Genomic DNA, 72,089 nt, shown 5'->3' on the forward strand with positions numbered 1-72,089 from the left:
CCTCTCTTCTTCAATTTGCACAAAGTTATATACTCCCTCCATCCCAAAAAACATGTCGCGCCCGTAGTTCATTGGTAATTTTGCAAAAAAGGCCCTCGTAGGTTCAAAACAGTCGCAAATAAGTCCCTCCACCCCCGTCTTCTTCCTCCGTCGTTGCCCGTGCGTCGCTAGGGGCCGGCGCCACCAAGCTGCGTGATTTGCCGCCCATCAGGAAGTGCTCCACCTCCATCGTCACGTACCTTCGACGCCGTCGCCGTCGCCAAGTACCTGCTCCGCCACCGCCACCCAAACCTGTGCCGCAGCAATCCCCTCTCGCCGGATTACCTGCGATCGTCGCCGGAATTTCCCACCATGATCCAGCGGAGCAGGAGCTCCCTCTCATCTTCCTCGAGCTACAGCGAGTCCTCCTCAAGCTCCCGCGAGTCCACCTTGAGCTGCCTCCCGTGCGCCGCCGCGATCCCTCCCGCCGTGATCTCCTACGGGCATCGCCGGAACCGGCCTCCACGATCCGGTGGATAAGAGCTTGCGTGCGTCCTCCTCTATCTCCTACAAGTCCTCGTCGAGCTCCCACCAGCTGTTGTGCTGCTGCTTCTCCTCTACCTGCGACCCTGCGTGCCTGCTGCTGCTCTGTTTCTCCTCTGCTTCTCCCCTGCCGCCGGTGGAGCTAGCACGTGCTGCTGCTGCTCCTCTGCCCGTGTTGATGCTGCTGCTCCTCTGCCTGTGCTTCTGCTTCTGATCCAAGTGAACATGTCGTGTTCCTGCTGTTGCTGGTCCAAGTGAATGTGTCGTGTTGTTGCTGCTGCTATTTGCACTCCGAAGAAGGTACAGTTGCTTGTAGATTGATCTGCTCCTCTGTGTTGCTGCTGCTATTTGTTCCATGCTCCATGGAATCAGATGGCATGGAAAACAATTCATGTTCTACAGTGTCGTGTTCAACCTGCTCATCCTCTGATGATGACATCTCTTTCAATCTATTTTCACCTCAGGAGCTGCGTGTAAAATTTAAAATCAATATGTTTTCTTATTAATGTTAAATCAGCAAAGCTATCAGCATGGAACAAATAAAAGGACTGTGGATGACAAGAAATCGCTTCTATTTAGTTAAGAGGTCCATTTCATGCTATCAAGGACACTTCCAGTTTTTCTTTAGTTTCATCAAAGGTCCATCAATACAGATGCTAAAATCTAGCATATCTCATGGAATGGATCAGCTAAAAGCCTAAAATAAGAAGTCTAGATAGGAACACTTCAAGACCATCTCTAGAATAGTCACACAATCATTTGCAAGAAATAATACTGTCTATACTTTACTAAATAAAATTAGTTACATAACAAACAGATTTCTAAATAAGGGAGAAAATTGACTTACAGTGCTGAACATCCAATATTTAGTAAATCAATTTGGATGTCATGCAGAATTCCTGTGTATGACACTTAACTTAGTAAATTCAGTTAAAGATGCATTCTAAATCACAGGAGTACTATGATTTCTAAATTTGTTTTAGTCAACTTGTGTCAAAATTTGTTTCAAACAGTTTTCTGTCAACTTGTGAGCAGGAAAATGGCTTTGGAAAATTCAGTTAATTGAGACTACAGTGAATATTCACTTTTCTGTCAATTTAAATGGATCCATCCAATATTTGTAGTCCAAGTTTAAATGGGCTGCAGTCATGTCCAAGTTTAACTGAATTTATTGAGTACACATTCAGTAGCTACTCATTCAGTACTCTATGTCACAATAAGTCTGCCAAAATTTTGGAGAAAAGGATCTAGCTCCTCCTACACATGTATAGATCAATCAGTTCAGTTCTAGTGTTGTTAGACTTTTGCACCCACACAGAATGCAGTGTTAAAATGCACAGAAAATTCAGTTAAACATGATACTTTTTGTTTAATCTAGACATGTGTATGGTTTGTATGGTGGCTCTAGTAATAACTACTCATGATCATATCTACTCATGATCATAATCTGAAAATTCAGTTAAAATGCAGTGTTAAAACTGTAGATATCTAGGAGAACTAGTGCAAAAGTGTTGACAGTAGTAATACTTTGTGTGTGTGTGTGTGTGTATTATTGTTTGACTAGTTCAAATGCATTTCTTGTTTGACTTGTTAGACCCAACCGAAGAGATTGCCTAGCCTTCAATATCCCTAAGGCCTTGTTCGGTTGAATTGGGTTTAAGGGGGATTGTGAGGGATTAAATACCCTGTAAGTCAAATTCTTCCCCAATCCCCTATAAACCTCTCCAGCCCCCTTGGGTAAGGGATTAAACGAACAAGCTCTGGGCTAAATGTTTTGCAAAACGAGAGGAATTTGCACCACACAATAGCTATTCCCAACGAAAAGCTATCCTCGCAGCAAAATCAAAAAAAATTGACAATGACTCGGCAATCAATAGTTATTTGCAGAAAGTAAAATAAAAGATGTGAGAGGGTATAGAAGGCGGACCTGACCTGCAGCCAGTCTTGATGAAATCCCTGAGCGTGGCGGCCCGCTGTGTGTTCTAGTGAACAAGCAATAGAACTTGAGCTGAAATCACTGCATAGCAATGGAACTTGAGCTGAAATCAGTCATAACAAGGAGTAAATTAACAGTTTTTACAGTAAACATTAGTCTAAAAATGCTCAGTTTTGACAGTTTTGACCGTTTTGACAGTAAACTTAGTCTGAATCTCAAGGAGTATGAACCTAAAATCTTGAAAAGGAGCTCCAGACGATGGCTGCCTTGGCTGGCAAACTAGGAGTGGACAGCGGTGTCGTGGCTAAATAGGAGTGGATGTCGTCGTCTATCTTCTGGCGATGGCGACACGGGGTGGACGGCGGCGGCGACCTACTGGCGATGGCGACATGGGGTGGATGGCGGCGTCGACCTGCTGGCGAAGGAGCTGCAGCATGGCGGGGCTGTTGGCCGAAGATGACACGGGAGGGGCGGGGTGGGGCTGCGGCGGGAAGAGAGCGAAAACTCCGGACAGTGGTCTCCAAAAATCAAACCTTCACGGCCGGCGAGCAGAGGGGAACGAGGCGCCGACTGAAGAGGACGGAAACCACCGCTTGGGGCGGCGGAGGGAGCGGCGTGCGACCGCGGGAGGGGGAGCAAGGCGGCGGGGGCGAGGGCAAGGGAGGCGCGACCAAATCGGCCGCCGTCGGAGAAGAGTGAGGAAGGAGACAGAGGACAGCGAGTTTGGTCAGGAAAACAATGAGGGCTAAATTGCAAAAATGTCCCCGCGACATGAATTTCGGGACGGAGGGAGTATATCCCTTAAAGTAGCTTGTTTCTTATGAGCAGGGAAATATTTAGCAGAGAAGTAATAAATCATATCTTGGGGACTACGCACACAACCAGGATCAAGAGAATTAAACCATATCTTAGCATCACCCTTTAATGAGAACAAAAATATTTTAAGGATGTAAAAGTAACGAGTTCTCTCATCTTTAGTGAAAAGGGTGGCTATATCATTCAATTTAGTAAGATGTGCCACAACAGTTTTAGGTTCATAGCCATAAAAAGGATTAGACTCAACCAAAGTAATTATATCAGGATCAACAGAGAATTCATAATCCTTATCAGTAACACAGATAGGTGAAGTAGCAAAAGCAGGGTCAGGTTTCATTCTAGCATTTAGAGATTGCTTATTCCATTTGGCTAATAACCTTTTGAGTTCATTTCTATTTTTGCAAGCTAAAATAGCGAAAGAAGCTTCTTGATCAAAAACATAACCCTTAGGAATAACAAGTGATTCTTCATCATCACTTTCATCGGTATCATCAGATTCATTATTTTCAATTTCTCTAGCCCTAGCAATTTGTTCATCAAGGAAATCACTAAGTGGCACAGTAGTATCAGGCATAGAGGTAATTTCATCATAAGGTAATTTCATCATAAGTATTATGCATAGCAGAAGTGGCATCATCAATAACATGCGACATATCAGAACGAATAGCAGAAGCAGGTGTAGGTGTCACAAGCTTACTCAAAACAGAAGGCGAATCAAGTGCAGAGCTAGATGGTAGTTCCTTACCTCCCCTCGTAGTTGAGGGATAGATCTTGGTTTTTGGATCTCTCAAGTTCTTCATAATGATAAGTAGATATATATATATATATATATATATATCCCAAGTGACTCAAAGAATAGAGCTAAGCTCCCCGGCAACGGCGCCAAAAAATAGTCTTGATAACCCACAAGTATAGGGGATCGCAACAGTTTTCGAGGGTAAAGTATTCAACCCAAATTTATTGATTCGACACAAGGGGAGCCAAAGAATATTTTCAAGTATTAGCAGCTAAGTTGTCAATTCAACCACACCTGGAAACTTAGTATCTGCAACAAAGTATTTAGTAGCAAAGTAATATGATAGTAGTGGTAACGGTAGCAAAAGGTAACAGTAGTAAAAGTAATGTTTTTGGTATTTTGTAGTGATGATAGCAATAGCAATGGGAAAGTAAATAAGTGAAGAACAATATATGGAAAGCTCGTAGGCAATGGATCGGTGATGCAGAATTATGCCAGATGTGGTTCATCATGTAACAGTCATAACCTAGGGTGACACAGAACTAGCTCCAGTTCATTGATATAATGTAGGCATGTATTCCGAACATAGTCATACGTGCTTATGGAAAAGAACTTGCATGACATATTTTGTCCTACCCTCCCGTGGCAGCGGGGTCCTTACGGAAACTAAGGGATATTAACGCCTCCTTTTAATAGAGAACCGGAACAAAGCATTAACACATAGTGAATACATGAACTCCTCAAACTACGGTCATCACCGGTAAGTATCCTGATTATTGTCACTTCGGGGTTAACGGATCATAACACATAATAGGTGACTATAGACTTGCAAGATAGGATCAAGAACACTCATATATTGATGAAAACATAATAGGTTCAGATCATAACACATAATAGGTGACTATAGACTTGCAAGATAGGATCAAGAACACTCATATATTGATGAAAATATAATAGGTTCAGATCTGAAATCATGGCACTCGGGCCCTAGTGACAAGCATTAAGCATAGCAAAGTCATAGCAACATCAATCTCAGAACATAGTGGAGACTAGGGATCAAACCCTAACAAAACTAACTCGATTACATGATAGATCCCATCCAACCCATCACCGTCCAGCAAGCCTACGATGGAATTACTCATGCACGGCGGTGAGTATCATGAAATTGGTGATGGAGGATGGTTGATGATGACGATGGCGACGGATTCCCCTCTCCGGAGCCCCGAACAGACTCTAGATCAGCCCTCCTGAGTGGTTTTAGGGCTTGGCGGCAGCTCCGTATCGTAAAACGCGATGAAATCTTCTCTCTGATTTTTTTCTCCCCGAAACACAATATATGGAGTTGGAGTTGGACTCGGAGAGGCAACAGGGGGGCCACGAGGTAGGGGGTGCGCCCTAGGGGGGCAGGCGTGCCCCCCACCCTCGTGGAGAGGTGGTGGGCCCCCTAGCCTTCATCTTTTGCAGGTATTTTTCTTATTTTCTGAAAAGTGGCTCCATGAAGTTTCAGGTCCTTCCGAGAATGTTTGTTTCTGCACATAAATAACACCATGGTAATTCTGCTGAAAACTGCGTCAGTCCAGGTTAGTTCCATTCAAATCATGCAAGTTAGAGTCCAAAACAAGGGCAAAAGTGTTTGGAAAAGTAGATACGACGGAGACGTATCACTATCAAACGTCACAACGTAACTGGGTGATTATAAAGATGCTCTACAGGTGTCTCCGATGGTGTTTGTTGAGTTGGCATAGATCGAGATTAGGATTTGTCACTCTGTGTATCAGAGAGGTATCTCTGGGCCCTCTCGGTAATGCACATCACTATGAGCCTTGCAAGCAATATGTCTAATGAGTTAGTCACGGGATGATGCATTACGGAACGAGTAAAGAGACTTGCCGGTAACAAGATTGAACTAGGTATGGTGATACCTACGATCAAATCTCGGGAAAGTAACATATCGATGACAAAGGGAACAACGTATGTTGTTATGCGGTTTGACCGATAAAAGATCTTCGTAGAATATGTAGGAGCCAATATGAGCATCTAGGTTCCGCTATTGCTTATTGACCGGAGATGTGTCTCGGTCATGTCTACATAGTTCTCGAGCCCGTAGGGTTCGCACGCTTAACGTTCAATGATGATTTGTATTATGAGTTATGTGATTTGATGACCGAAGTTTGTTCACAGTCCCGGATGAGATCACTGACATGACGAGGAGTCTCGAAATGGTGGAGAGGTGAAGATTCATATATTGGAAGGTTATATTCGGACACTGGAATGGTTTCAGGAAGTATCGGATAAATTTCGAAGTGCCGGGGGTTACCTGACCCCCCCAGGAAGTTAATGGGCCACACATGGGCCTTAGTGGAGGAGAGAGGGCCGGCCAGGGAGGTGGCGCGCGCCCCCCTTGCCAATCCGAATTGGACAAGGGGTGGGGGCGGCGCCCCCCCCCTTTCCCTCTCCTACTCCTCTCTTTCCCTCTTTGCTATTCCGAACAAGGAAAAGGGAGAGGGAAATCCTAATTGGACTAGGGAGTCCTAGTAGGACTCCCCACACCTGGCGTATCCCCCCTTAGGCCAGCCACCTCTCCTCCCCCCTTTATATGCATGGGAGGGGCACCCCAAAGACACACCAAGCCTTCTCTTAGCCGTGTGTGGTGCCCCCTCCACAGTTACACACCTCGGTCATATCATCGTAGTGCTTAGGCGAAGCCCTGCGCCGGTAACTTCATCGTCACCGTCGCCACGCCGTCCTGCTGACGGAACTATCCCTCGTCCTCAACTGGATCAAGAGATCGAGGGACGTCATCGAGTTGAACGTGTGCTGAACGCGGAAGTGCCGTATGTTCGGTGCTTGGATTGGTTGGATCGCGAAGATGTTCGACTACATCAACCGTGTTACTAAACGCTTCTGCTTTGGTTCTATGAGGGTACGTGGACACACTCTCCCCCCTCATTGCTATGCATCTCCTAGATAGATCTTGCGTGATCGTAGGTAAAGTTTTTGAAATACTGTGTTCTCCAACAGGACCACGTGTCCAAAATGGTCATTTCACATGTGGGAAGGTTGCGGCTATAAATAGCCACCTCGCTCCAACATTTTTAGTTGGCTGCTCTGCTTGAGATTATGAGAAGATTGATTGAGCACCCCTACTGGGAGATTTGAGTTTAAGATCCATCGAGAGAAAATCAAGAGCTGAGACTTCGATAGTGGTTGAGCATCACGGTAGATTTGAGTGGAGAGTTCTTGTACCTATTATTATTTATAGCTGAGACTTCGATAGTGGTTGAATACTCTCTAGAAGGATAGGCGCTGACTTGAGTGACGAAGGGTAATTGTCCTCCCCAAGTCAAAGTCTTCAACAACTAAGAGTAATTGTGGTTCACGAAGCAAGTCTGTCAAAGGTTTGGAGATCACCGACAAATATCTACCCCGAGTGAAATCAACTGAAGTATGATCAGCTTCGTGTTGAAGGAGAATATGATGGAGAGAGGTTTTCTCATGTGTTCAATCACAAGTCGATCCCTCCAACCATATGTAGCTCTCTTGAGGAAGAGTGAATTGGGCTACCAAATTGTCTGTCGCTAATGACCCACAAGTATAGGGGATCGCAACAGTTCTCGAGGGTAGAGTATTCAACCCAAATTCATTGATTCGACACAAGGGGAGCCAAAGAATATTCTCAAGTATTAGCAGCTGAGTTGTCAATTCAACCACACCTGGAAACTTAATATCTACAGCAAAGTATTTAGTAGCAAAGTAATATGATAGTAGTGGTAACAGTAGCAAAAGTAATAATTTTGGTTTTATAGTGATTCTAACAGTAGCAACGGAAAAGTAAATAAGCAAAGATCAATATGTGAAAAGCTCATAGGCAACGGATTAGTGATGGATAATTATGTCGGATGCGATTCCTCGTGCAATAGTTATAACATAGGGTGACACAGAACTAGCTCCGGTTCATCAATGTAATGTAGGCATGTATTCTGAATATAGTCATACGTGCTTATGGAAAAGAACTTGCATGACATCTTTTGTCCTACCCTCTCGTGGCAGCGGGGTCCTATTGGAAACTAAGGGATATTAAGGCCTCCTTTTAATAGAGTACCAGACCAAAGCACTAACACTTAGTGAATACATGAACTCCTCAAACTGTCATCACCGGTAAGTATCGCAATTATTGTCACTTCGGGGTTAATGGATCATAACACATAATAGGTGACTATAGACTTGCAATATAGGATCAAGAACTCACATATATTCATGAAAACATAATAGGTTCAGATCTGAAATCATGGCACTCGGGCCCTAGTGAAAAGCATTAAGCATAGCAAAGTCATAGGAACATCAATCTCAGAACATAATGGATACTAGGGATCAAACCCTAACAAAACTAACTCGATTACATGATAAATCTCATCCAACCCATCACCGTCCAGCAAGCCTACGATAGAATTACTCACGCACGGCAGTGAGCATCATGAAATTGGTGATGGATGAAGGTTGATGATGACGATGGCGATGGATTCCCCTCTCCAGAGCCCCGAACGGACTCCAGATCAGCCCTCCCGAGAGAGATTAGGGCTTGGCGGCGGCTCCGTATCATAAAACGCGATGAATCCTTCTCTCTGATTTTTTTCCTCCCCGAACGTGAATATATAGAGTTGGAGTTGAGGTCGGTGGAGCACCAGGGCGCACACGAGGCAGGGGCGCGCCCACGGGGTTAGGCGTGCCCCCCACCCTCGTGGACAGGGTGTGGGTCCCTTGGCCTTGATTCTTCCGCTAGTATTTTTTATATATTCCAAAAATATTCTCTGTTGACTTTCAGGTCATTCCGAGAACTTTTATTTCTTCCCAAAAATAACACCATGGCAATTCTGCTGAAAACAGCGTCAGTCCGGGTTAGTTCCATTCAAATCATGCAAGTTCGAGTCCAAAACAAGGGCAAAAGTGTTTGGAAAAGTAGATACGATGGAGACATGTCAACTCCCCCAAGCTTAAACCTTTGCTTGTCCTCAAGCAATTCAGTTGATAAACTGAAAGTGATAAAGAAAAACTTTTACAAACTCTGTTTGCTCTTGTTGTTGTAAATATGTAAAGCCAGCATTCAAGTTTTCAGCAAAGATTATGAACTAACCATATTCACAATAACATCTAGGTCTCATGTTTACTCATATCAATGGCATAATCAACTAGCGAGCAATAATAATAAATCTCGGATGACAACACTTTCTCAAAACAATCATAATATGATATAACAAGATGGTATCTCGCTAGCCCTATCTGAGACCGCAAAACATAAATGCAGAGCACCCCTGAAGATCAAGGGCTGACTGGAAATTGTAATTCATGGTAAAAGAGATCTAGTCACAGTCATACTCAATGTAAACTAATAATAATACATGCAAATGACAGTGGTGCTCTCCAACTGGTGCTTTTTAATAAGAGGATGATGACTCAGCATAAAAGTAAATAGATAGGCGCTTCGCGGAGGGAAGCAGGGATTTGTAGAGGTGCTAGAACTCGGTTTTGAAATAGAGATGAATAATATTTTGAGCGGTATACTTTCATTGTCAACGTAACAACCGAGAGATCTCGATATCTTCCATGCTACACACATTAATATTATAGGCGGTTCCCAAGCAGAATGGTAAAGTTTCTACTCCCCCACCACCAACAAGCATCAATCCATGGCTTGCCCGAAACAACAGGTGCCTCCAACTAACAACAATCCTGGGGGAGTATTGTTTGCAATTATTTTGATTTGATTTGAGCATGGGACTGGGCATTCCGGTGACCAGCCATTTTCTCGTGAGTGAGGAGCGGAGTCCACTCCTCTTGAGAATACCCTGCCTAGCATGGAAGATACAGACATCCCTAGTTGATACATGAGATATTCGAGCATACAAAACAGAATTTCATTTGAAGGTTTAGAGTTTGGCACATACAAATTTACTTGGGACGGCAGGTAGATACCGCCATATAGGAAGGTATGGTGGACTCATATGGGATAATTTTTGGGGTTTATGGAGCTGGATGCACAAGCAGTATTCCCGCTTAGTACAAGTGAAGGCTAGAAAGAGACTGGGAAGCGACCAGTTAGAGAGCGACAACAGTCATGAACATGCATTAAAATTAATCAACACTGAATGCAAGCATGAGTAGGATATAATTCACCATGAACATAAATATCGTGGAGGCTATGTTGATTTTGTTTCAACTATATGCGTGAACATGTGCCAAGTCAAGCCAGTCGAATCGTTCAAAGGAGGATACCACCTATCATACCACATTGCAACCATTTTAATAGCATGTTGACACGCAAAGGTAAACCATTATAAACTCCTAGAAAATTAAGCATGGCATGAGCAACTATAATCTCTAATTGTCATTGCAAACATGTTTCATTCATAATAGGCTGAATCAGGAATGATGAACTAATCATATTTACAAAAAAAAAGAGGTCGAGTTCATACCAGATTCTCTCATTTCAATCAGTCCATCATATATCGTCATTATTGCCTTTCACTTGCACAACTGAATAGTGTGGATAATAATAATAGTGCATGTGCATTGGACTAAGCTAGAATCTGCAAGCATTCAATTCAAGGGAGAAGACAAGGTAATATGTGCTCTTCGTTAGATCAACAATAATGCATGTAGGAGCCACTCAACATTTTCATCAGGGTCTTCTCCTCTCGACCCCCAAAGAACAAGAAAAGAAACAAAACTAAGTACTCGGGAAAGCTCCCAACAAGCAAAATAAGAACGAGAAATCTTTTTGGGTTTTATTTTTAATTACTACTACTACTACAGGCATGGGAAGTAAACTAGCTAAAAGCTACAACTGATTTTTTGTTTTTCTTAAGGTTTTTCAAACACACAAGAAGAAAGCTTAAAAATAAAATAAACTAGCATGGATATTACAATGAAAAAGTATGAGCACCGACAACTAGAATGAGTGTGTGAACATGAATGTAATGTCGGTGAGAAATACACACTCCCCCAAGCTTAGGCTTTTGGCCTAAGTTGGTCTATGCCCATGGATCAAAGTTGTAGCTGGGGTCGTACTGAGATCCAGCGGCAATTGCCTCATGAGCTGCAGCTTGGAGGCGAGCTACCTCCGTCCTCCTCTCATACTCCTTCGCCTCCTCCCTGGTTATAATATATCTCCTTTTTTCCTGGAAGTCAAAGAAGCCAGGAGCAGGGAGAGCAACATGGACAGTGGGATGCCTGTCAAAGATTAGTCAGTATTGGAGGAACTATTCGTTCCTCTCAATAAACTGACGACGAACGATAGCATTATAATCTAGATAAGTAGGGGGCAACTCCATATCATTTCCATGTATGGGTACCTCAAGAAAATTATCTAAACGGGTTGCGTAAATTCCACCGAACAAATCTCCATTAATACTGTTATTATGCAACCTATGTGCAACAATGGTCCCCAAGTTATATTGTCTATCTCCTAATACAGCACTCTTGAGAACACTAAGATCCAGAACACACATGTGACATGCCTCATCCTTACCATTAATGCATCTACCTATAAAAGAGAGCAAAATAATGTATGGCAGGAAAATGAATGCTCCCTATGGTAGCTTGTGTTATTTCTCTAGATTCCCCCATAGTGATACTAGCAAGAAATTCTTTAAATTCAGATTTGCGAGGTTCACTAACATTACCCCACTGCGGGAGTTTACAAGCAGTATTAAAATCTTCTAGTCCATGGTATAAGATTTATCATAGAGATCAAATAGGACAGTGTGAGAATTGCGTGATGATGTAAATTTAAAACTTCTCACAAAGGAAACAGTTAGGTGATAATATTGGGGGCACTTATCTGACACGAAGCCCTCAAGTTCTGTTAGGGAACGCAGTAATTTCAAAAAATTTCCTACGCACACGCAAGATCATGGTGATGCATAGCAACGAGAGGGGAGAGTGTTGTCTACGTACCCACGCAGACCGACTGCGGAAGCGTTGACGCAACGTAGAGGAAGTAGTCGTACGTCTTCCCGATCCGACCGATCCAAGCACCGTTACTCTGGCACCTCCGAGTTCTTAGCACATGTATAGCTCGATGACGATCCCCGGGCTCCGATCCAGCAAAGCGTCGGGGAGGAGTTCCGTCAGCACGACGGCGTGGTGACGATCTTGATGTTCTACCATCGCAGGGCTTCGCCTAAGCACCGCTACAATATAATCGAGGTGGATTATGGTGGCAGGGGGCACCGCACACGGCTAAGGAACGATCTCAAGGATCAACTTGTGTGTCCTAGGGTGCCCCCTGCCTCCGTATATAAAGGAGCCAAGGGGGAGGGGGCGGCCGGCCAAGGAGGGCGCGCCAAGGGAGTCCTACTCCCTCTGGGAGTAGGATTCCCCCCCCCCCCCAATCCTAGTTGGAATAGGATTCCTCGAGGGGGGAAAGAGAGAGAGGGGGCCGGCCACCTCTCCTTGTCCTAATAGGACTAGGGGAGGGGGGAGGCGCGCGGCCCACCTTGGTCTGCCCCTTTCTCCTTTCCACTAAAGCCCACTAAGGCCCATATAGCTCCCGGGGGGTTCCGGTAACCTCCCGGTACTCCGGTAAAATCCCGATTTCACCCGGAACACTTCCGATATCCAAACATAGGCTTCCAATATATCAATCTTTATGTCTCGACCATTTCGAGACTCCTCGTCATGTCCATGATCACATCCGGGACTCCGAACAATCTTCGGTACATCAAAATGCATAAACTCATAATAACTGTCATCGTAACGTTAAGCGTGCGGACCCTACGGTTCGAGAACAATGTAGACATGACCGAGACATGTCTCCGGTCAATAACCAATAGCGGGACCTGGATGCCCATATTGGCTCCTACATATTCTACGAAGATCTTTATCGGTCAGACCGCATAACAATATACGTTGTTCCCTTTGTCATCGGTATGTTACTTGCCCGAGATTCGATCGTCGGTATCCAATACCTAGTTCAATCTTGTTACCGGCAAGTCTCTTTACTCGTTCCGTAATACATCATCCCGCAACTAACTCATTAGTTGCAATGCTCGCAAGGCTTATGTGATGTGCATTACCGAGAGGGCCCAGAGATACTTCTCCGACAATCGGAGTGACAAATCCTATTCTCGAAATACGCCAACCCAACTTCTACCATTGGAGACACCTGTAGAGCTCCTTTATAATCACCCAGTTACGTTGTGACGTTTGGTAGCACACAAAGTGTTCCTCCGGCAAACGGGAGTTGCATAATCTCATAGTCATAGGAACATGTATAAGTCATGAAGAAAGCAATAGCAACATACTAAACGATCGGGTGCTAAGCTAATGGAATGGGTCATGTCAATCAGATCATTCAACTAATGATGTGACCTCGTTAATCAAATAACAACACTTTGTTCATGGTTAGGAAACATAACCATCTTTGATTAACGAGCTAGTCAAGTAGAGGCATACTAGTGACACTCTGTTTGTCTATGTATTCACACATGTATTATGTTTCCGGTTAATACAATTCTAGCATGAATAATAAACATTTATCATGATATAAGGAAATAAATAATAACTTTATTATTGCCTCTAGGGCATATTTCCTTCAGTCTCCCACTTGCACTAGAGTCAATAATCTAGATTACACAGTAATGATTCTAACACCCATGGAGCCTTGGTGCTGATCATGTTTTGCTCGTGGAAGAGGCTTAGTCAACGGATCTGCAACATTCAGATCCGTATGTATCTTGCAAATCTCTATGTCTCCCACCTGGACCAGATCCCGGATGGAATTGAAGCGTCTCTTGATGTGCTTGGTTCTCTTGTGAAATCTGGATTCCTTTGCCAAGGCAATTGCACCATTATTGTCACAAAAGATTTTCATTGGACCCGATGCACTAGGTATGACACCTAGATCGGATATGAACTCCTTCATCCAGACTCCTTCGTTCGCTGCTTCCGAAGCAGCTATGTACTCCGCTTCATATGTAGATCCCGCTACGACGCTTTGTTTAGAACTGCACCAACTGACAGCTCCACCGTTTAATGTAAACACGTATCCGGTTTGCGATTTAGAATCGTCCGGATCAGTGTCAAAGCTTGCATCAACGTAACCTCTTACGGTGAGCTCTTTGTCACCTCCATATACGAGAAACATATCATTAGTCCTTTTCAGGTATTTCAGGATGTTCTTGACCATTGTCCAGTGATCCACTCCTGGATTACTTTGGTACCTCCCTGCTAAGCTTATAGCAAGGCACACATCAGGTCTGGTACACAGCATTGCATACATGATAGAGCCTATTGCTGAAGCATAGGGAACATCTTTCATTTTCTCTCTATCTTCTGCAGTGGTCGGGCATTGAGTCTGACTCAACTTCACACCTTGTAACACAGGCAAGAACCCTTTCTTTGCTTGATCCATTTTGAACTTCTTCAAAATCTTGTCAAGGTATGTGCTTTGTGAAAGTCCAATTAAGCGCCTTGATCTATCTCTATAGATCTTTATGCCTAATATGTAAGCAGCTTCACCGAGGTCTTTCATTGAAAAACTCTTATTCAAGTATCCCTTTATGCTATCCAGAAATTCTATATCATTTCCAATCAGTAATATGTCATCCACATATAATATCAAAAATGCTACAGAGCTCCCACTCACTTTCTTGTAAATATAGGCTTCTCCGAAAGTCTGTATAAAACCAAATGCTTTGATCACACTATCAAAGCGTTTATTCCAACTCCGAGAGGCTTGCACCAGTCCATAAATGGATCGCTGGAGCTTGCATACTTTGTTAGCTCCTTTTGGATCGACAAAACCTTCCGGTTGCATCATATACAACTCTTCTTCCAGAAATCCATTCAGCAATGCAGTTTTGACATCCATCTGCCAAATTTCATAATCATAAAATGCGGCAATCGCTAACATGATTCGGACAGACTTAAGCATCGCTACGGGTGAGAAAGTCTCATCGTAGTCAACCCCTTGAACTTGTCGAAAACCTTTTGCGACAAGTCGAGCTTTGTAGACAGTAACATTACCATCAGCGTCAGTCTTCTTCTTGAAGATCCATTTATTCTCAATTGCTTGCCAATCATCGGGCAAGTCAACCAAAGTCCATACTTTGTTCTCATACATGGATCCTATCTCAGATTTCATGGCTTCAAGCCATTTTGCGGAGTCTGGGCTCACCATCGCTTCTTCATAGTTCGTAGGTTCATCATGATCTAGCAGCATGATTTCCAGAACAGGATTACCGTACCACTCTGGTGCGGATCTCGCTCTGGTTGATCTACGAGGTTCAGTAGTATCTTGTCCTAAAGTTTAATGATCATCATCATTAGCTTCCTCACTAATAGGTATAGGTGTCGCAGAAACAGTTTTCTGTGATGTACTACTTTCCAATAAGGGAGCAGGTACAGTTACCTCGTCAAGTTCTACTTTCCTCCCACTCACTTCTTTCGAGAGAAACTCCTTCTCTAGAAAGGATCCATTCTTAGCAACGAATGTCTTGCCTTCGGATCTGTGATAGAAGGTGTACCCAACAGTCTCCTTTGGGTATCCTATGAAGACACATTTCTCCGATTTGGGCTCGAGCTTATCAGGTTGAAGCTTTTTCACATAAGCATCGCAGCCCCAAACTTTAAGAAACGACAACTTTGGTTTCTTGCCAAACCATAGTTCATAAGGCGTCGTCTCAACGGATTTTGATGGTGCCCTATTTAACGTGAATGCGGCCGTCTCTAAAGCATAACCCCAAAACGATAGCGGTAAATCAGTAAGAGACATCATAGATCGCACCATATCTAGTAAAGTACGATTACGACGTTCGGACACACCATTACGCTATGGTGTTCCGGGTGGCGTGAGTTGCGAAACTATTCCGCATTGTTTCAAATGTACACCAAACTCGTAACTCAAATATTCTCCTCCACGATCAGATCGTAGAAACTTTATTTTCTTGTTACGATGATTTTCAACTTCACTCTGAAATTCTTTGAACTTTTCAAATGTTTCAGACTTGTGTTTCATTAAGTAGATATACCGATATCTGCTTAAGTCATCTGTGAAGGTGAGAAAATAACGATATCCGCCACGAGCCTCAATATTCATCGGACCACATACATCGGTATGTATGATTTCCAATAAATCTGTTGCTCTCTCCATAGTATCGGAGAACGGCGTTTTAGTCATCTTGCCCATGAGGCACGGTTCGCAAGTACCAAGTGATTCGTAATAAAGTGGTTCCAAAAGTCCATCAGTATGGAGTTTCTTCATGCGCTTTATACCGATATGACCTAAACGGCAGTGCCACAAATAAGTTGCACTATCATTATCAACTCTGCATCTTTTGGCTTCAACATTATGAATATGTGTGTTACTACTATCGAGATTCATCAAAAATAGACCACTCTTCAAAGGTGCATGACCATAAAAGATATTACTCATATAAATAGAACAACCATTATTCTCTGATTTAAATGAATAACCGTCTCGCATCAAGCAAGATCCAGATATAATGTTCATGCTCAACGCTGGCACCAAATAACAATTATTTAGGTCTAATATTAATCCCGAAGGTAGATGTAGAGGTAGCGTGCCGACCGCGATCACATTGACTTTGGAACCGTTTCCCATGCGCATCGTCACCTCGTCCTTTGCCAGTGTTCGCTTAATCCGTAGTCCCTGTTTCGAGTTGCAAATATTAGCAACTGAACCAGTATCAAATACCCAGGTGCTACTACGAGCTCTAGTAAGGTACACATCAATAACATGTATATCACATATACCTTTGTTCACCTTTCCATCCTTCTTATCCGCCAAATACTTGGGGCAGTTCCGCTTCCAGTGACCAGTCTACTTGCAGTAGAAGCACTCAGTTTCAGGCTTAGGTCCAGACTTGGGTTTCTTCTCCTGAGCAGCAACTTGCTTGCCGTTCTTCTTGAAGTTCCCCTTCTTCTTCCCTTTGCCCTTTTTCTTGAAACTAGTGGTCTTGTTAACCATCAACACTTGATGCTCCTTCTTGATTTCTACCTCCGCAGCTTTCAACATTGCGAAGAGCTCGGGAATAGTCTTGTTCATCCCTTGCATATTATAGTTCATCACGAAGCTCTTGTAGCTCGGTGGTAGTGATTGGAGAATTCTGTCAATGACGCAATCATCTGGAAGATTAACTCCCATCTGAATCAAGTGATTATTATACCCAGACATTTTGAGTATATGCACACTGACAGAACTGTTCTCCTCCATCTTGCAGCTATAGAACTTATTGGAGACTTCATATCTCTCAATTCGGGCATTTGCTTGAAATATTAACTTCAACTCCTGGAACATCTCATATGCTCCATGATGTTCAAAACGTCGTTGAAGTCCCGATTCTAAGCCGTAAAGCATGGCACACTGAACTATCGAGTAGTCATCAGCTTTGCTCTGCCAGACATTCATAACATCTGGTGTTGCTCTAGCAGCAGGCCTGGCACCCAGCGGTGCTTCCTGGACGTAATTCTTCTGAGCAGCAATGAGGATAATCCTCAAGTTACGGACCCAGTCCGTGTAATTGCTACCATCATCTTTCAACTTTGCTTTCTCAAGGAACGCATTAAAATTCAACGGAACAACAACACGAGCCATCTATCTACAATCAACATAAACAAGCAAGATACTATCAGGTACTAAGTTCATGATAAGTTTATGTTCAATTAATCAAATTACTTAAGAACTCCCACTTAGATAGACATCCCTCTAATCCTCTAAGTGATCACGTGATCCAAATCAACTAAACCATAACCGATCATCACGTGAGATGGAGTAGTTCTTCAATGGTGAACATTGTTATGTTGATCATATCTACTATATGATTCACGCTCGACCTTTCGGTCTCCGTGTTCCGAGGCCATATCTGCATATGCTAGGCTCGTCAAGTTTAACCTGAGTATTCTGCGTGTGCAAAAACTGGCTTGCACCCGTTGTAGATGGGCATAGAGCTTATCAGACCCGATCATCACGTGTTGTCTGGGCATGACGAACTTTGGCAATGGTGCATACTCAGGGAGAACACTTCTTGATAATTTAGTGAGAGATCATCTTATAATGCTATCGTCAATCAAAGCAAGATAAGATGCATAAAAGGATAAACATCACATGCAATCAATATAAGTGATATGATATGGCCATCATCATCTTGTGCTTGTGATCTCCATCTCCGAAGCACCGTCATGATCACCATCGTCACCGGCGCGACACCTTGATCTCCATCGTAGCATCGTTGTCGTCTCGCCAATCTTATGCTTCCACGACTATCGCTACCGCTTAGTGATAAAGTAAAGCATTACATCGCGATTGCATTGCATACAATAAAGCGACAACCATATGGCTCCTGCCAGTTGCCGATAACTTGGTTACAAAACATGATCATCTCATACAATAAAATTCATCATCATGCCTTGACCATATCACATCACAACATGCCCTGCAAAAACAAGTTAGACATCCTCTACTTTGTTGTTGCAAGTTTTACGTGGCTGCTACGGGCTTAAGCAAGAACCAATCTCACCTACGCATCAAAACCACAACGATAGTTTGTCAAATAGACTCCGTTTTAACCTTCGCAAGGACCGGGCGTAGCCATACTCGGTTCAACTAAAGTTGGAGAGACAGTCGCCCGCAAGCCACCTATGTGCAAAGCACGTCGGGGGAACCGGTCTCGCGTAAGCGTACGCGTAATGTTGGTCCGGGTCGTCTCGTCCAACAATACCGCTGAACCAAAGTATGACATGCTGGTAGGCAGTATGACTTATATCGCCCACAACTCACTTGTGTTCTACTCGTGCATATAACATCAAACCATAAAACCTAGGCTCGGATGCCACTGTTAGGGAACGCAGTAATTTCAAAAAAATTCCTATGCACATGCAAGATCATGGTGATGCATAGCAACGAGAGGGGAGAGTGTTGTCTACGTACCCACGCAGACCGACTGCGGAAGCGTTGACGCAACGTAGAGGAAGTAGTCGTACGTCTTCCCGATCCGATCGATCCAAGCACCGTTACTCCGGCACCTCCGAGTTCTTAGCACACGTACAGCTCGATGACGATCCCCGGGCTCCGATCCAGCAAAGCATCGGGGAGGAGTTCCGTCAGCACGACGGCGTGGTGACGATCTTGATGTTCTACCGTCGCAGGGCTTCGCCTAAGCACCGCTACAATATAATCGAGGTGGAATATGGTGGCAGGGGGCACCGCACACGGCTAAGGAACGATCTCAAGGATCAACTTGTGTGTCCTAGGGTGCCCCCTGCCTCCGTATATAAAGGAGCCAAGGGGGAGGGGGCGGCCGGCCAAGGAGGGCGCGCCAAGGGAGTCCTACTCCCTCTGGGAGTAGGATTCCCCCCCCCCCCAATCCTAGTTGGAATAGGATTCCTCGAGGGGGGAAAGAGAGAGAGGGGGCCGGCCACCTCTCCTTGTCCTAATAGGACTAGGGGAGGGGGGAGGCGCGCAGCCCACCTTGGGCTGCCCCTTTCTCCTTTCCACTAAAGCCCACTAAGGCCCATATAGCTCCCGGGGGGTTCCGGTAACCTCCCGGTACTCCGGTAAAATCCCGATTTCACCCGGAACACTTCCGATATCCAAACATAGGCTTCCAATATATCAATCTTTATGTCTCGACCATTTCGAGACTCCTCGTCATGTCCATGATCACATCCGGGACTCCGGACAATCTTCGGTACATCAAAATGCATAAACTCATAATAACTGTCATCGTAACGTTAAGCGTGCGGACCCTACGGTTCGAGAACAATGTAGACATGACCGAGACACGTCTCCGGTCAATAACCAATAGCGGGACCTGGATGCCCATATTGGCTCCTACATATTCTACGAAGATCTTTATCGGTCAGACCGCATAACAATATACGTTGTTCCCTTTGTCATCGGTATGTTACTTGCCCGAGATTCGATCGTCGGTATCCAATACCTAGTTCAATCTTGTTACCGGCAAGTCTCTTTACTCGTTCCGTAATACATCATCCCGCAACTAACTCATTAGTTGCAATGCTTGCAAGGCTTATGTGATGTGCATTACCGAGAGGGCCCAGAGATACCTCTCCGACAATCGGAGTGACAAATCCTATTCTTGAAATAGGCCGACCCAACATCTACCATTGGAGACACCTGTAGAGCTCCTTTATAATCACCCAGTTACGTTGTGACGTTTGGTAGCACACAAAGTGTTCCTCCGGCAAACAGGAGTTGCATAATCTCATAGTCATAGGAACATGTATAAGTCATGAAGAAAGCAATAGCAACATACTAAACGATCGGGTGCTAAGCTAATGGAATGGGTCATGTCAATCAGATCATTCAACTAATGATGTGACCTCGTTAATCAAATAACAACACTTTGTTCATGCTTAGGAAACATAACCATCTTTGATTAACGAGCTAGTCAAGTAGAGGCATACTAGTGACACTCTGTTTGTCTATGTATTCACACATGTATTATGTTTCCGGTTAATACAATTCTAGCATGAATAATAAACATTTATCATGATATAAGGAAATAAATAATAACTTTATTATTGCCTCTAGGGCATATTTCCTTCAAGTTCAGCATTACGCACATATGTGTCAAATTCCTCCTTAATTCCTGCTGGGACCATGAAATCTTCTGACGGCCATTCACAAGGATGCACTTGAGCTTCTCTTGGTAGTTCATAGTCCGGCTCACATATCACGGTACTGGGTCCTTACTTCCTCGAGGAACCACCTTGGTACATTTTCCTAAACATATTTCTTCCTCTGAAAAATTTCGGAAATTTTTAGTAACTCAAAATAAAAGTGAACCAAACTCAACAAGATTGATAGAAACTACTCTCCCAAGTGCCTAGAGACTATATCATGCATTAAAATTACTTTTGACCACATAAATTTGACATGCAAGCTCAAGAACAGGGTCACCTAAGCATCAAAAATTTGCAATAAATAAAGCACTAGAAAAAAACTAATTGGACCATTGGAGGAGTCACATACCAAAGAATAAGCCCCCAAAGCAGTTTTGTGAATGGAGCTTTAAGCCAGGAGATCGAAAATGGCAGCAAGATGAGCTAGAACTCAGGTTTGAGCTAGTGGATGAATTTTTCTGCGGGAAGACAAAGTGTGTGGGTGCAAGAATAAGTGGAGGGGCCCACGTGGGATCCATGAGGTAGGGGCGCGCCCAGGGGGGTGGGTGCGCCCTGCACCCTCGTGGCCAGGTGGTTGCCCCCTCTGGTATGTTCTTTGTGCTAATAATTCTTAAATATTCTAGAAAAAATCATATTTCTTTTTCGGGGCATTTGGAGAACTTTTATTTTCAGGGTATTTTTTATTGCATGGATAATTCAGAAAACAGACAGAAAATACTATTTTTGCTTTATTAAATCTAAATAATAGAAAGTAAAAGTAGGGTATAGAAAGTTGTGTTTTCTAACTTCATCCATCTGATGCTCATCAAAAGGAATCCACTAACAAGGTTGATCAAGTCTTGTTAACGAACTCTTTTCGAATAACATGAAACCGAAGAATTTTTGAATAGCACTAAGTTACCTCAACGGGGATATGCACATCCCCAACAATAAGAATACCACATTTCTTCTTGACAGTAGGAAGGGGAAATTCAAAACCTCCAATAGTAATCGTTGAAGTTTTTCCTATAGAGTTGATACTGTGGACTTGAGGTTGTTTCCTCAGAAGTTATACAGTATGCTCATTACCATTAACATGAAAAGTGACATTGCCTTTGTTGCAGTCAATAACAGCCCCTGCAGTATTCAAAAAGGGTCTTCCAAGAATAATGGACATACTATCATCCTCGGGAATATCAAGAATAACAAATCCTGGTAAAATAGTAACATTTGCAAACACATTCTCACAACATGCACATCCTCACAAATACCGACAGGTATAGCAGTTGATTTATCAGCCATTTGCAAAGATATTTTAGTAGGTGTCAACTTATCCAATTCAAGTCTATGATATAAAGAGAGAGGCATAACACTAACATCGGCTCCAAGATCACATAAAGTAGTTTTAACATAGTTTCTTTTAATGGAGCATGGTATAGTTGGTACTCCTGGATCTCCTAGTTTCTTTGGTATTCCACCCTTAAAAGTGTAATTAGCAAGCATGCTGGAAATTTCAGATTCCGGTATCTTGCTTTATTAGTAACAATATCTTTCATATACTTAGCATAAGGATTCATTTTAAGCATATCAGTCAAACGCATACGCAAAAAGATAGGTCTAATCATTTCAGCAAAGCACTCAAAATCCTCATTATCCTTTTTCTTGGATGGTTTAGGAGGAAAGGGCATGGGTTTCTGAACCCATGGTTCTCTTTCTTTACCATGCTTCCTAGCAACAAAGTATCTCTTATCATAACGTTGATTCTTTGATTGTGGGTTATCAAGATCAACAGCAGGTTCAATCTCTACATCATTGTCATTGCTAGGTTGACCATCAACATGAATATCATTATTAACATTATCACTAGGTTCATGTTCATTACCAAATTGTGTTTCATCATCGGAAATAGACATATCATTGGGATTCTCAGGTGTGTCTACAACAGGTTCACTAGAAGCATGCAAAGTCCTATCATTTTTCTTTTTCTTCTTCTTAGAGGAACTAGGTGCATCAACATTAGTTCTCTGAGAATCTTGCTCAATTCTCTTATGGTGGCCCTCAGGATACAAAGGTTCCTGAGTCATTTTACCCCCTCTAGTCACAACTCTAACAGCATTATCATTTTTCTTATAATTTAATTCATTGAGCAAATAATTCTGAGCCTTAAGTACTTGTTCTACTTGAGTGGTAACCATAAAAGCACATTTACCAATAAGTTTAAGTTCACCTTTAACACTAGACATATAATCACTCAAGTGTTCAATCATATAAGCATTACGTTTTAGTTGTCTACCAACATAAGCATTGAAGTTTTCTTGTTTAACAATAAATTATCAAACTCATCCAAGCATTGGCTAGCAGACTTATTACGAGGAATATCACCTTCATCAAATATATAGAGAGAATTTACCTTTACTACCTGTGTCGGGTTATCAAGACCATGTATTTCTTCAATAGGTGGTAAATTCTTAACATCTTCAGCTTTAATACCTTTTTCTTTCATAGATTTCTTTGCCTCTTGCATATCTTCAGGACTGAGAAATAGAATACCCCTTTTCTTCGGAGTTGGTTCAGGAAATGTCCAATCATTTTCATTACTCAACATATTATTCAAGAGCAATTCAGCTTGATCAACAGTTCTTTCCTTGAAAACACAACCAGCACAACTATCCAGGTGGTCTCTGGAAGCATCAGTTAGTCCATTATAAAAGATATCAAGTATTTCATTTTCCTTGAGAGGATGATCAGGCAAAGCATTAAGTAACCGGAGAAGCCTCCCCCAAGCTTGTGGGAGACTCTCTTCTTCAATTTGCACAAAATTGTATATTTCCCTTAAGGCAGCTTGTTTCTTATGAGTAGGGAAATATTTAGCAGAGAAGTGATAAATCATATCCTGGGGACTACGCACACAACCAGGATCAAGAGAATTAAACCATATCTTAGCATCACCCTCTAATGAGAACGGAAATATTTTAAGGATATAAAAGTAGCGAGTTCTCTCATCATTAGTGAACAGGGTGGCTATATCATTTAATTTAGTAAGATGTGCCAGAAAAGTTTCAGATTCATTGCCATAGAAAGGATCAGATTCAACCAAAGTAATTAACTCAGGGTCGACAGAGAAATCATAATCCTTATCGGAAATAAAGATAGGTGAAGTAGCAAAGGCAGGGTCATATTTCATTCTAGCATTCAAAGACTTTTCTCTAAGCTTAGCTAATAATTTCTTAAGATCATATCTATCATTGCAAGCTAAGAAGTCTCTAGTAGTTTCTTCATCCATAACATAACCCTCAAGCACAACACGCACTTCATATCTAGGGGGAGAATCTTCATCATCACTTTCATCAATATTATCAGTTTCAATAATTTCATTCTCTCTAACCCTAGCAAGTTGTTCATCAAGAAATTCACCTAATGGCACAGTAGTATCAAGCATAGAAGTAGTTTCATCATAAGTATCATGCATAGCAGAAGTGGCATCATGAATAACATGCGACATATCAGAATGAATAGCAGGAGTAGGTGTCGCAAGTTTACTCAAAACAGAAGGTGAATCAAGTGCAGAGCTAGATGGCAGTTCCTTACCTCCCCTTGTAGTTGAGGGAAAAATCTTGGTTCTTTTATCTTTCAAGTTCTTCATAGTGATCAGCAGATATAAATCCCAAGTGACTCAAAGAATAGAGCTATGCTCCCTGGCAACGGCGCTAGAAAATAGTCTTGATAACCCACAAGTATAGGGGATCACAACAGTTTTCGAGGGTAGAGTATTCAACCCAAATTCATTGATTCGACACAAGGGGAGCCAAAGAATATTCTCAAGTATTAGCAGCTGAGTTGTCAAGTCAACCACACCTGGAAAATTAATATCTGCAGCAAAGTATTTAGTAGCAAAGTAATATGATAGTTGCGGTAACGGTAGCAAAAGTAATAGTTTTGGTTTTATAGTGATTGTAACAGTGGCAACGGAAAAGTAAATAAGCGAAGATCAATATGTGAAAAGCTCATAGGCAACGGATCAGTGATGGATAATTATGTCGGATGCGATTCCTCATGCAATAGTTATAACATAGGGTGACACATAACTAGCTCCAGTTCATCGATGTAATGTAGGCATGTATTCTGAATATAGTCATACATGCTTATGTAAAAGAACTTGCATGGCATCTTTTGTCCTACCCTCCCGTGGCAGCGGGGTCGTATAGGAAACTAAGGGATATTAAGGCCCCCTTTTAATAGAGTACCGAACCAAAGAATTAACACTTAGTGAATACATGAACTCCTCAAACTATGGTCATCACCGGTAAGTATCCCGATTATTGTCACTTTGGGGTTAACGGATCATAACACATAATAGGTGACTATAGACTTGCAAGATATGATCAAGAACTCACATATATTCATGAAAACATAATAGGTTCGGATCTGAAATCATGGCACAAGGGCCCTAGTGACAAGCATTAAGCATAGCAAAGTCATAGCAACATCAATCTCAAAACATAGTGGATACTAGGGATCAAACCCTAACAAAACTAACTCAATTACATGATAAATCTCATCCAACCCATCACCGTCCAGCAAGCCTACGATGGAATTACTCACGCACGGCGGTGAGCTTCATGAAATTATTGGGGAACGCGGTAATTTCAAAAAAATCCTACGCACACGCAAGATCGTGGTGATGCATAGCAACGAGAGGGGGGAGTATCGTCTACGTACCCTCGTAGACCGTAAGAGGAAGCATTATGACAACGCGGTTGATGTAGTCGTATGTCTTCACGATCGACCAATCTAGTACTGAAGATACGGCACCTCCGCGATCTGCACACATTCGGCTCGGTGAAGTCCCGCGAACTCACGATCCAGTAGAGCTTCGAGGGAGAGCTTCGTCAGCACGACGACGTGATGACGGTGATGATGTTGCTACCGGAACAGGGCTTCTCCTAAGCACTACTACGATATTACCGAGGTGGATTATGGTGGAGGGGGGCACCGCACATGGCTAAAGATCAATGTTCAACTTGTGTGTCTATGGGGTGCCCCCTCCCCCGTATATAAAGGAGTGGAAGAGGGGGAGGGGGCCGGCCTCTCCAGGCGTGCCCCAAGGGAGTCCTACTCCCACCGGGAGTAGGATCCCCCCTCCCTTTGTTGGTTTTAGGAGAGAAGGAAGGAGGAGGAAGAAGGAAGGAAAGGGGGGTGGCCCCCCTCCCAATTCGAATTGGGCTTGGGGGGCACCCCCCCTCCTTTGCTTCTTTCCCCTCTCTTCCACTATGGCCCAATAAGGCCCATATACCTCCCGGGGGGTTCCGGTAACCTCCCGGTACTCCGGTATACTCCCGATTTCACCCGGAACCATTCCGATGTCCAAACATAGGCTTCCAATATATCGATCTTTACGTCTCGACCATTTTGAGACTCCTCGTCATATCCGTGATCAAATTCGGGACTTCGAACTACCTTCGGTACATCAAAACACATAAACTCGTAATACCGATCGTCACTAAACGTTAAGCGTGCGGACCCTACGGGTTCGAGAACTATGTAGACATGACCGAGACATGTCTTCGGTCAATAACCAATAGCGGAACCTGAATTCTCATATTGGTTCCTACATATTCTATGAAGATCTTTATCGGTCAAACCGCATAACGATATACGTTGTTCCCTTTGTCATCGGTATGTTACTTGCCCGAGATTCGATCATCGGTATCTCAATACCTAGTTCAATCTAGTTACCGACAAGTCTCTTTACTCGTTCCATAATGCTACATCCCGTAACTAACTCATTAGTTACATTGCTTGCAAGGCTTATAGTGATGTACATTACCGAGAGGGCCCAGAGATACCTCTCCGACAATCGGAGTGACAAATCCTAATCTTGATCCATGCCAACTCAACAAACACCATCGGAGACACCTGTAGAGCACCTTTATAATCACCCAGTTACATTGTGACATTTGATGACTTATACAGGTTAGTTCGGGTTAGTTCCATTCAAATCGTGCAAGTTAGAGTCCAAAACAAGGGCAAAAGTGTTTGGAAAAGTATATACGATGGAGACGTATCAGTCGCCATCAAGCACCTCCAGTTCATTCTATTCTACTACACTTTCAGTAGTATATCTTCAGTGCTACATGTTCAGATAGACATGTTTGATCATTTATCCGCATATATTTATATTTTGTGGCATGGGCATACTGTTCATTGTATTTTATTTTGTTGTGCTTAAAGTCATATGCTTGTATGCTTGCCTGTTGATTCTTTGGTGTTACTTTGTCATTCAACTAAGTTATGTTTTGTAACACCCTGTTATGTTTGCTGGGATCAAGACTGGCCCCGCACACCAATACTAGTCTTTTTTGCGCACTTTGTCCTCACTCGTGCGCATGCGGGACCAACTTTAGGACATGTGCCATGCCGTGTGCCACAACGGGCCACACGCGCCATGTGCCATATGCCCGCGCACCTGACCCGCACATGTCTGTGTAACCGCGAGGGTCGGCTCTGATACCAATTTGTAACACTCTGTTATGCGTGGCGAGATCAAGACTGGCCCCACAAACCAACACTAGTCTTTCCTACGCACTTTGTCCTCACTCGTATGCACCCAGGACCAACTTCTCGGTAGGTCACCCATCCTAAAATTACTCCAAGCCAAGCACACTTAACTTTGGAGTTCTTTTCAAATAGGCTCCCAAAAAAGAAGGAATTCCTTCTTGATATGAGTAGTCTATCATTCCTATTAAGTCAGGCTCTCACATGCTTTGACAAAAATTTCTTAGTAGCACTTATGTTATTATTGATCGATTTACTTTCACATCTAGATAGTCATGTTGCTTGAGATGTTTTATTTCCGTGTCACTATTGTTTACATGAACGTTCTTAGTTACTATGCTAAGAATATCATCATTGTCTTCATCAGTAGCTTTGCTTAGTCCTTCGTAGTTGACTCATTTCTCTTTCTAGTAGCCACACCTATTTACCTTCTCTGTACCTGCTCATGTATTTTGTTTCGCTGTTGGGTTTGAGGGATTTTAAGTTTAAAAAAAATCTCCTATTCATCCCCTTTGGTCGATATACTCTCGGTCCTCACAATTGGTTCCAGAGCAAGGTCTCCTTGTCTCTACTTATTAAATGTCTAACCACCTTGGAGTTTTGAATATGTTGCTTACAGGTCATTCCAGGCACTCTGAAAGATTTCCCATCTTTGATGGAAATGACTATCTCTACTGGAAAGGTAGAATGATGATTCGTCGGAAAACTATCAGTTTAGAACTATGGCAAATCGTGGAAAATGGATACATCATTTGGGATCCCGAGTCTCCCACTCTTGAAGAAGAAAGATATATTCGATTGGATGCTCAAGCAAAGGATACCATATGAGATTGCATCTCCAGAAATGTATCCATTCATTTCAGAAGGCTAGAGACAGCCAAACAAATCTGGGATGGCATAAGAAATGTCCATGAAGAATTTCTGGAAAGAACTGATGCACACTAGTATTCTTCGAGCCATGTTTACTCACTTCAAAAGTCTTCTAAAGGAAAGTGGCATGGATCTCAAGGATCATCTAAGCAACCTTGTTCAGCGATTGCATCAACGTGGAGTTGAATATATTACGGATCAAGATGCCGTTGAAAAATTGCTCAAGTCCCTCGATGATTCCTTTGATCCTATAGTTGCCAAAATCAAGGAAAGACCTGACTATGGAGATCTTCAACCCTTCGGAATTATGGAATTGTTAGTCATTCATGAGGAACTTCTGGAAAAAGAAAAAGGGAAATCTGATTCTTCCTCGGAAGAGGAAGGTAAAATTCTGTCAAACTATGGTAGCTCTCATGAAGAACAATATGAGAATCGTCACACAATCATGAGAGATTTAGAAATACCTAATGGATGTTTGAACACCCCTAGAAGACAGAAATTATGCCTATCCAGGTGATGCGTCTCCAACGTATCTATAATTTTTTATTGTCCCATGCTATTATATTATCTGTCTAGGATGTTTTATATGCATTTATATGATATTTTATATGATTTTTGGGACTAACCTATTAACCTAGAGCCCAGTGCCAGTTTCTGTTTTTTCCTTGTTTTTGAGTATCGCAGAAAAGGGAAACCAAACGGAGTCCAATTGACCCGAAATTTCACGGAGATTGTTTTTGGACCAGAACAAGCCCACAGAGTACCAGAGATGGACCAGAGGAGTCCCGAGGTCACCACGAGGGTGGGGGCGCCCTACCCCCTAGGCGCGCCCCCTATCTCGTGGTCACCTCGGGGACCCCCTAACTTGTTCCCGACTCAAACACCTCTTATATATACCCAAACTTCCAGAACATAACCTAGATCAGGAGTTCCGCCGCCGCAAGCCTCTGTTGCCACCGAAAACCAATCTAGACCCGTTCCAGCACACTGCCAGAGGGGGGAATCCCTCTCCGATGGCCATCTTCATCATCCCTACGCTCTCCATGACAAGGAGGGAGTAGTTCACCCTCGGGGCTGAGGGTATGTACCAGTAGCTATGTGTTTGAACTCTCTCTCTCTCGTGTTCTTAATTCGGCACGATCTTGATGTATCGTGAGCTTTGCTATTATAGTTGGATCTTATGATGTTTCTCCCACTCTACTCCCTTGTGATGGATTGAGTTTTCCCTTTGAAGTTATCTTATCGGATTGAGTCTTTAAGGATTTGAGAACACTTGATGTATGTCTTGCATGTGCTTATCTGTCGTGACAATGGGATATTCACGTGATCCACTTGATGTATGTTTTGGTGATCAACTTGCGAGCTTCGTGACCTCGTGAGAACTTATGCATAGGGGTTGGCACACGTTTTCGTCTTGCATCTCCGGTAGAAACTTTGGGGCACTCTTTGAAGTTCTTTGTGTTGGTTGAATAGATGAATCTGAGATTGTGTGATGCATATTGTATAATCATACCCACGGATACTTGAGGTGACATTGGAGTATCTAGGTGACATTAGGGTTTTGGTAGATTTGTGTCTTAAGGTGTTATTCTAGTTTGAATTCTAGGATAGATTGAATGGAAAGAATAGCTTCGTGCTATTTTACTACGGATTCTTGAATAGATCGATCAGAAAGAATAACTTTGAGGTGGTTTCGTACCCTACAATAATCTCTTCGTTTGTTCTCCGCTATTAGTGACTTTGGAGTGACTCTTTATTGCATGTTGAGGGATAGTTTTATGATCCAATTATGTTATTATTATTGAGAGAACTTGCACTAGTGAAAGTATGAACCCTAGGCCTTGTTTCAACGCATTGCAATACCGTTTATGCTCACTTTTACAACTTTCTACCTTGCTATTTTTTATATTTTCAGATTACAAAACCTATATCTACCATCCATATTGCACTTGTATCACCATCTCTTCGCCGAACTAGTGCACCTATACAATTTACCATTGTATTGGGTGTGTTGGGGACACAAGAGACTCTTTGTTATTTGGTTGCAGGGTTGCTTGAGAGAGACCATCTTCATCCTACGCCTCCCACGGATTGATAAACCGTAGGTCATCCACTTGAGGGAAATTTGCTACTGTCCTATAGACCTCTGCACTTGGAGGCCCAACAACGTATACAAGAAGAAGGTTGTGTAGTAGACATCAAGCTCTTTTCTGGCGCCGTTGCCGGGGAGGTTAGCGCTTGAAGGTATATCTTTAGATCTTGCAATCGTATCTTTTTGTTTCTTGTTTTATCACTAGTTTAGTCGATTAAAGAAAACTACAAAAAATGGAATTGAGGGTGCCTCATATGCTTCATCTTTTTAATATCTTTCGTGAAAATAAGGATTGCAATGTTGCTAGAAGAAGAATGCATTTAAATGTTTGGCACAAAATCTTTGAATGATGAGCATGATTGCAATGTTGTTAGTACGAACTCCTTGAATATCCATGATGCTAATGATATGCAAAGCCACAAGCTTGGGGAAGATATGTTTGATGAATGTGATATTTTTAGTCCCCCAAGTTTTGATGAGAATATTTATTATGATGAAAGCATGCTTCCTATTTATGATGATTATATTGATGAAAGTGGGTTTGGAAGAGTGTCAACTTTAGGAAGTAATGATCCCACTATTATGGAGGGTGTTGAATCTTATTGTGATAATTATGAAAGTGGATTTGGAGAGGTCATGACTTTATTTAGTGATGAATCCACTATTTCGGAAGAGGTTCCAATTGATTATGAGAACAAAGTTGCTAGCTATGATGATTATTGTGATTACATCTATGCTATAAAGAATAATGATAACCATGAAACTTGTCATCATGACTTTAATTTTCAATTGGATTATGCCTCACATGATAGCTATTTCGTTGAGTTTGCTCCCACTATTCCGAATGAGAAGAATTTTGCTTATGTGGAGAGTAATAAAATTTATATGCTTGTGCATCATGAAAATAGTGCTTTATGTGATAGTTATATTGTTGAATTCATTCATGATGCTACTTAAAATTATTATGAAGGAGGAATATATGCTTGTAGGAATTGCAATAATATCAAGTTTCCTCTCTATATGTTGAAAATCTTGAAGTTATCCTTGTTTTACCTTCCTATGCAAGTTGATTATTGTTCCCATAAGTTGTTTGCTCACAAAATCCCTATGCATAGGAAGTGGGTTAGACTTAAATTTTCTAGTTATATTCTTCTTTATGCTCTCTTTATGTTTCAATTCTTATCTTTTATATGAGCATCATTGAAATCATCATGCCTAGCTAGGGGCGTTAAACGATATCGCTTGTTGGGAGGCAACCCAATTTTATTTTTCGTCCTTGATTTTTGCTCCTGTTTAGTAATAAATAATTCATCTAGCCTCTGTTTAGATGTGGTTTTATGTTTTAATTAGTGTTTGTGCCAAGTAGAACCTTTGGGAAGACATGGGTGAAGTCTTTGCGATCTTGCTGTAAAAAATAGAAACTTTTGCGCTCACGAGATTAGCTGCCATTTTTACTGGAAAGTGCGTTTAGGTTGATTCTTTTTGCAGATGATTAATAGACAAATTCCTCATATCCACCAATTTAATTAAGAATTTTTGGTGTGACATAAGTATTCGAATGATACAGATTACTGCAGACTGTTCTGTTTTTGACAGATTCTGTTTTCATTGTGTTGTTTGCTTATTTTGATGAATCTATGAGTAGTATCGGAGGGTATGAACCATAGAGAAGTTGGAATACAGTAGATATTACACCAATATGAATTTATAATGACTTCACAACAGTACCTAAGTGGTGATTTATTTTCGTATACTAACGGAGCTTACGAGTTTTCTGTTAAGTTTTGTGTTGTGAAGTTTTCAAGTTTTGGGTAAAGATTTGATGGACTATGGAATAAGGAGTGATAAGAGCCTAAGCTTGGGTATGCCCAAGGCACCCCCAAGGTAATATTCAAGGAAAACCAAGAGCCTAAGCTTGGGGATGCCCCGGATGGCATCCCCTCTTTCGTCTTCATTCATCGGTAACTTTACTTGGAGCTATATTTTTATTCACCACATGATATGTGTTTTGCTTGGAGCGTCATTTTATCTTATTTTATTTTGCTTGCTGTTTGAATAATATCCCAAGATCTGAAATTCTTAAATGTTAGAGAGTCTTCATATAGTTACATAATTATTCGACTACTCATTGATCTTCACTTATATCTTTTGGAGTAGTTTGTCATTTGCTCTAGTGCTTCACTTATATCTTTTTAGAGCACGGTGGTGGTTTTATTTTGAAGAAATAGATGAACTCTCATGCTTCACTTATATTATTTTGAGAGTCTTTAGAATAGCATGTAATTTGCTTGGGTTATAAAATTAGTCCTACTATGATGGGCATTCAAGATGGGTATAATAAAAACTTTCATATAGAGTGCATTGAATACTATGAGAAGTTTGATACTTGATGATTGTTTTGAGATATGAATATGGTGATATTAAATTCATGCTAGTTCAGTAGTTGTGAATTTGAGAGATACTTGTGTTAAAGTTTGTAATTCCCGTAGCATGCACGTATGGTGAACCGTTACGTGATGAAGTCGGAGCATGATTTATTTTTTTGATTGCCTTCATTATGAGTGGCGGTCGGGGACGAGCGATGGTCTTTTCCTACCAATCTATCCCCCTAGGAGCATGCGCGTAGTACTTTTTTTGATAACTAATAGATTTTTGCGATAAGTATGTGAGTTCTTTATGACTAATGTTGAGTCCATAAATTATACGCACTCTCACCCTTCCACCATTGCTAGCCTCTCCTGTGCTGCGCAACTTTCGCCGGTACCATACACCCACCATTACCTTCCTCAAAACAGCCACCATACCTACCTATTATGGCATTTCCATAGCCATTCTGAGATATATTGCCATGCAACTTTCCACCGTTCCATTTATTATGACACGCTTCATCATTGTCATATTGCTTTGCATGATCATGTAGTTGACATCGTATTTGTGGCAAAGCCACCATTCATAATTATTTCATACATGTCACTCATGAGTCATTGCACATCCCGGTACACCACCGGAGACATTCATATAGAGTCATATTTTATTCTAAGTATCGAGTTGTAATTCTTGAGTTGTAAGTAAATAAAAGTGTGATGATCATCATTATTAGAGCATTGTCCCAGTGAGGAAAGGATGATGGAGACTATGATTCCCCCACAAGTCGGGATGAGACTCCGGACGAAAAAAATAAAAAAAGAGAAAAAATAGGCCATAAAAAAGAGAGAAGTCCCAAAAAAACAAAAAAGCAAACAAAAAATGAGAGAAAAAGAGAGAAGGGGCGACGCTACTATCCTTTTACCACACTTGTGCTTCAAAGTAGCATCATGATCTTCATGATAGTGAGTCTCCTATGTTGTCACTTTCATATACTAGTGGGAATCTTTTATTATAGAACTTGGCTTGTATATTCCACTGATGGGCTTCCTCAGAATGCCCTAGGTCTTCTTGAGCAAGCGAGTTGCATGCACACCCACTTAGTTTCTTTTTGAGCTTTCATACACTTATAGCTCTAGTGCATCCGTTGCATGGCAATCCCTATTCACTCACATTGATATCTATTGATGGGCATCTCCATAGCCCGTTGATATGCCTAGTTGATGTGAGACTGTCTTCTCCTTTTTGTCTTCTCCACAACCACCATTCTATTCCACCTATAGTGATATGTCCATGGCTCACGCTCATGTATCGCGTGAAGATTGAAAAAGTTTCAGAACATCAAAAGTATGAAACAATTGCTTGGCTTGTCATTGGGGTTGTGCATGGTTTAAATATTTTGTGTGATGAAGATAGAGCATAGCCAGACTATACAATTTTGTAGGGATAGCTTTCTTTGGCCATGTTTTTTTGAGAAGACATAATTGCTTTGTTAGTATGCTTGAAGTATTATTATTTTTATGTCGATATTAAACTTTTGTCTTGAATCTTATGGATCTGAATATTCATGCCACAATAAATAAAATTACATTGAAAATTATGTTAGGTAGCATTCCACATCAAAAATTCTGTTTTTATCATTTACCTACTCGAGGACGAGCAGGAATGAAGCTTGGGGATGCTTGATACGTCTCCAACGTATCTATAATTTTTTATTGTTCCATGCTATTATATTATCCATCTAGGATGTTTTATATGCTATTTTATATGATTTTTGGGACTAACCTATTAACCTAGAGCCCAGTGCTAGTTTCTTTCTTTGTTTTTGAGTACGGCAGAAAAGGGAAACCAAACGGAGTCCAATTGACCTGAAATTTCACGGAGATTGTTTTTGGACCAGAACAAGCCCACGAAGTACCGGAGATGGACCAGAGGAGTCCCGAGGCCACCACGAGGGTGGGGGCGCGCCCTACCCCCTTGGGCGCGCCCCCTTATCTCGTGGCCGCCTAGGGGACCCCCCTGACTTGTTCCCGACTCCAACACCTCTTATATATACTCAAACTTCCAGAACATAACCTAGATCGGGAGTTTCGCCGCCGCAAGCCTCTGTAGCCACCGGAAACCAATCTAGACCCGTTCCGGCACCCTGCCGGAGGGGGGAATCCCTCTCTGGTGGCCATCTTCATCATACCGGCGCTCTCCATGACGAGGAGGGAGTAGTTCACCCTCTGGGCTGAGGGTATGTACTAGTAGCTATGTGTTTGACCTCTCTCTCTCTCACGTGTTCTTGATTTGGCACCATCTTGATATATCGCGAGCTTTGCTATTATAGTTGGATCTTGATGTATCTCTCTCTCTCTCGTGTTCTTCATTCTATTCTACTGCACTTTTAGTAGTATATCTTCAGTGCTACATGTTCAGATATACATGTTTGATCATTTATCCGCATATATTTATATTTTGTGGCATGGGCATACTGTTCATTGTATTTTATTTTGTTGTGCTTAAAGTCATATGCTTGTATGCTTGTATGCTTGCCTATTGATTCTTTGGTTTTACTTTGTCATTCAACTAAGTTATGTGTTTGTAACACCCTGTTATGTCTGGTGGGATCAAGATTGGCCACGCACACCAATACTAGTCTTTTTTGCGCACTTTGTCCTCACTCGTGCGCACCCGGGACCAGCTTCAGGACATGTGCCATGCTGTGTGCCACAACGGGCCACACGCGCAATGTGCCATATGCCCGCGCGTCTGCCCCGCACATGTCTGTGTAACCGTGAGGGTCGGCTCTGATACCAAATTGTAACACCCTGTTATGCCTGACGGGATCAAGATTGGCCCCATAGACCAACACTAGTCTTTCCTACGCACTTTTTCCTCCCTCGTACACACCCAGGACCAACTTCTCAGTCGGTCACCCATCCTAAAATTACTCCAAGCCAAGCACGCTTAACTTTGGAGTTCTTTTCGAATAGGCTCGCGAAAAAGAAGGAATTCCTTGTTGATATGAGTAGTCTATCATTCCTATTAAGTAAGGCTCTCACATGCTTTGACAAAAAATTATTAGTAGCACTTATGTTATTATTAATCGATTTACTTTCACATCTAGATAGTCATGCTGGTTGAGATTTTTTATTTCCGTGTCACTATTGTTTACATGAACGTTCTTAGTTACTATGCTAAGCAGATCATCATTGTCTTCATCAGTAGATTTGCTTAGTCCTTCGTAGTTGACTCATTTCTCTTTCTAGTAGCCACACCTATTTACCTTCTCTGTACCTACTCCTGTATTACGTTTCGCTGTTGGGTTTGAGGGATTTGAAGTTTTAAAAAAATATCCTATTCACCCCCTTTGGTCGATATACTCTTGGTCCTTACAATTGGTTCCAGAGCAAGGCCTCCTTGTCTCTACTTATTAAATGTCTCACCACCTTGGAATTTTGAATATGTTGCTTGCAGGTCATTCCAGGCACTCTGAAAGAGTTCCCGTCTTTGATGGAAATGACTATCTCTACTGGAAAGGTAGAATGATGATTCGTCGGAAAACTATCACTGAAGAACTATGGCAAATCATGGAAAATGGATACACCATTTGGGATCTCGAGTCTCCCACTCCTGAAGAAGAAAGAGATTTTTGATTGAATGCTCAAGCGAAGGATATCATATGAGATTGCATCTCTAGAAATGTATTCATTCATTTCAGAAGGCTAGAGACAGCCAAAAAAATCTAGGATGGCATAAGAAATGTTCATGAAGAATTTATGGAAAGAACTGATGCACACTAGTATGATCCGAGCCATGTTTACTCACTTCAAAAGTCTTCTAAAGGAAAGTGTCATGGAGCTCATGGATCATCTAAGCAACCTTGTTCAACGATTGCATCAACGTGGAGTTGAATATATTACGGATCAAGATGTCGTTGAAAAATTGTTCAAGTCCCTCGATGATTCGTTTGATCCTATAGTTGCCAAAATCAATGAAAGACCTGACTATGGAGATCTTTAACCCGTCGAAATTATGGAATTGTTAGTCATTCACGAGGAACTGCTGGAAAAAGAAAAAGGGCAATCTAATTCTTCCTCGGAAGAGGAAGGTAAAATCCTGTTAAATTATGGTAGCTCTCATGAAGAATAATATGAGAGTCATCACACAATCACGAAAGATTTAGAAATACCTAATGGGTGTTTGAACACCCCGAGAAGACAGAAATTATGCCTATCCAGGTGATACATCTCCAACGTATCTATAATTTTTTTTGTTCCATGCTATTATATTATCCATCTAGGATGTTTTATATGCATTTATATGCTATTTTTATATGATTTTTGGGACTAACCTATAAACCTAGAGCCCAGTGCCAGTTTCTGTTTTTTCCTTGTTTTCGAGTATCGCAGAAAAGGAAAACCAAACGGAGTCCAATTGACCTGAAATTTCATGGAGATTGTTTTTGGACCAGAACAATCCCACGGAATACCGGAGATGGACCAGAGGAGTCCCGAGGCCACCACGAGGGTGGGGGCGCGCCCTACCCCCTGGGCGTGCCCCCTATCTCGTGGCCGCCTCGGGGACGCCCCTAACTTGTTCCTGACTCCAACACCTCTTATATATACCCAAACTTCCAGAACATAACCTAGACCAGGAGTTTCGCCGCCGCAAGCCTCTGTAGCCATCGAAAACCAATCTAGACCCGTTCCGGGACCCTGCCGGAGGGGTAATCCCTCTTCAGTGGCCATATTCATCATCCCGGCGCTCTCCATGACAAGGAGGGAGTAGTTCACCCTCGGGGCTGAGGGTATGTACCAGTAGCTATGTGTTTGATCTCTCTCTCTCTCTCGTGTTCTTGATTCGGCATGATCTTGATGTATCATGAGCTTTGCTATTATAGTTGGATCTTATGATGTTTCTCCCCCTCTACTCTCTTGTGATGGATTGAGTTTTCCCTTTGAAGTTATCTTATCGAATTGAGTCTTTGAGGATTTGAGAACACTTGATGTATGTCTTGCATGTGCCTATCTTTGGTGACAATGGGATATTCATCTGATCCACTTGATGTATGTTTTGGTGATCAACTTGCGAGTTCCATGACCTCGTGAACTTATGCATAGGGGTTGGCACATGTTTTCGTCTTGACTCTCCAGTAGAAACTTTGGGGCACTCTTTGACGTTCTTTGTGTTGGTTGAATAGATGAATCTGAGATTGTGTGATGCATATCATATAATCATACCCATGGATACTTGAGGTGACATTGGAGTATCTAGGTGACATTAGGGTTTTTGTTGATTTGTGTCTTAAGGTGTTATTCTAGTACGAACTCTAGGATAGATTGAACGGAAAGAATAGCTTCGTGTTATTTTACTACGGACTCTTGAATAGATCGATCAGAAAGAATAACTTTGAGGTGGTTTCGTACCCTGCAATAATCTCTTCGTTTGTTCTCCGCTATTAGTGACTTTGGAGTGACTCTTTGTTGCATGTTGAGGGATAATTATATGATCCAATTGTGTTATTATTGTTGAGAGAACTTGCACTAGTGAAAGTATGAACCCTAGGCCTTGTTTCAACGCATTGCAATACCGTTTACGCTCACTTTTACCACTTTCTACCTTGATGTTTTTATATTTCAGATTACAAAAACATATATCTACCATCCATATTGCACTTGTATCACCATCTCTTCGCCGAACTAGTGCACCTATACAATATACCATTGTATTGGGTGTATTGGGGACACAAGAGACTATTTGTTATTTGGTTGCATGGTTGCTTGAGAGAGACCATCTTCATCCTACGCCTCCCACGGATTGATAAACCTTAGGTCATTCACTTGAGGGAAATTTGCTACTGTCCTACAAACCTCTGCACTTGGAGGCCCAACAACTTATACAAGAAGAAGGTTGTGTAGTAGACATCACCAGGTCACACGAAGATGATTCATTGAGTCATTCAAGAAGATTACCCCCTCTAGAGATTTCATGCTACAAGTGTAAAAACTTCGGTCATTTCATCACCAACTGCCCAACATGAGAAATGGATGTCAAGCCAAGTAGAAGATGGAATGCACTCAATTGTAGTGGATTCAAGCATGTAGATAGTCACACTAAGCTCGCAAAGAAGAATGAATCATCCACATCTTCTTCAATGAGACCACTCACTGACATAAATCCCAACATTGTGATTGAATCCAACATGAAGAGAATGTTTAGCTGGCTGGCGCTTATGCTAGAATGACAATGGATTTCGAAGGAGAAATATCAAAATCTGAATCTGATGAAGGTAATGAGTTCTACAATAATCTAGGTCGTGGTAATGCCTACATTGCTTGTGAGTCTTCAAGTCACTTTGATATTGACTCAAGTGATGATGAGACACCCGCATTGTGCATTATGGAAAAAGCCTCAAGAGATCAGGGATCACCGAAACACCAAAATCTGTTGACAAAAAATGCTTTATCCTCAAAAACCATTGTCTATGCTAAACTTGTGAAAATGGCTAAAACTCAACAAGATGCTCTTGAGAAAATTAAGAAAAACCTCATGAAATCTGAAGTATTAATGGTCGAAAATATGGATAAATGCTGGAGGAAGAGCATGATGCCCTCTCATACATTCGAAGATTTATCCATCCATCATTATTCTATTTCAGTTGATTTCAAAAAATTATCAAATGATCTCCCAAAAAGGAATCAAGAGATCCAATCAGTAAAGAAGACTCATGATGTACTCACAAAGGAAAGTGCTTCATTCTTCATTGAGCAATCTAAAAAACTCCTGATGATTTTGTGCCACCTTGACTAAAATGCTTAGAGCGCAACAATGCAGATTCCACTTCTGAAACATCTGTTGTTTCTACTGAAAGAAATGCAATTGATATGAATGTTGAGACTAACTCCTACTCCGAGGAACTTGTTGCTATTTATGATGAAAATGCTAGGCTGAAGAACTTACTCGAGTCTGGAATGCTAAAAACTTCAAAGGCCATCAGACTCTTTGTGATGTTCTCAAAAAGTCAATCATTCACAAGAATCCTAGAAAGGAAGGATTGGGTTTCGAGAGAAAACTGAATGTGCATGGATCGTACTACTAGACCCTTGAGCAATATCCTAGGAGAAGTTGGGTCCTTGCTAAGGGTAAAACTCCCGAACCCACTTCACTATCGGGATATAACTGCCCCATTCCCGTTGATGATGATGAATCACTTGATTCTAACTACAAACTGTCCAAGCAACAGAAAGGAAATGTTTTTTGCTTGGTACATTGGCTCTAATTGCAGGATGTTCAGCAAATAAGAATATTTGGATTGAAAAATCTATCATTTGGAAACTTCCTCTTACTACCAATCTAACCTTGCAGAGAAATTATCCTCGAGTAAATGATTACTCTTAAAGGTACAATACTAGTTACTACTCAAAGATAAATGTTGTAAATGAATGACAACAGGAGTACGTGCACACTTTATCGTATCATTACACTCATGTCTCTGGAAACAATTTCAATTCACATTCTTATGATTACTCTAATGCTTCACAGATGAGAAACTCAAGAGGTTCTTGAAAGAGAACAACTCCTGCTCGACCAAATCAGTTAAGGTCTCTACCTCCCACAAGAATGTAGGTGGTAAAAACTAATTAATCTTTCATGTAGGAAAATGTCTCAAGGCAACTCTAGTGATATCTTATGTCTCGAGACCCTTTCGTCCATGGAAGTTATTTACTGTATTTCATATGTTCTTTTGAGCCGATATCAAGCTTTATTTGTCGCGGGATTTAGTGTTTCGTCCGATGAACAATTCCCTCAGAGCCATTTGCTTTATCTTGATCCTTCTTTTAGCTAAAGTATTATGTTTCAGACCCTATTTTCTCTCTATTCTTTATCATACAAATATATGCTTTTCGTTATCAGAGTGCAATTCTATCAGAAGCACATTTCTCTCTGATGTCCTTGTTCATGAGAAAGATGCATCTTGAAAGTTTATCTGTTTTGGCGAAAGCCCTCCAAATTTTTGGGCATCCTGCTTGGATCCCAAGAAAACAGCAGAAAATGGTTTCCACGTGCCAATGATCTCCACTACCTCGATCGTGCACGTTGAATGCGGAGAGTCCAACCACTATGATCCATCGATCCTCAAGGGCGGTAGGGAAATCTCCCCTATAAATACCATGTCGGCTTACTTCTGTGGTTCCTCAACCATCCATTCTTTCGACCCCGGACTGCCTCAAGTTCTCCGAGCCCTCAAGTGAAGCAAATCCCCGTGCAACTCCGGTAGAACCTCGCCACATTTGGTCCCCACCAACTCGGTCATCTCTCTCGCCGTGTCACCGTAGTCGATCTCTGCCGCCAAGTTAGAGTACGAATATCCAAATGAGCCTACTTAACTTCATGTTCTTAGGGCTTGATCATCCGACGCGATTCCTTGGTTGCTTTTACAGTTGTGGTAGATCTTTAGGGTTCCCTAAGTTTCACTGAGTGCGGTTTGTAACTGTCACTCGCGCTAAGTGTAGGAATGGAAGTATGTCTACCAGAAAGGGGTGAATGGGAGTTTTAAATTTTCTTCGGAAAACTTAAATCTCTCAGAACCCAGTAGCGGAATAAACAATAAACAGGCTAAGAAGAACTCAACAGATGGCTGAAGGAACACTAAAGCATGCATCAAAGTAAAATACATGAATAAAAATGCATTGAAGGTAAACTTGAGTAACAGAGGTAACCGAAGGTGCTCGATGGCGACAAGGTATTTGTTCGACCAGTTCGCCCTTCTGCACAAGGACTACGCCTGGTTGGAGGGGATGTGACTTAACATGGAAGATAAACTCTCTTCACCCTATTCTCCTCGACAATCGATTCGTCAACCGATGTCGATCACTCGTCTAGATACTTGAAGGCGATCTCTGAACCTGTACAGACTTCTTCTTTGAGAACCACAATTACTCCTGGCCTTTGAAAAAAATGACACCTAACCGTCTAGAGAGTTTGCAGCTCTCAATAGTAATAGGCGGAGCATACTAAACTTAGATTCCAGTGATGCTGAACCACTATCTAATTCTTCGGCTCTAGGGTTTTTCTCTTAGTGGATCTTAAACTCAAATCGCTCAAAGAGGGTGTTGCTCAACAATCTTCTTTGAAATCAAGCGGAGCAGCCATCGGACAAAGCCGGCGCGGGGTGGTTATTTATAGCCGCAGCCTTCCCAGATGGGAGATGACCATTTTAGACACGAGGTTCAGCCAATGGCCAACCGACATGTTCACAATGGCTAGATTTTGGAGCAATTGTAACATTACTTGAGGACCAAGTAATGCTAACTCCTCGGTCCGAGGCAAATCTCTCGCAGCAAAGAAGATCACAGTCTCTTGCTGGCGAGTATTTCCTCGGAGCATAAAGAGATTTCTCTCACAGCTTTCATAGGTTTGGGTTTATCATCAGAGAATCAAAGCTCCGAAATGTTATACCCCTCTTAATAGTACTATGGTCCTATGACTCAATGAGAGAAGAAGAACAACAAAATAAATGCTTTCACTTCATATTCATTCTTCCTCGAGCGCAGCCATTTGCTTCGAACAATCACCGAACCAATTGCTTAGACTTCAGCAATTTTTAGGGGTCACTCTCGTTAGCTTTATCTTTGGTGATAACCTTCGCTGCTACGTAGGGAGATTATCTTCGTCGTTTTCATCAAACTAATCGATTACTCCAGGGACCTGTTACTCTGTGTGCACTCGCAAACACATAACTCCCAAACTGTTTATGTCAACAAACTCCAAAACATAAGGGGCCTATTATTGCACCAACAATCTCCCCCTTTTTGGACGGTTGTTGACAAAACAGATAATCATCAAAGTGAAGATAGATAAGTAAATTGTAAATCGAACAAGAGTGAACTTGTGTTACTTGACTCGATGATGAAATATACCCCCCTGGATGTAGGGTCAATTGATATACAATAGAATTCCTTGGAATTCATTTGAGAGTGGAGAATTTTCAATCATACAAGGTAATGATTCGCACTAATGACGGATAATCCATTGAGAGTAAAGTGCAATCATTCATAACTTCTGTTAACAATTTCACCTGCAAAACAAAGAGCTTTGATAGAGAACAATGCAGCGGGCGGGGTTATTAATATTACTGCCCATGACAGAAGTTTTACATCATAGCACATGAAATGGTGCAAATGTCTCAAATATAGAGCGAGAAAACATAAACACCAAATCCAAACAGAGCAAATCTATCAAACCCTCGATGTTATTCTCCCCCTTTTGTCAACTAGTATAAAAAGGTGTTTAAAAACATGAGTGAGAAACTGTGAATAGGACTCACTCCGAGGCATTGCCTGAGGAACTGTCTGACGAAGTTTCTGATTCGGAAGTGTGCGGAACATCTTATTCTTCAGCGGTAGCAGCAATTCTGATCCTTCGAGACAGACTTGGGTCTTGGACGAGGAAGGAACATTGGGATCAGCCTTGTGGCATTTGCGAGACAGATGATTTTCTTCAGAGGGCTTGATAGTCGGCGAAGTGGCTTCTGATTCATCGAGCAATTTGCGTAGCTGTAATCGAAGTAAATTCATCAAGCATTGGCCGCGGCGGTCCTCCGCACCACGCAGAAGGAAGTGCAGCAGCTCCTCCGCGAGCGCGAGGCGGCGGCCCTCCGCACCGCGTAGAAGGAAGTGGAGCAGCTCCTCCGCGAGCACGAGGCGGCGGCCCCGTGCCCTTCCACCGCTGCAGGGACGACCTCGACGACGACACGAACTATTATGGCAATGTGGCGGGCAAGGCAGCCACGTGTACGAGATCGTCGTCCGCAACCTCATTTTTTTCTATTTTTAAGTTAAACGGTCAATTTATGTAAATTATGTCCATACTTTAATGAAATCCATCATGTTTGAGAAAATTTGACCGGTTTATTGGAATTGGTTTATTTAAAATGGATGCGACTATGGCTAGAAGACTGACTCTCGCATTGGTATCCATCGGCTGGTGCTCACCTGTCCGCGGACATGTGCGATGTCAATTTAGGGCCATTGTTTGGAGATGCCTTTAGATTTTAGCCCATTGGATATCAATGATCTAAGGCTTATTCCAATGCACACGCACTTAGATGAGGTGCTAAGAATATTAGAAGGTTTAGTAATGTATGGGTGCTTAACTTGTTGTAGTTAATTTTTTTATTTGACGATTTAGCAACTAAAGTCTTTGCACATTGGTGAGCTTTTTTCATTCAAGTGTTTTGTCTATATTCACGTGGTTGGCATTGGTTCTTCCTGAGTCGCCAAACTCATCTCTCTCTTTAATTATCTTGACACATTAGCTTTTTCGCTTACTTGAGGCCAACTCCACCGCACGACCCTATCCTGTCCGGCCCCGTCCGTTTGGGGTAAAACGGACAAATGAGGCGACCCAGCGCGCGACGGCCCGGACCCATCTGGTCCATTTTGTGTCCGCGCCGACCCATTTAGAGCGCAAACTTGCGCCTGGTTTGGATCACGGCAGACACCAAACGGATGCTTCGAACGTCCGCGTTGGGGCCGCATGGCAGGCGGCCACCTACCTCCCAGACGCCCACATCAATGCGCACGCGCGGGCGGCCCCGCCTGTCATCCGCCCACGCGAACGGTCGCGGTCCTTCTTAAATGGGACCCGTGGACCGGTCGTCGTCCATACTGCCCCACTTCACCCCACGGCCTCCTCGAAACCCGACAACCCTAGACCCCCAAACCCTAGCCTCGAGCTCGTCGGCCGGCCGCCCGCAGCCATGGGGCTATGGAACTACGGCCGCAAAGGCAAGCACGACCGCGAGGCTGGCTCCTCGTCGGGGCGCCGCCGCGGCTCCGCGAAGAAGGAGGAGCCCACATCGCCATCGCCATCGCCACCGTGTCGGGCCCCCGCGCCGCCCGCGTTCTCCATCGCGCCCACGGCTGCCGGCGAGCATGACCGGCACGACATCGAGGCGGCCATATGCCGTCGTTATTGGGAGACGAGGACGCCGCTACCCTGGAGCGACGTCCACCTATCCAACAACTGGCACCTTTCGGCCGACCGCGTGCCGATCCCGCCGGTGCCGCTGAGCGACCGTGCGCGCCGCCAGGAGATCCAGCGCCGCCACCGCCTCCTCCCGGACGACCTCTACTACAACGAGAGATACGCCCCCGACTCGCCATTGTGGGACACTTGGTTTCGCGATGAGCACGACATGCGACGGGCGTCCTTCTTCGCCGGCACGTCGACGGAGCCGCGGCGGCCACGTGAGCCCCGAGCGGCTCCCCAGGAGCACGGGCGTAGGCTGGTGCGCGGCCTCACGCCCACGCCGTCGCCATCTCCATCTCCACCACCTCCTCGCATGACAGCGGAGGAGGAGGCCCGGCTCATGGCGCGTGTCATGAAGGACTCCATGAACACGCATGATGAGCGCCAATGGCCGGGCCTCGAGGAGACGATGGCCCTCTCTGCGGCCGACGACATCGCCATCTCCGAGGTGGAGATGATGCCGAAGGAGGAGGTGGTGGAGGAGCCGCTGGTGGCCGTGTTCCACCCTGGCCTGGTGGGCCAGAGGTGGAGCTGGTCGTGCACCGCTGAGCAGATGGCGGCCGCCGTGGGGGGCGTGAACTGGTGCCCCACGCCACCGCGGTCGCCGAAGCGGGACGCCTCGCCTCGGGAGGAGGTGGTGCAGGCACCGGCCACCTTCCAGCCCGCTGCCCCCGTGCACCATGGACCGCCGACCCACATGTGGACGCCGCCGGACTACGTCGACCTCGTCAGCGACGACGACAACACATGCGGCCAGTGAAGACGACGACGGCCACGGCATCGACGGGCGTAGCAGGAGCGTGCGGGCAGCGTTTTTTTGTTTCCTTTTTATGTTAATTATTGAACTGGGCCGTTTAAGTGGATTATGTAACTGGGCCGTTTTGTGGACGTGACCTTTATATATGTTTTACCTTTTTTAAGTGCGTTTATTTATTTATTTTAAGCATTTTATTTAAGTTTTTTGTTTTTTTAATCACGTCCATTCCGGACATAATTTGGGGTAAGGCCGCGTGTTGAGTGCACCCACGACCCAACGGACAAACGCGGACATGGACAAACCCATCGTCACGCCAAAGAGACAAAATCCGGTTAAACCGTACTTCTGTTTGAGGTCGTGCGGTGGAGTTGACTTGACAAGCTTTAGCACCAAGATGAAACATTTAGAAGGGCCTAAGAATACGTATACGTATATGGTGGGTGCACGATTACCAGCGCTCCGTACACAGCGACTTAAGCATGTACTGGTTTACTCCTGCAGCTATGTCGCCGTCAGTTAGTCAAGTCGAACATTACTTCTCCCTCAAAAAAACATCGAACATTACTTCGCCTGACCTAGTAGCTAGCTGTAACGCATGAAACACGGAATGTCCAGTTCAGGAAAGAATCCAGTGGAAATCTTTGTGAAGATCCTGCAGCGTATTGATACTGCTGGACTGTACCTAGCTGCCTAGGCCGGTTTCCCGTAGGCCGTTGTATTTCCTTTCGAGAGGCCTAGCCAGCCACTTTCATCATGCGTGTCGCGCTAGGCCATCACTCTGTGCCTTTGGTTTATCCGGTTTATACGGTTTTTGGTTTCAATGATATTAATATATCGATAAATACGGTATAAAATTTAGATACAGTTTAGTTTCGGTATATACCAAATCATTTCGGTATGGTTTACATACTGTATAAACCAAAGTTGACGCGAATTTAAAAATAACATATAATAGTTTGCAAATTTATGACTCAAAACACATATATTTTTATACAAATAGTATATAACTATATGCGAGTGCATATGCATGCATGGATTCGATGGTTATGGACGTGATTAGCATTCTTTTGAAGAGAAGTATGACTACGTCACAATAAAAGTGGATGCGCTTACCAGGAAATCTAGCTTATGTACAAAAAATGACTACTTGTATGGTTGTTCTCCCCAAGATATGTACATATATTTTTTACTTCGGTATATACCATAAAAAGAAAAATTCAAGAGGGTATGAAAAGTTCATACCATACCGAAACCAAAAACTATAAAATTGGTTCGGTTTGGTTTATTTTCAGTATGTTTTTTCGGTTCGGTTTTAAAATGCACGGGGTGACTAGGCCATACTACATGTTAATAATGAGCTTCTTTACAAAAGTGTTAACGATGGGCCGTCAGAAAACCTCCTATTCCGCGCATAAAGCCAGCCCAAGTACCCGTTTTCCATGATTTTTGGCATTTTTTATTTCACAGATTCAAAATAAAAAATGACATTTAAAATGTTTAAAATACTTTTTATAAGGAAGAAAATAAATTTTGCGGAAATTTAAAAGGTTTAGGGCGTATAAATGCTCGTCATGTATTTATAAATAATCGATTCATATTTGAGAAATGTTCGTTTCTTATTTAAAAATATTGACTGTATATATAACATTCTTCATTATGTCTTACAAAATTAATCTTGATATGCTAAAAATGATAATCATAGGTTTTAAAATGTTCAAATTATTCATAGCCTGCTTAAAAACCGACACACTATTATAAATTGTTTTTCTATGAAGGCAGAGAAAAGAGGGTAAAAGAAATAAAACCAGACATGGCCAAGCACACAAAAATAAAAACCTATAGAGTAATAACCAACCGAAAAATCCCATAGAAAACCATGGTAAAAGAATAACAAAAAAGAAAAGAAGAAAAGAAAAACCGTCACTCTAGCACTGAGCCGACCCAAAGAGTGTTGTGTGGGTTCCTCAAATGGTCTCTATTCGGCGGCAAATGCTAGGTCTCGCTTATTGCGACACCGTAGCTAGCACCGCCTCAAGCGATCAACAAAATGGGCCAGCCCATTAACTGTGATATGAGCGGTTTTGGCGATTTTTCGAGGACCGGTTCGTGGAACCTTTCATCCGATATTTGCCGGTTTTGGGAAGGTTACATGTGTTTTTCTTTCCTTTATGTGTTTTTAATTACCAATTTTCATTTTTTTTGTTTTTTTTGTTTTTCGTTTTTTGTTTTCAAAGTACATGTTGAGGATTTTTTTATTATATGTTCAATATTTTTAGTATATAGACCGCGTAATTTTTAGATACACGTTGATTGAAAAAAAATAGATGTTCAATATTTATGCAAATAAATGTAGAACCAGTGGCAATGCCAGGATCAAAACCTTCTGATGTCAAGCTTCTCTAATAGGAAATTCTGCAGACAATACATAGGAAAAAATCTCATAGTTTATTATGATTTTTTCATGGTAGTAGTCCTTTTTTGATCTTGCATATTTTGATATATATGCATAGTAGCATTCATACTCATAAACTGGAATATATCGGTCTCAACATAAGAAATGAGGTAATGGTACAAGAAATCATCATCTATTCTATTGCTGAAATGAGACCTGATATATCTCATTGCAGACCATGCTCTTTCAACTATTCATCGACACTGGAAACAATAATGCAAGCTTCACCAAAAGGAATACTATAGTAAAAACAACATACAACTTCCTTTCGCAACAATCTCTTACTTCCAAATATTGCTCACGAGAGAAGAAAATTAGAACAGAGCTAGAGGAGTAGAGAACCCAAGAACAAAAGTTGAACATTTTTAAATACACAATGATTTTTCTAAACACACACTGAGTATTTTAAAATAATGCATGAATAAACTTATACATTTTCATGACCTTTATTTAATGGCACGAAACATATTTTTAGAGTGAAATTTTTTAAATGCCATAATTCTTTAATGATATGAACATTTTTTACAAACTATGTGAACAACTTTTCATTTTCACAAACATTTTAAATGCAATGCACATTTTTCTGAATGGTACGAGAATTTTAGAAGTCTTGTGAGCAAAAAATTTATACTGCATGGACATTTTTTTAATTTATGGTGAAGGTTTTAAAATTTCATAAGCAAAATTAAACATGTGAACATTTTAATTTTAAATGTCTGAATATTTCTAAAATTTTCAGTAATTTTTCAAATGGTAAGAATATTATTCAAAATTGCGCAAACAATATCTTTATGCTAAATGAAAAAATGTACGGTGAACATTTTTGAAAAGTAAAGTAAAAAGTTTGATTAAAAAATATAAATAGAAGTAAGAAAAAACGAAGCAAAGAAATGAATGTAACCGAGGAACTAATCATTACTGGGCTGGCCCACTATAGTCCCTCTCTAGGGGAGGCGAGACGTAGCCACGCCCCTATTCCACGCCCTATCGAAGGGCTGCCACTACTTTCAGCATATCTTGACCAACAGAATTAACTAAAAAAATCATTCTACTCCCTCCATTCACAAATATGTTTTGGATATTTCATATGGACTATATACTGATTGAAATGAGTGAACACTAAAACGTGTCGATTAACATCCGATTTAAAAAAGAGTTACCACATCTTATATATTTGTGAACGGTGTGAGTATATTAAAAAAATACTAAAAAACTCATGTCTAAAAACAAACTTCACTAGAAAAAAACGACCAACAGACTGTAAAACATAGGGTTCGGGAAACTGCACGACACAAGACATGTACAGAGGCTACGTGTGTGTATTTAGACATGTACAGAGGCTACGTGTGTATATACAGGGAAAATACATCCTACTATCGGGTATAGTTACATCAATGTGGTAGTATATATACTAATTTATTATTTTTAGTATGTTCATATACTATATCTAAGATACTTCCAAGCGAGTGATGTGAAAAAATTGCATGTGACTCCATGTTTTTATCATATTTTTAAATACGTACATATTTATACGTAAAAAAGAGTATGCTAAAAATATAATTGATACTACCTAAACACTCTTATATACTACATACTACGCATACATACACTCCGTATGATAAATACTACGTAAAACATATAAAACAAAAATGGAAGTAACTACACCGGGTAGTAGGAAACATTTGTCATATATATATATATATATATATATATATATATATATATATATATATATATAGACACACACACACATAAACATTATTCTGATCACGGGATCAGAATAATATTCTGATCACGGGATCAGAATAATATTCTGATCACAACCTGAACTTCTCGAGTAACGCGCCTGAACTTCCCTGTGTACGAACTCGAACTACGGGCTATCTTTGCAACCGTGCCTTCTACCGCGAGTTTTTTCTGATCATTCGTGTTGTTTGTGATGTAAGTGTAATATGGACACGTTTTTTAGAATCTAAATGCTTGTTTTTATTTGGAATCTAGCACGTTGGCGGATTTGCTCTCGGGGTTGTGATGAACTTGTGTCTGTTACAAGTTTAATGCATGTTGTGGATGTTGTCGAAGCTCTGGCACGATGGGGATTAGGTTTTGGTACAAGATTGGAGCACAAATTCTTGTTATTTCAAACAAATTTGAAATCGCCCGTGTTCTTCATCCGCCCGAGATGCAGCCTGCGCTTCTGTTGATTTCTCGTTTTTCCTAAGTTTGCTGGCTGATTTGCGTACTTTAGTGAAATTCAAGGCTTGCTAAGCCGTAAATTTTAACCGGGAGGGTCCTCACGGTTTGATTTCTAGCGATTTGATGTTGGCACTCCCGCGGTTTTTTGGACATGTTATTTTTGCGGTTTTGAAATTTGCCCTCTGGTCATTTTAGTTGTCGAAAGGGAGTTGCCAGATCATTTCCAAAGGGGGTGTGGACATGTTGTAATATTGTGCAGATGATTTTATGCTTCGGACGAATTCGTTTGTTCATTATTTTTAGATCATCTAATGGTCGTTGTACAAGCTGGACTTCTGCTTTGTCATACCTGAACTTCTGCTTTTCCTTCGTTGGATCCTGTCGGTGCTGGGGCGGCTCGGGATCGGGATCGGGGGAGGATCAGGTCGATCCTGTGGGGCTGGCCGGGTTTCTGTGCTGTACTTCTGCGTTGTCATATCTGAACTTCTTCTTTTCTTTCGTTGAAAGGTAATGCAGCAAGTCCTTTGTATTTCTTTCCTTTTTTCTGTCATTTTTCATTCTTCCATTGTTTTTATTAATGGTTGAACTTCTGGTTTTCCAGGTTGCATTCCACATTTGCAAGGCGAAGGTGCATGGTGCTCTATATTTTCTTTGTTTGGTTTTCTTTGTAATTTTAATTCTTTAGATGTTCTTTTTATACTTTTGTCTCGTGAGCAATCATGGGATTAGCCCAAGTATGCATGCACTTTTTCCAGATCATCTAAGGGTCATTGTAGAAGCTGGACTTCTATGTTGTTCATACGTGAACTTCAGCTTTTTCCTTCTTTGCAAAGTAATGCAGCAAGTCCTCTGTATTTCTTTCTTTTTATGTTTTTTTTCATTCTTTGCATTGGTTTGGATTTTTTTGACTTAGTCCCATGAGCAGCCATGGAATTGGCCGACGGATATGCGTTTTTTTATTTTTTTTCTAGTATGTTTTTGTACTTATAATAGTTGTTGGTCTTCACTGAATAACTATCCTGAACTTCTGTGTGACAATCATTTTTAACATGTTAATTTGAGGTTTTACAAAATGTCGAACTTCTATATCTTCACTACTTGTACTTCTTATTTATAATTTTGTTTGTTATTATTGGATTTAAATATTTGTAGACATTGAAATCAGCATTGCGTGTATTGACAAATGAGGTAGCGCGAGGCCGGCAGGGGGGAGGGGGTCAGGACCCCCCATCCCCTCCCCCTTGCGAGGCCGAGACAGGAACGAGCCGGAGCAGGCGACGACGCGGCGTGTCGCGTCGTCGCATGCAGAGGCGAGTCCGTCACATCCGTGACCCCACTATCTATCTTAGGGTTTTTAGGGTTTAGGGTGCGTGCGGTGGGGGTGGAAACAGAATAACCGCATTGCGTCCTGTCAAAACCTAGCGCGAGGCCGAGCAAGGGGGGAGGGGGGTCGGGACCCCCCTCCCCTCCCCCTGCGAGGTAGAGACAGGAACGAGCCGGAGCAGGGGACGACGCGGCATGCCGCGTCGTCCCATGCGGAGGCGAGTCCGTCACATCCGTGACCCCACTATCTATCTTAGGGTTTTTAGGGTTTAGGGTGCGTGCGGTGGGGGTGGAAACAGAATAACCGCATTGCGTCCTGTCAAAACCTAGCGTGCAGCAATGTGGTAGCGCGAGGCCGAGACCCCCTCCCCCCTGCGAGGCCGAGACAGGAATGAGCCGGAGCAGGCGATGACGTGGTGTGCCGCGTCATCGCATGCGGAGGCGAGTCCGTCACATCTGTGACCCCACTATCTATCTTAGGGTTTTTAGGGTTTAGGGTGCGTGCGGTGGGGGTGGAAACAGAATAACCGCATTGCGTCCTGTCAAAACTAAGCGCGCAGCAATGTGGTAGCGCGAGGCCGAGCAGGGGGGAGGAACCCCCTCACCTCCTGTAGGATCGAAAGTATGTCTAGAGGGGGGTGATTAGACTACTTGACCAAACAAAAATCTATCCTTTTCCCAATTTTAGTCTTTGGCAGATTTTAGCTATCTTAGCACAAGTCAAGCAATCTTAACACAATTCAAGCAAGCATGCAAAGAGTCTATGAGCAGCGGAAAATAAAGCATGCAACTTGCAAGAATGTAAAGGGAAGGGTTTGGAGAATTCAAACGCAATTGGAGACACAGATGTTTTTGTCGTGGTTCCGATAGGTGGTGCTATCGTACATCCACGTTGATGCACTCATCACCAAGCAAAGTGAATGATTATATAGGGATAAAAAGATAATCTCATCCAACAAGCATTAATGTAGAATATCATCAAACACATGATCATCCAAGTACCACATAGACAAAAGGTATCTCAAACAAGCAAAGCAAATAAAGTTCAACCACCAAAGCAAGAGAGAATAAAAAGCAACGCTCTCTCTCGAAGCCTATGATCTATACATTTTTCTCCCCCTTTGGCAACAAGTTACCAAAAAGTTCCTAGAAAATGCATAGCACTAAATCGTCTCTCAGGCTTGGTCTTCAGGTGGTGGTGTCCGGATAACTCCAAGAATGAAGGCTTCAGTCGAAGTAGATGGAGCTGATGGAGTAGGTGCTGGAGCTGGTGGCACTGAAGCTGTAGCTGGTGCAGATGACGTGGCTCTGGTGTCTGGAACAGGCACTGCATCAGACCTCTGAGCTCTAGGCACTCTGGCAAATGCATCGGTGGTTGTCTTGCCCTTCCTCTCCTGCATATCATCTTGAAGTTGCTCCACAACGGACTGAATCTCAGTTACCTTCACATCCAAGTCATAGAATTTTTGCTCCACGATTCTTTCCAAGCTCTCCTGGTTTTGAGTCAGGGTGGCCAGTCCCTTCTCAATCCTCAGAGTGGATGCAATCAGGTAGCCAAGCTGATCTTGCTTGCTCTTCAGGAGATACTGAGATGCTTCTTTAGTAGTTGGCATCCTCACAACCTTTAAGCTTTTGCCTTCTCCTTCTTGGCTTGTGCGTGCACAGAAGATGGTTCATCCTCATTCATAACCACAGTGTTGTCCTCGAAGTCTGGATAGATAGGCATGTGCTCCTTGTCCAGCAGATATGTACCAGTGCCCATCTTGGAGTTGATTAGCTCCTGGATCTGTGGGGCATACCCACAACTCCTCTTCTGATCTACAGCTGTCCTTTTGATAGTTTCAACTATTAGGCTCATGACTTTGAGCTTCTGTGGGACATCAAAGATGTGAAGCAAGTTAATTGGATGGCCTCTGATCATCTTGTGATCACCTGACTTTGGCAAAAGAGTGTGCCTGAGGATCCAGTTGATGGTTGGCAAGCCTGACAAAAGGTAATGTACAGATCCAAACTTATGTGTCTCAAGAGTAGCATCTGGGATCTCCTTGTACATGTGTGCCATTGTGTTGTGATCCTTCTTCCTGTCGGCATAGACATCCAAGTCATCTTCACTCTCTTTTGGGGCATTGATCAACTTCGCCCATTCAGCAACCATGGACTGGTACCTCGTACCTTCAGACATCCAGACAATCCTTCCATCTGGGTAGAAATGAGTTGTGGAGTAGAACTGCATGATGAGCTCATCATTCCATTTTGTGAGCTTCTAAGCCACAAACTCATCGACTCCACAAGCCTTGAAACTGTCATGTACAGCTAGATAGTGATCCTCATTCTCCTTGATGTAGTCCTAGTTGACCCATCTCATGTCACACACTATGGGCTTCTTGTCAAGCAACACTGTCTCACAGAAGTCCTGCTGTTCCTTTGTATGGAACCTGTAGTCCACAGCAGTCCTCCTCCTGGTGGCATGTGGATCAGACTCTCTCCATAGCCTCAGACCTGAGTCCTTCCTTATCTTCATGTTCTCAGCTACTGGATGAGCATCATTGTGATCTGGGATTTTTGGCTTCAGCTTCCTCAATACATGTGACTCATCATCTTCTCCTTCCATTTCAGCTTCAGGCACTGGGGCCTTGTTCTTTTCCTCAGCAGGGATGTTCCTGGTGCTCCTCTTCGGTTTTGGCTTTGGAGCTGGAGCAGCAGCCTTTGGAGCAGTCTTAGGCTTAGATGGAACAGCCCCTGCCCTGATGGCATCACCCATAAGATTCTGAGCTTTGGGTGCTGGTGCAGCATCTTCTTCCTGTCCCTCTTCAGAATCTCTCATGATTGAGGATCTCCCAAGCACTCTAGCAGCGGTCTTTTTGACCCTCTCCTTCCTCTTCTTCCCTTCTGCAGCAGCCTCTTTGGGTTCCGATTCCAAAGGGACTTGAGTAGATGCTCTGGCCTTAGACATTGGAATTCTCTTTGCAGGAACCTTTTGCTTCATGCCTGGCTTGGTGGCAGCAGTAGTGCTATATTCCTTCTTAACCACTTTCTTCTTGGAAGTGGCTATTGGGGAACGTAGTAATTTCAAAAAAATTCCTACACACACGCAAGATCATGGTGATGCATAGCAACAAGAGGGGAGAGTGTTGCCCACGTACCCTCGTAGACCGAAAGCGGAAGCGTTAGCACAACGCGGTTGATGTAGTCGTACGTCTTCACGATCCGACCGATCAAGTACCGAACGCACAGCACCTCCGAGTTATGCACACGTTCAACTCGATGACGTCCCTCGAACTCCGATCCAGCCGAGTGTTGAGGGAGAGTTTCGTCAGCATGATGGCGTGGTGACGATGATGATGTTCTACCGACGCAGGGCTTCGCCTAAGCACCGCTACGATATGATCGAGGTGGATTATGGTGGAGGGGGGCACCGCACACGACTAAGAGATCAAGAGATCAATTGTTGTGTCTATGGGGGGCTAAGAGATCTACTAGAGAATTCTGTCAATCACTATTTTATCTGGAAGATTAACTCCCACTTGATTCAAGCGATTGTAGTACCCAGACAATCTGAACACATGCTCACTGCTTGGGCTATTCTCCTCGATCATTTAGCTATAGAACTTGTTGGAGACTTCATATCTCTCAACTCGGGTATTTGCTTGAAATATTAACTTCAACTCCTGGAACATCCATATGATCCATGACGTTCAAAACGTCTTTGAAGTCCCGATTCTAAGCTGTTAAGCATGGTGCACTAAACTATCAAGTAGTCATCATATTGAGCTAGCCAAACGTTCATGACGTCTGCATCTGCTCCTGCAATAGGTCTATCACCTAGCGGTGCATTAAGGACATAATTCTTCTGTGCAGCAATGAGGATAAACCTCAGATCACGGATCCAATCCGCATCATTTCTACTAACATCTTTCAACTTAGTTTTCTCTAGGAACATATCAAAAATAAAATAGGGGAGCTAAACGTGAGCTATTGATCTACAACATAGATATGCTAATACTACCAGGACTAAGTTCATGATAACTTTAAGTTCAATTAATCATATTACTTAAGAACTCCCACTTAGAAAGACATCCCTCTAATCCTCTAAGTGATCACGTGATCCAAATCAACTAAACCATAACCGATCATCACGTGAAATGGAGTAGTTTTCAATGGTGAACATCACTATGTTGATCATATCTACTATATGATTCACGCTCGACCTTTCGGTCTCAGTGTTCCGAGGCCATATCTGCATATGCTAGGCTCGTCAAGTTTAACCTGAATATTCGGCGTGTGCAAAACTGGCTTGCACCCGTTGTAGATGGACGTAGAGCTTATCACACCTGATCATCACGTGGTGTCTGGGCACGACGAACTTTGGCAACGGTGCATACTCAGGGAGAACACTTTTATCTTGAAATTTAGTGAGAGATCATCTTATAATGCTACCGTCAATCAAAGCAAGATAAGCTGCATAAAAGATAAACATCACATGCAATCAATATAAGTGATATGATATGGCCATCATCATCTTGTGCTTGTGATCTCCATCTCCGAAGCACCATTATGATCACCATCGTCACCGGCGCGACACCTTGATCTCCATCGTAGCATCATTGTCGTCTCGCCAATCTTATGCTTCTACTACTATCGCTACCGCTTAGTGATAAAGTAAAGCATTACAGGGCGATTGCATTGCATACAATAAAGCGAGAACCATATGGCTCCTGCCAGTTGCCGATAACTTGGTTACAAAACATGATCATCTCATACAATAAAATTTAGCATCATGTCTTGACCATATCACATCACAACATGCCCTGCAAAAACAAGTTAGACGTCCTCTACTTTGTTGTTGCAAGTTTTACGTGGCTGCTACGGGCTTAGCAAGAATCGTTCTTACCTACGCATCAAAACCACAACGATAGTTTATCAAGTCGGTGCTGTTTTAACCTTCGCAAGGACCGAACGTAGCCACACTCGGTTCAACTAAAGTTGGAGAAACTGACACCCGCCAGCCACCTGTGTGCAAAGCACGTCGGTAGAACCAGTCTCGCGTAAGCGTACGCGTAATGTCGGTCCGGGCCGCTTCATCCAACAATACCGTCGAACCAAAGTATGACATGCTGCTAAGCAGTATGACTTATATCGCTCACAACTCACTTGTGTTCTACTCGTGCATATAACATCAACGCATAAAACCAGGCTCTGATGCCACTGTTGAGGAACGTAGTAATTTCAAAAAAATTCCTACGCACACGCAAGATCATGGTGATGCATAGCAACGAGAAGGGAGAGTGTTGCCCACGTACCCTCGTAGACCGAAAGCGGAAGCGTTAGCACAACGCGGTTGATGTAGTCGTACGTCTTCACGATCCGACCGATCAAGTACCGAACGCACGGCACCTCCGAGTTCTGCACACGTTCAACTCGATGATGACCCTCGAACTCCGATCCAGCCGAGTGTTGAGGGAGAGTTTCGTCAGCACGACGGCGTGGTGACGATGATGATGTTCTACCGACGCAGGGCTTCGCCTAAGCACCGCTACGATATGATCGAGGTGGATTATGGTGGAGGGGGGCACCGCACACGGCTAAGAGATCAAGAGATCAATTGTTGTGTCTATGGGGTGCCCCTGGCCACGTATATAAAGGAGTGGAGTAGGGGGAGAGGGCCGGCCCCTATGGCGCGCCCTGGAGGAGTCCTACTCCCACCGGGAGTAGGATTCCCCCCTTCCAATTAGTAGGAGTAGGAGTCAAGGCAAGGGAAGAGAGAAGAGAAGGAAGGAGGGGGCGCAGCCCCTCCCCCTAGTCCAATTCGTACTAGGCCTTGGGGGGCGCCCAACCTCTCCTCTCTCTTTGCCCTAAAGCCCAGTAAGGCCCATATACTCCCCGGCGAATTCCCGTAACTCTTCGGTACTCCGGAAAATACCCGAATCACTCGGAACCTTTCCGATGTTCGAATATAGTCGCCCAATATATCGATCTTTACGTCTCGACCATTTCGAGACTCCTCGTCATGTCCCTGATCTCATCCGGGACTCCGAACTACCTTCGGTACATCAATACACATAAACTCATAATATAACCGTCATCGAACTTTAAGCGTGCGGACCCTACTGGTTCGAGAACTATGTAGACATGACCGAGACACGTCTCCGGTCAATAACCAATAGCGGAACCTGGATGCTCATATTGGTTCCCACATATTCTATGAAGATCTTTATCGGTCAAACCGCATAACAATATACGTTGTTCCCTTTGTCATCGGTATGTTACTTGCCCGAGATTCGATCGTCGGTATCTCAATACCTAGTTCAATCTTGTTACCGGCAAGTCTCTTTACTCGTTTCGTAATACATCATCCCGCAACTAACTCATTAGTTGCAATGCTTGCAAGGCTTAAGTGATGTGCATTACCGAGAGGGCCCAGAGATACCTCTCCGACAATCGGAGTGACAAATCCTAATCCTGAAATACGCCAACCCAACAAGTACCTTCGGAGACACCTGTAGAGCACCTTTATAATCACCTAGTTACGTTGTGACGTTTGGTAGCACACAAAGTGTTCCTCCGGTAAACGGGAGTTGCATAATCTCATAGTCATAGGAACATGTATGAGTCATGAAGAAAGCAATAGCAACAAACTAAACGATCAAGTGCTAAGCTAACGGAATGGGTCAAGTCAATCACATCATTCTCCTAATGATGTGATCCCGTTAATCAAATGACAACTCATGTCTATGGTTAGGAAACATAACCATCTTCGATTAACGAGCTAGTCAAGTAGAGGCATACTAGTGACACTCTGTTTGTCTATGTATTCACACATGTATTATGTTTCCGGTTAATACAATTCTAGCATGAATAATAAACATTTATCATGATATAAGGAAATAAATAATAACTTTATTATTGCCTCTAGGGCATATTTCCTTCAGTCTCCCACTTGCACTAGAGTCAATAATCTAGTTCACATCGCCATGTGATTTAATACCAATAATTCACATCACCATGTGATTAACACGCATAGTTCACATCGACATGTGACCAACACCCAAAGGGTTTAGTAGAGTCAATAATCTAGTTCACATCGCTATGTGATTAACACCCAAAGAGTACTAAGGTGTGATCATGTTTTGCTTGTGAGAGAAGTTTAGTCAACGGGTCTGCCAGATTCAGATCCGTAAGTATTTTGCAAATTTCTATGTCAACAATTCTCTGCACGGAGCTACTCTAGCTAATTGCTCTCACTTTCAATATGTATCCAGATTGAGATTTAGAGTCATCTGGATCAGTGTCAAAATTTCCATTGACGTAACCCTTTACGGTGAACCTTTTTGTCACCTCCATAATCGAGAAACATATCCTTATTCCACTAAGGATAATTTTGACCGTTGTCTAGTGATCTACTCCTAGATCACTATTGTACTCCCTTGCCAAAAACAGTGTAGGGTATACAATAGATTTGGTACACAGCATGGCATACTTTATAGAACCTATGGCCAAGGCATAGGGAATGACTTGCATTCTCTTTCTATCTTCTGCCGTGGTCGGGCTTTGAGTCTTACTCAATTTCACACCTTGTAACACAGGCAAGAACTCTTTCTTTGACTGTTCCATTTTGAACTACTTCAAAAACTTGTCAAGGTATGTACTCATTGAAAAACTTATTAGGCGTCTTGATCTATCTCTATAGATCTTGATGCTCAATATGTAAGCAGCTTCACCGAGGTCTTTCTTTGAAAAACTCCTTTCAAACACTCCTTTATGCTTTGCAGAATAATTCTACATTATCTCCGATCAACAATATGTCATTCACATATACTTATCAGAAATACTATAGTGCTCCCACTCACTTTCTTGTAAATACAGGCTTCACCGCAAGTCTGTATAAAACTATATGCTTTGATCAACTTATCAAAGCATATATTCCAACTCCGAGATGCTTGCACCAGTCCATAGATGGATCGCCGGAGCTTGCATATTTTGTTAGTACCTTTAGGATTGACAAAACCTTCTGGTTGCATCATATACAACTCTTCTTTAAAAAATCCATTAAGGAATGCAGTTTTGTTTATCCATTTGCCAGATTTCATAAATGCGGCAATTGCTAACATGATTCGGATAGACTTAAGCATAGATACGAGTGAGAAACTCTCATCGTAGTCAAGACCTTGAACTTGTCGAAAACCTTTTTGCGACAATTCTAGCTTTGTAGACAGTAACACTACTATCAGCGTCCGTCTTCCTCTTGAAGATCCATTTAATCTCAATGGCTTGCCGATCAATGGGCAAGTCAATCAAAGTCCATACTTTGTTCTCATACATTGATCTCATCTCAGATTTCATGGCCTCAAGCCATTTCGTGGAATCTGGGTTCATCATCGCTTCCTCATAGTTCGTAAGTTCGTCATGGTCAAGTAACATGACCTCCAGAACAGGATTACCGTACCACTCTGGTGTGGATCTCACTCTGGTTTACCTACGAGGTTCGGTAGTAACTAGATCTGAAGTTACATGATCATCATCATTAGCTTCCTCACTAAGTAGTCACAGGAACAGATTTCTGTGATGAACTACTTTCCAATAAGGGAGCAGGTACAGTTACCTCATCAAGTTCTACTTTTCTCCCACTCACTTCTTTCGAGAGAAACTCCTTCTCTAGAAAGGATCCATTCTCAGCAATGAATATCTTTCCTTCGGATCTGTGATAGAAGGTGTACCCAACATTTTCTTTTGGGTATCCTATGAAGACACACTTCTCCGATTTGGGTTTGAGCTTATCAGGTTGAAACTTTTTCACATAAGCATTGCAACCTCAAACTTTAAGAAACGACAGCTTAGGTTTCTTGCCAAACCATAGTTCATACGGTGTCATCTCAACGGATTTAGATGGTGCCCTATTTAACGTGAATGTAGCTGTCTCTAATGCATAACCTCAAAACTATAGTGGTTAATCGGTAAGAAACATCATAGATTGCACTATATCCAATAATAGTACGGTTATGACGTTTGGGCACACCATTATGCTGTGGTGTTCCAGGTGGCACGATTTTGTGAAACTATTCCACATTATTTTAATTGAAGACCAAACTCGTAACTCAAATATTTGTCTCTACGATCAGATCGTAGAAACTTTATTTTCTTGTCACGATGATTTTCCACTTCACTCTGAAGTTTTTGAACTTTTCAAATGTTTCAGACTTATGTTTCATCAAGTAGATATACCCATATCTGCTTAAATCATCTGTGAAGGTCAGAAAATAACAATACCCGCCGCGAGCCTCAATATTCATCGGACTGCATACATCAGTATGTATTATTTCCAATAAGTCAGTTGCTTGCTCCATTGTTCCGGAGAACAGAGTCTTAGTCATCTTGCCCATGAGGCACGGTTCGCAAGCATCAACTGATTCATAATCAAGTGATTCCAAAAGCCCATCAGAATGGATTTTCTTCATGCGCTTTACACCAATATGACCTAAACGGTAGTGCCACAAATAAGTTGCACTATCATTATTAACTTTGCATCTTTTGGCTTCAATATTATGAGAATGTGTATCACCACGATCGAGATCCAACAAACCATTTTCATTGGGTGTATGACCATAGAAGGTTTTATTCATGTAAACAGAATAACAATTTATTCTCTTACTTAAATGAATAACCGTATTGCAATAAACATGATCAAATCATATTCATGCTCAACGCAAACACCAAATAACACTTATTTAGGTTCAACACTAATCCCGAAAGTATAGGGAGTGTGCGATGATGATCATATCAATCTTGGAACCACTTCCAACACACATCGTCACTTCACCCTTAACTAGTCTCTGTTCATTCTGCAACTCCCGTTTCGAGTTACTACTCTTAGCAACTGAACCAGTATCAAATACCGAGGGGTTGCTACGAACACTAGTAAAATACACATCAATAATCTGTATATCAAATATACCTTTGTTCACTTTGCCATCCTTCTTATCCGCCAAATACTTGGGGCAGTTCCGCTTCTAGTGACCAATCCCTTTGTAGTAGAAGCACTTAGTCTCAGGCTTAGGACCAGACTTGTGCTTCTTCACTTGAGCAGCAACTTGCTTGTCGTTCTTCTTGAAGTTCCCTTTCTTTCCCTTTGCCCTTTTCTTGAAACTAGTGGTCTTGTTAATCATCAACACTTGATGCTCTTTCTTGATTTCTACCTTCATCGATTTCATCATCATGAAAAGCTCGGGAATCGTTTTCATCATCTCTTGCATACTATAGTTCATCACGAAGTTCTACTAACTTGGTGATGGTGACTAGAGAATTCTGTCAATCACTATTTTATCTGGAAGATTAACTCCCACTTGATTCAAGCGATTGTAGTACCCAGACAATCTGAACACATGCTCACTGCTTGAGCTATTCTCCTCCATCTTTTAGCTATAGAACTTGTTGAAGACTTCATATCTCTCAACTCGGGTATTTGCTTGAAATATTAACTTCAACTCCTGGAGCATCCATATGATCCATGACGTTCAAAACGTCTTTGAAGTCCCGATTCTAAGTTGTTAAGCATGGTGCACTAAACTATCAAGTAGTCATCATATTGAGCTAGCCAAACATTCATGACGTCTGCATCTGCTCCTGCAATAGGTCTGTCACCTAGCGGTGCATTAAGGACATAATTCTTCTGTGCAGCAATGAGGATAAACCTCAGATCACAGATCCAATCCGCATCATTGCTACAAACATCTTTCAACTTAGTTTTCTCTAGGAACATATCAAAAATAAAACAGGGGAGCTAAACGCGAGCTATTGATCTACAACATAGATATGCTAATACTACCAGGACTAAGTTCATGATAAATTTAAGTTCAATTAATCATATTACTTAAGAACTCCCACTTAGAAAGACATCCCTCTAATCCTCTAAGTGATCATGTGATCCAAATCAACTAAACCATAACCGATCATCACGTGAAATGGAGTAGTTTTCAATGGTGAACATCACTATGTTGATCATATCTACTATATGATTCATGCTCGACCTTTCGGTCTCAGTGTTCCGAGGCCATATCTGCATATGCTAGGCTCGTCAAGTTTAACCTGAATATTCTGCGTGTGCAAAACTGGCTTGCACCCGTTGTAGATGGACGTAGAGCTTATCACACCCGATCATCACGTGGTGTCTGGGCACGACGAACTTTGGCAACGGTGCATACTCAGGGAGAACTCTTTTATCTTGAAATTTAGTGAGAGATCATCTTATAATGCTACCGTCAATCAAAGCAAGATAAGATGCATAAAAGATAAACATCACATGCAATCAATATAAGTGATATGATATGGCCATCATCATCTTGTGCTTGTGATCTCCATCTCCGAAGCACCGTTATGATCACCATCGTCACCGACGCGACACCTTGATCTCCATCGTAGCATCGCTGTCGTCTCGCCAATCTTATGCTTCTCCTACTATCGCTACCGCTTAGTGATAAAGTAAAGCATTACAGGGCGATTGCATTGCATACAATAAAGCGACAACCATATGGCTCCTGCCAGTTGCCGATAACTTGGTTACAAAACATGATCATCTCATACAATAAAATTTAGCATCATGTCTTGACCATATCACATCACAACATGCCCTGCAAAAACAAGTTAGACGTCCTCTACTTTGTTGTTGCAAGTTTTACGTGGCTGCTACAGGCTTAGCAAGAATCGTTCTTACCTACACATCAAAACCACAATGATAGTTTATCAAGTCGGTGCTGTTTTAACCTTCGCAAGGACCGAACGTAGCCACACTCGGTTCAACTAAAGTTGGAGAAACTGACACCCGCCAGCCACCTGTGTGCAAAGCACGTCGGTAGAACCAGCCTCGCGTAAGCGTACGCGTAATGTCGGTCCGGGCCGCTTCATCCAACAATACCGCTGAACCAAAGTATGACATGCTGGTAAGCAGTATGACTTATATCGCTCACAACTCACTTGTGTTCTACTCGTGCATATAACATCAACGCATAAAACCAGGCTCTGATGCCACTGTTGGGGAACGTAGTAATTTCAAAAAAATTCCTACGCACACGCAAGATCATGGTGATGCATAACAACGAGAAGGGAGAGTGTTGCCCACGTACCCTCGTAGACCGAAAGCGGAAGCGTTAGCACAACGTGGTTGATGTAGTCGTACATCTTCATGATCCGACCGATCAAGTACCGAACGCACGGCACCTCCAAGTTCTGCACACGTTCAACTCGATGACGTCCCTCGAACTCCGATCCAGCCGAGTGTTGAGGGAGAGTTTCGTTAGCACGACGGTGTGGTGACGATGATGATGTTCTACCGACGCAGGGCTTCGCCTAAGCACCGCTACGATATGATCGAGGTAGATTATGGTGGAGGGGGGCACCGCACACGGCTAAGAGATCAAGAGATCAATTGTTGTGTCTATGGGGTGCCCCCTGGCCACGTATGTAAATGAGTCGAGGAGGGGGGAGAGGGTCGGCCCCTATGGCGCGCCCTGGAGGAGTCTTACTCCCACCGGGAGTAGGATTCCCCCCTTCCAAGTAGTAGGAGTAGGAGTCAAGGCAAGGGAAGAGAGAAGAGAAGGAAGGAGGGGGCGCAGCCCCTCCCCCTAGTCCAATTCGGACTAGGCCTTGGGGGGGCGCCCAACCTCTCCTCTCTCTTTCCCTAAAGCCCAATAAGGCCCATATACTCCCCGGCGAATTCCCGTAACTCTCCGGTACTCCGAAAAATACCCGAATCACTCAGAACTTTCCGATGTCCGAATATAGTCGCCCAATATATCGATCTTTACATCTCGACCATTTCGAGACTCCTTGTCATGTCCCTGATCTCATCCGGGACTCCGAACTACCTTCGGTACATCAATACACATAAACTCATAATATAACCGTCATCGAACTTTAAGCGTGCGGACCCTACGGGTTCGAGAACTATGTAGACATGACCGAGACACGTCTCCGGTCAATAACCAATAGCGGAACCTGGATGCTCATATTGGTTCCCACATATTCTATGAAGATCTTTATCGGTCAAACCGCATAACAATATACGTTGTTCCCTTTGTCATCGGTATGTTACTTGCCCGAGATTCGATCGTCGGTATCTCAATACCTAGTTCAATCTTGTTACCAGCAAGTCTCTTTACTCGTTCCGTAATACATCATCCCGCAACTAACTCATTAGTTGCAATGCTTGCAAGGCTTAAGTGATGTGCATTACCGAGAGGGCCCAGAGATACCTCTCCGACAATCGGAGTGACAAATCCTAATCCCGAAATATGCCAACCCAACAAGTACCTTCGGAGACACCTGTAGAGCACCTTTATAATCACCTAGTTACGTTGTGACGTTTGGTAGCACACAAAGTGTTCCTCCGGTAAACGGGAGTTGCATAATCTCATAGTCATAGGAACATGTATGAGTCATGAAGAAAGCAATAGCAACAAACTAAACGATCAAGTGCTAAGCTAACGGAATGGGTCAAGTCAATCACATCATTCTCCTAATGATGTGATCCCATTAATCAAATGACAACTCATGTCTATGGTTAGGAAACATAACCATCTTCAATTAACGAGCTAGTCAAGTAGAGGCATACTAGTGACACTCTATTTGTCTATGTATTCACACATGTATTATGTTTCCGGTTAATACAATTCTAGCATGAATAATAAACATTTATCATGATATAAGGAAATAAATAATAACTTTATTATTGCCTCTAGGGCATATTTCCTTCAGTGGCCTCATCCTCAACTGCCACATAGTCTTCATCCTTAGATTCAGAGGTCTTCTTCTTTCTGGCCCTGGTGGCAGCTTTGGGTAAGTTGCTTGGGGTGCTCCTGCTACCATCATCTGAACTGCTAGAGGGACTAGTGCCCTCACTCAGGTGAACCTTCTCCTCTGACCTGTTCTGGCTGTCACTCTGATCAGACATATTGCAAACACTGACAGCAGATCCTGTGAATAGATATAGATGAGATAGAGTGGATGAGCATCACAAAATGCAGAGGTTTTTGCAAAAGAATGAGTCAAAAACTTAGTTTTAGTTTTCCACAGAAAGCATTTCGGATCAACCGATTTGTAAACTCGGTGATACCGAAGCAGCTGTTGGAACCTAAACTAGTGAACTCGGTCAGACCGAGTCACAGTTCGGTGGCTTCGAGACTGCTAGGGTTTCACAAAGTCCTGAACTCGGTCACACCGATTTGCAATTCTCGGTTAGACCAAAAATTACATGTGCAATGGCCTGAGCCAAATCGGTGGTACCGAGTTCCACAACTCGGTGGGTCCGAGATGGTTTCGGCGGAAACCTAACCCTAAATTTTCAATTCACGACTAAACTACGGAGTGTTTTGACTGGATAAGAATGATCTCAATCGTGGCAAGATACATGGCGAACACAATGTGCTAGGAATCAGATAGGGATAGCACAGTGATCAAGTTCATACCCTAGTTCGGCGGAGAACTCGCTACGGAGGCAACGGCGGGGATGATTCCCCTTGACGGCGGCGGAGACTAGCGGTAGGAGGCGGCTGGTGACGAGGAAGACGGTCCGAAGATCCTGGAGGCAGAGCGGGCTAAGCGTGGGTCGAGGAGGTTTGGAAAGTTTTCCAAAATTTGACCCGTGGGTATATATAGCCCGACCCTGTCGGTGTGACCGAGTGGAACAACTCGGTGGCACCGAGGTTCATAACTGCAAGCAGTTACTGAAACTCGGTGTGACCGAAAGGTTTGAATCGGTTGCACCGAGGTAGAAAACCTAGATCGACTTAGTGATCTCGGTATGACCGAAATGGGTGAATCGGTCAGACCGAAACGCACAAAGAAGTTTTGGAAGTTTAAGTCTATGACGAATCGGGGACTCCGAGTGCTCCTCACAAAGAGTGGTTCGAATCTGACTTGATCAAATTTTGTGATGCAGCATGAATAGAGTTTGAGACGAGAAAATCATAGATAGCTAGAGAAGGTTCTTAGGCATTCTTGTCCATCCACTTGGCCAAAAGAAAAGGAAGCCAATCAATAAAAACAACAAGTGGATGTCCTCGAATGAGTAAATTATGCAACCAACATGCTCACACAATAAAATGGCAAATGAAATATGTGGCAAAGCATGCACAAACAATTCTAGCATCTATCAAGCAATTGGCGATGACTAGGTCATCTATATATGAGTATATTGACTTAGGAGTCAAATGAGAACATTTGATCATAGGTCATACTCATCGTTTAAGCACAAGTGGGGTTACCACTTTTACATAAAGCATTGTTGTGTTCACACCATTAGAGTTGCTTTAACTCAATTGTTAGAGTAAAGCTCCCCCTAGATGTGAGATCCCCCCTAAGAGGGATGAACTAACCTTGGGTTTTGTCGATGATGACTTCATGTAGGTGTTGAAGATGTGGATGCTCTATGTTGATGTAGATCATTTGGAGCTATCCTTTGGAGTGAATTGCACTTTCAATACCTAAACGGGTTAGTCCCACAAGGAACAAACAAGGGTATCCATAGACATAGAGTGATGCACACACAAGATGATGTCTATGAAAGCTTTAGGTTACCTTGTCCCTTGTCTTACCAACAAGAGGGTTTGTGACTCCTTGAACTAGTGCAAGATGTGGAAGTTGATTGCACTTGTTCTTGCCAAAATGATAAGAGTGAAGTATATTGGCAGAGTCACCCTCAAGAACTCTTCTAGTTCTTCTTCTTCGGGATCCACACCATCTTGATGGGAATCCTCGGAGTTGTAGTTGTACTTGATGAAGTGGAACTTGATGTAGTCTTGGGAACCCACTTGACCAAGGCCTTAGGAGCTTCTTCAAATGCATCAATTTCCTCTTGAAGCTTGTCCTTGCCTTTTTGCTTGTAGTCTTGTGGTGGAAGATCATCTTGAGCTTGTGTCCCTTTGGATGAAGTAGGATCATACTTCTCTTGTTGAGGAACAAACTCCGTCTTGGGGTATTGATCTTCTTCCCACTCAACTCCATTGGCATTGAACTTTCGTTCAAAACCAATACCTTGATTCTTCCGGTGCCTTCCTTGCTTGCGTACAATTTCTTCGAATTGCTTACTCCCGGCAAGGCTCTTGTAAACACCTTTCTCTATAATTCCCTTCAATAAGCTATTTTCTTGCTCAAGTGTAACTTGGATAAGAGAATCATTAGTGGAATCAAGAGAACTACTAGAAGAAACAACATTGGATTTAGCATGATCATCGTTACTACTAGAAGAAGAATCCTTCTTGTTCTTGTTACTAGACTTGACTTGAGGCATGTAAGTGGATAAGAGTAAACGCTTGGCAATGTAAGAAGAACTTTTCTTGCGAAGATCATCATTGATTGCCTTTAAGAACTCATGCTCTTGCTCAAGGTTGAGCTTTTCAAAACGTAATTTCTCATGAGTCCTTAAAAGTTCTCGATGATCTCCTAAGATAGTTTCATGACCTAACTTAAGATTGTTTAGTTCTTTAGTTAGAGACTCAATCTTCTCCTTATCATTGTCATTCGTTTCATCATAGTATTCATCACTATAGTTGTCACAAGTAACTCATCATCACCTAACAAGTCATCTTCATCACTATTGAAATCAACATACTCGAGGTGTGATACCTTTGGACCTTTGGCCATGAAGCATCTTCCAATTCCTTCATTTGGTGAATCAAATATGTCGTAGGAGTTGGTTGACACAAGTGCTAGTCTGGCAACACCTTCATCTTGAGTATATTCGGAGTCGGAGTGATAGCTTCTCTCGGAGTCATTGCCGGAGTCAGAGCCGGAGCCGGATACCCATTCACCAACATGAGCTCGATGTCTTCGTTTTTTGTAGCTCCTTGATTACTTGTCCTTCCTTTCCGAATCCTTGCTTCTCCGAGGGTGTCTTCGTTCATATCGATCATCCCTACTCCTTCTCTCCCTTGATGGTGATTCTTCTCTTCTACTTATTCTTTTGGGAGAATCTTCTCTTCTCTTGTGGGGAGCCATACACTCATTGGAGTAGTGTCCGGGTCTTCCACAATTGTAGCAGTTTCGCTCTCGACTAGAAGATCTTTTGTCATTATAGGACCTTGACTTGGAACTTCTTTCCTTGCTTCTACTCTTGTAGAACTTGTTGAAGTTCTTCACCATTAGGCTCAATTCTTCATTGAAGGTTTGTTTCTCACTTGATGATGTGGGAGCTTCACATGAGGCTCTGTAAGCACTACTTGACTTGTTATGGAGCTCCTCCTTATCCTTGAGTGACATCTCATGAGCAAAAATTCTTCCAATGACTTCCGTTGGCTTGATATCTTTGTAATTTGGCATCATTTGGATCAATGTGCATACGGTATCGTATTTTCCATCCAAGGCTCTTAGGATCTTCTTGATGATGAATTTGTCGGTCATCTCTTCACTTCCTAAGCCGGCAATCTCATTGTGATAAGAGCAAGCCTAGAGTACATTTCAGCGACACCTTCACCATCCTTCATTTTGAACTTGTCAAGTTGACTTTGAAGCACATCCAACTTGGATTCCTTGACGGAGTAGGTACCTTCATGCATATCAATCAAAGTACCCCAAATTTCCTTTGCATTCTCAAGACGGCTGATTTTGTTGAATTCTTCGGGGCACAATCCGTTGAAGAGGATATCGCAAGCTTGAGCATTGTATTGTAGCATCTTCAAATCATCCGCGGTAGCTTCACGATTTGGTTCTCTCCCATCAAAGAATTCACCTTGCAAGCCAACACACACAATAGCCCAAACGGCGGGGTTATGTCCAAGAATATGCATTTTCATCTTATGCTTCCAACTAGCAAAATTTGTACCATCAAAGTAAGGACCTCTACGGTGATAATTTCCCTCGCTAGACGCCATACTCTCCTAGGTTGTGAAACCAAGGCTATGACCACCAAAAGCTATGGAAATCAAAGCAAATGGAGACCAAAGCTCTGATACCACTTGTAGGATCGAAAGTATGTCTAGAGGGGGGTGATTAGACTACTTGACCAAATAAAAATCTATCCTTTTCCCAATTTTAGTCTTTGGCAGATTTTAGCTATCTTAGCACAAGTCAAGCAATATTAACACAATTCAAGAAAGCATGCAAAGAGTTTATGAGCAGCGGAAAATAAAGCATGCAACTTGCAAGAATGTAAAGGGAAGGGTTTGGAGAATTCAAACGCAATTGGAGACACGGATTTTTTTGTCGTGGTTCCGATAGGTGGTGCTATCGTACATCCACGTTGATGGAGACTTCAACCCATGGAGGGTAACGGTTGCGCGAGTCCACGGAGGGCTCCACCCATGAAGGGTCCACGAAGAAGCAACCTTGTCTATCCCATCATGGCCATTGCCCACGAAGGACTTGCCTCACTAGCGGTAGATCTTCACGAAGTAGGCGATCTCCTTGCCCTTACAAACTCCTTGGTTCAACTCCACAATTTTTTGTCGAAGGCTCCCAAGTGACACCTAGCCAATCTAGGAGACACCACTCTCTGAGAAGTAACAGACGGTGTGTTGATGATGAACTCCTTGCTCTTGTGCTTCAAATGATAGTCTCCCCAACACCCAACTCTCTCTCACAGGATATGGATTTGGTGGAAAGAAGGTTTGAGTGGAAAGCAACTTGGGGAAGGCTAGAGATCAAGATTCATATGGTAGGAATGGAATATCTTGGCCTCAACACATGAGTAGGTGGTTCTCTCTCAGAAAATGTGTATTGGAAGTGTAGGTATGTTCTGATGGCTCTCTCCACGAATGAAGAGTGGGTGGAGGGGTATATATAGCCTCCACACAAAAACTAACCGTTACACACAATTTACCAATCTCTGTGAGACCGAAGTGAAAAACTCGGTCGGACCGATTTAGCAAACCTAGTGACCGTTAGGATTTTCGGTGGGACTGAGATGCAACTCGGTAGGACCACTTTTGGTAATAAGCTAACTAGAGAGTTGGTCAGATAAACTCGGTGGCACTGATCGCTCATTTCGGTGGGACCGAAATGTTACGAAAGAGAAACAAAGAGTTTACATTGCAGTCTCGGTGGGACCGATCGCTCATCTCGGTAGGACCGAAATGTTACAAAGGGAAACAGAGAAATTACAACCCCATCTCGGTGTGACCGAAATCCCTATCGGTGAGACCGATTTGCCTAGGGTTTGTGGCAGTGGCTATGACATTTGAAACTCGGTGGCGCCGGATAGAAAGAATCGGTAGGGCCGAGTTTGAATTTTGGTTTAGGTCATATGTGGATGTGGGAAGGTAGTTGAGGGTTTGGGAGCATATCACTAAGCACTATGAAGCAAGAACCTCATTAAACAACACCTCATCCCTCCTTGATAGTATTGGCTTTTCCTATAGACTCAATGTGATCTTGGATCACTAAAATATAAAATGTAGAGTCTTGAGCTTTGAGCTTGAGCCAATCTTTTTGTCCTTAATATTTTGAGGGGTCCACATTCCTCATCCATGCCATGCCATTCATTGAACTTTTCCTGAAATATTAATCTTGGAATAGCATTAGCTCAATGAGCTATATGTTGTTAGGAATTACCAAAACCACCTAGGGATAGTTGCACTTTCACCTCCCCCTGCGAGGCCGAGACAGGAACGAGCCGGAGCAGGCGACGACGCGGCGTGCTGCGTCGTCGCATGCAGAGGCGAGTCTGTCACATCCATGACCCCACTATCTATCTTAGGGTTTTTAGGGTTTAGGGTGCATGTTTTAGTTAGATATGAACTTCATCTGTTTTTGTACTTGAACTTTTTTCTTTTTGTTTCTTATGGTTTATTTATTCATATGCCTTTACTTCTTTTATTAGAGTACTTGAACTTCTGTTCTTTATTTTTTGAACTTCTTTCTCTTGTTTTTTTAGGTGCATATTTTGTGTATGTATTTTTCTTCCCCTGGTAGTGTATTTTCCATCAATTTTTGGTTTTTAAGGATATCAGTAGTGCTGTTGTGTGATCTTATCTCATTTATCGTAGATGCATTCAAATGGTGCATTCGTTTATCTATACATGTATTTACTATTTTAGCTGTAGAGGGGTAAAACTATAAATTCACCGGCACTGCAATTCCCACGACAGGGAGGCATTAAGTGAGCATCTCGCTCGCCACCACCTGTCAGAAAACACCTCTCCTCCTGTGGCTCGCTCTCTCCCCCCTCTCCGTCGCTCCGCTGCCTTCGTCGCCTCCAACTCCCCCCGATTTCTCCGCCCATGTCCCCTGCCCTTGTGCTGGAGTAACCGGCGCATGCCCCCGCTCCTATTTCTCCCCCACGCCCCGCTCTCCCTCGCCCAGCCTGCTCTCTTCTGCTCTGAAGCGAGGGAGGCAACTGCCTGCGCGGTTGCAAGGTGCGCGTGGCGTCGTGGGGAGTGGAAGAACCACCGCGGATTCGTGCGTGCGGGGGTTGTTTCGAGAGGTACAAATGCTGCCCCCCCCTAATGCTTGCTTTTAGTTTCGCCAGATCTGCCGAGTTCGCCTCCTGTGTGCTCTCGCGTCCGCGTCCTATCCCCTTCTTCTGATGGTTTGGTGGGAGATTAGGTAGGGTTCTTGTGCATGTGGTGGGTGGATTGCATTCCCCCGTGGTCAGATTTGTCTGTGAGATGCTTGTGTGTGCTATTTCTCCCTTCAGAGTTGAGTTGATTTCATTTCCCCTTTGGTGATTTCAGCATTCAGATGCATGTAAGAGAGGGTGTGGTGTGATGGTTGATTCTGAATCTGATGTATCTAATTGTCTTGGTATTGTTGATTTCACAGTCTAGATTGTGTCTGTCACATGCTAGTTAGTTTCTGGATTCTTTTTTGTTTGTGTTTGCCTAT

Source organism: Triticum urartu, chromosome 5A (assembly GCF_056163025.1).
Source record: "Triticum urartu cultivar PI428250 chromosome 5A, HENAU_Tu73, whole genome shotgun sequence".
Taxonomy (NCBI): domain Eukaryota; kingdom Viridiplantae; phylum Streptophyta; class Magnoliopsida; order Poales; family Poaceae; genus Triticum; species Triticum urartu.